The following is a 72,089-nucleotide window of genomic DNA, read 5'->3' as shown; positions in this document are numbered from 1 at the left end:
TAAAGGGAAGCTCTGTTCAAGTTTACTTGTTATTGCATTTCAAAATTGTATGTCTTTTTGCTGACATGTATTGTTGTTTTCTTCCCAGTCCAGGAGTACTGGGTTTAACCGGGGGGAGTGCAGCACCCCAGAGTCCTGGTCGTTGCAGTACTGATGCTCCGCCGCTAAGGGGGGCTATGGTACGTCTGATGGCACTGAAGGAGTTCACCTGACCAGGTATCACAGACACTAATACACTTCACAGTCTGGCCTCCAGGGGGAGCTAAGGGTGCTATGTATTAGGCCACTCCTCACAATCTGGTAAAACTGGGGGTTAGATAGGAAGTTAGTCAGAAGCTGACTGGGTTGGAACCAGGCAACATCCTGTGGCAGAGGGTGTTGCAGGGGAAGATTCAGGGGGGTCCCTGTCAGGGGTGGGATCCTGACAGAGGCCTAGTGAACAGGAAAGAACGTTACGGGACCGCGCCTGCACTTCATCGCGGCGGTACCCCAAGAAAGGACAAGAAGCGAGGTTTATTGTGCTGAGTGAGAAACGAGATCAACGCAACAAGGAGAAACACCAGTAGGAGTCGTGCTGTAAGACGAGGCAACATCCTACTGAGGTGCGTAGCCGGTGGCCAGAAACGCCGAGGAAGTATTGAGCTCCAGGCCTTACTTCAAACCTACGGCAGGACAGTCAGTTATAGGCGGGCTGTCTCACTCAAATCACCTAAGAAGACATAGGGGGCAACAGTTGGAGCGGGGCGACACTAGGGTCCCGGAAGAGCTCCGAGCCTACCCATCATACGGGTGCGTCCTAGCCATATCATCTGGGGGACGAAGAAGAACATCAAAATCGAGTTGTGAGGGAACTTCAGAAACAGACACAACAGTTGTGGGGACAATCCCATAAGCACAGCAGGGGAGGACCACAACACACAAGCGCTAGAAGGTAGGCACAGATTTCCACCTGCAAAGGGAACTCTGGAGGTGCCATTGGACCGGCCGGACTCCCGCAGCCCGGTTAACCGTATTCCGGACTGAGGATCCTGAAGCCTTCAGTAAAGAGGTAAAGAGACTGCAACCTGGTGTCCTCGTTATTTACTGCAACCTGCACCGCACCACAACCTCATCATATTCTCAACTTTCACTGGACGCCCCCCAGCAGGGCCCAGCCACCGTGACAACCCCAGAACCGAGACGTAGCGGCCCGGTACCGGGTGCCCCTCGGCCCTGTGGCAGTGGGGGCGCTCCAGTAGCAACAAAAGCTAAGCAGAGCAGAACCGCAAGGAATACAGAGAGGAGCTGCAGCTAGAGGTTACTGCAGCAAAGCAGAGCGGAGTCACAAGGAATGTGGAGAGGAGCTGCAGCAAGGGATAACTGCAGCAGAAAGAAAAGCAGAGTAGAAAGGAGCAGAGGTAAAGCCGCAATGGTACAGAGCAGGCAGAGCAGCAAGAGCGCAGAGTGTAAGCAGACTGAGAACACGAGGAAAGACACAGCAGGGAAGGAAGCCACAGACAAGGAGACCGAGATAAGACTAAGTTCAGACAAGGAAATGGAACAAGACAAGAAACAAGGACAAGGACACAAGGACCAGGATATTCTGCCTCCTGGAGAGCGGACAACAAGACCAAGGCAATAGCACAGAGAAAAGCCTCCAGAGAGGGAGTAACTCAGAGCAAGGCCTAGCAAACTCAGCAGCTAAACACAAACTGAGCTAACACATTGCACAGGCCCAGAACACTGGGTGGAGCTGCACTATATACTGGAGGCCTCTTGGTAATTGGTCAGGAATAGATTAGACAGATGCACCTGATGCCTATAAGAACCAGAGAGTTCAGGCGCCGCCCCCCTATATACACAGCCATGAAGCCTGCAGAGTACAGAGACACAGAACATGGAGATGGCATGAAACAGAAACCACATCATGACCTGGAGCAGTGGGTAAGATAGTGTGAGAGATGCGAGGCCATGCCGTGATGCCAGTGCAGCGCCCCAGAGTCCTGGTCGTTGCAGTACTGTTGCTCTGCCACTAAGGGGAGTGATGGTACGTCTGATTGCACTAAAGGAGTTCACCTGACCAGGTAACACACACCCACAATACACTTCACACTCCGCCCACCAGGGGGGGTGGTTCTATCTATTAGACCACTCCTCACACTTGGGTAAAACTGGGGGTTGGACAGGAAGTTAGGGAGAAAGGAGCTGGGAAGAGCTCGAGAGAGGACCTGTCAGAGGTGGGATCCTGGCAGAGCCCTAGTGAACAAGAAAGAACGTTACGGAGCCGTGCCTGTGCTTACAGCGGCAGTCTCCTAGGAAAGGACAAGAAGCGAGGGGTATTGTGAAGGAGTGAGAAACGGGAATACAGCGCAGAGGTGATAGGACCAGAAGGAGTCGTGCTGTAAGATCGAGGCAACATCCTTCTGAAGCACAAAGTCAGTGGCCGGAACGCCGAGAAAGTAAGAGACTTTAAGCATTACTTCAAACCACGGCAGGGCAGCCAATTACAGGTTGGCTGTCTCACTTAAACACCTAAGCAGACAACGGAGGCAGCTGTGGGAGAGGGGCGACTCTAGGGTCCCGGAAGAACTCCAGGCCTACCCCATCATATGGGTGCGTCCTAACCATATCATCTGGGGGACGTAGAGAACGAACATCAGAGACAGACAGAATCAGTTGTGAGGACTATCCCGGGGTGCTCAGAAGGGAAGGACTACAACACACAAGCGCTAGAAGGTAGACACTGATTCCCACCTGCTAAGGGAACTCCGGATGTGCCTTTGGACTGGCCGGTCTCAGCCAGCCCTGTTAACAGTGCTCTGGATTGAGTATCTCGAAACCTTCAGTAAAGAGGTAAAGAGACCGCAACCCTGTGTCCTTGTTATTCATCGCACCCTGCACCACACATCATCACTCTCAACTTTCACTGGACGCCCCTCAGCAGGGTCACGGATCGGGTCTAGCCACCGTGACACTCCCAGAACCGAGACAGAGAGGCCCAGTACCGGGTACCCCTCGGCCCTGCGACAGTGGGGGCGCTCCAACTTGGCGTCACGAACAGGATCTACTTAAGCCTGAAGAATCAGGTCATGTGTGCCTTGGAACTGTGATTTATTGTGCTTGGACTGTGACTTATTGCAAAGACTGCATTGCTATTGCCGCCAAGAGTTCCCGCCACAATTCGCCATCGCCGCGCATGGAGGGAGGAGCCTTAGCTTCGTGGGTGGAACCGGTCAAAAGGAGCGCGGAACGAGAAAGCGCGGTAAAGCGCCAACCCCGGAAGAGGAACCCCGACCTCCAGCAGGTTAGTAGGAGGAAGGGACGGCCATGTCTGAGTCGGGAGGAGCGGAGGCGGCGGTCGCAGCCGTGGGCACAGAGGCAGCTCCGGTCCCCGCAGCGGACGTAGCCGCGGCCCTCATACCACCACCGGTTGCCGCAGAGCCCGCTGCCCCCATCAGCCAGTCGGAGACTGCCGCCACCACAACGGCCATAATGCCCTTCTCTATGCTGTACCTGCCCGCAGCAGCCTGGCTCCCGCGATACTCCGGGGAGTCGCATACATTAACTGACTTTAAAGAAGGGATCTGCAGCCTGCTCGAGTTCTACCCCTTTGACAGAGCCTCAGAAAGTTCATATGATAATAGGCCAACTCTTTGGAGCGGCTTTGAGAGAAGTGAAGTCTTGGCCCGCCGCGGATAAGGGAACTGCACAGCAGGTTTTTGCAAAGCTTAAAGCCACCTTCGATACCCGTACTGCTACAGAAATTAAATTGACTTTCTATGGATGCAAACAGAGACCGCAGGATAGCTTACGGGACTATGCCCTTAATCTCAAGGAGGCGCTGCGGGCCATTAAGCAGAGTGACCCCGGCAGCATGCAAGATGAGGATAAACTCCTGAAAGAGCGGTTCATTGAGGGGCTCCTGTGCAGTCACCAAAGGGGCCAGTTGCACTTCCTGGCCATGCAAAATCCAGACCTGACTTTTGCGCAATTCAAGGATAAAGCCATCCAGGCGCTGCAGGAGCGACAGTCCAGCCGTGCGGTACCCCCAGGCGTCAAGCCCTCACGTACCACCAGGAGGTGGCGCCAGATGCCCCAGTCGCCGCCGAGGCCGATGCCCAGAGCTTAGAGGACGACTCCCCCGCAGGACTCCGCCTCCAGATGCAGGAGCTGACCAAGAGCGTTGCTGCCCTAGCCCGGATCGTGCAGTCCCTACAGGAGGCCCCCAAGGAGAAGATCCAGCTGGCCTCCAGACCAGAGGATGTCCCCTGGATGCGACAGAGGAGGACTCCGCCGACCAGAGGCCGGGACGACGATCGCTTCCATCAGGACGGACGACCTATCTGCCGCCGCTGTCACCAGGTGGGCAACCTTGCAAGGTACTGTCCTTTAAACGAGCAACCCCTGGGGCAAAGGGCCAACCCCCAGGAGTAGGACGATCAGGCCCGCAGCATTGGAGAGCCAAGTACGTTGGAGGGCGACCAGTTGTTCCTGTTGTGATCGACGGTATCCCCATGAACGCTCTACTGGACACCAGTTCTCAGGTGACGACTATGCCTTACGTGCTTTATAAACGGTATTGGGAGGACACTGATATTACTCGTGGCCCCGATGACGATTTCACCATAATAGCCAGTAATGGTCAGCCATTGCCACAAGTGGAGTATAAAGAGGTCACCATCAAGGTGGGGCGGGTGGAATTGAAGGCCCAGGGGATTGTAATTGTTGATATTGACCGCCGTGAATGTAATCCCATGATGACTATCGGTACCAATGTTATAGAAAATTGTCTTGCAGAAGTTATTGTCTTGTTACAACAGGTAGCAGAAACCGCTGGCTACAGTGAACAATGCAAAAAGAAATCAGAGCTCTGATGCAGAGACAGCAGGTAGAGCTGACTGGTGGTGAAATTGGTCGTGTCACTGTGAGTGATTCAAACCCTATCGCGATACCCCCCAGGAGTGAGATGTTAATATGGTGTCGGGCAGCCATAGGCCTCAGGGGTAAGGACTACCAGGCCCTGGTAGAACCCGTATATTCAGACAATAGGCCTACTCTCCTAACAGCCAGGGGGGGTGGTCGACGTCCGCCAGGGGAGGGTGCCAGTACGTGTCCTTAATTGTGGGGAGGAAGAGGTCCATCTCACCAAGTATGCCACGCTCGCCAAACTGTTCGCTGTCAATAATAGTGTGATACAGACACCTGGACCCTTGGCCCTAACCTGGTGGAGGACAACGGTTCTGCAGGGCACTCGAAAGATTGGTGTCGGGAATTGCATGTGGGCACTGACTCTACCCCATCCCACCAGAAACAAGCGGCCTACAGGGTGGTCCACCAGTACGAGCGAGTATTTAGCAAACACCCCTTAGATTTTGGACAGGTGAAAGGGATCCAACATCATATCCCCACAGGAGATCATCGGCCCATAAAAGAGAGATACCGCCCTGTACCCCCAGCTCATTACCAGTGTGCCAAGGACATGTTACGAGAAATGAAGGAGGCTGGGGTGGTGAGAGACAGTTGTAGCCCCTGGGCAGCTCCCTTAGTCCTTGTTAAAAAGAAAGATGGCACAATGAGGATGTGTGTTGATTACAGGCAATTGAATCGCATTACACATAAGGATGCATACCCACTGCCCAGGATAGAGGAGTCTCTGGCTGCCTTAAAATCTGCTAACTATTTCTCTACCTTAGATCTCACCAGTGGGTACTGGCAGGTTCCCGTGGCGGAGGCTGACAAAGAGAAGACGGCCTTCACGACACCGATGGGTCTCTGCGAATTCAACTACATGCCCTTCGGATTGTGCAATGCCCCAGGGACGTTCCAGAGGATGATGGAGTGCTGTCTGGGACACAAGAACTTTGAAACCGTACTGCTGTATTTGGATGATGTCATTGTCTTCTCTAAGACCTACGAAGACCATCTGAAGCACCTGGCTGAGGTGTTTCAAGCCCTGTCCAACATTGGCTTAAAGGTGAAACCGTCCAAATGCCATCTGCTGAAACCCAAAGTGCAGTACCTGGGCCATGTGGTGAGTGCTGAAGGAGTGGCCCCAGACCCCGACAAGGTCACGGTGATCCAGGACTGGCCAAAGCCCAGCAACCTCCACGAAGTTTGGCAGTTTCTCGGGCTGGTAGGCTATTACCGAAGGTTCATTAAGGACTTCACCAAGAAGGCCGTGCCCTTGCAAGACCTGTTGGTGGGCCAATCAAAGAAGACCAAGGGGAAGAACGCCCCATTTGATTGGAACGAGGGGCTGGGAGGATCCTTCACTTGCTTGAAGTCGGCACTGACGGGAGAAGAGGTACTGGCCTACCCCGAATACGACCAACCGTTTGTGCTGTATACGGATGCCAGCAATGTAGGATTGGGGGCCGTGCTGTCCCAGGTCCAGAAAGGCAAGGAGAGGGTGATCGCTTACGCCAGCAGGAAGCTTCGTCCCACGGAAAGGAACCCTGACAACTACTGTTCCTTTAAACTGGAGTTCCTTGCCATCGTCTGGGCAGTGACAGAGAGGTTCAAACACTACCTGGCCTCGGCAAAATTCACCGTCTTCACGGATAACGATCTGTTGACGCACTTGGATACAGCCAAACTCGGGGCCTTGGAGCAGCGGTGGATGGCCCGGCTGTCCAACTACAACTTCACCATCAAGTACCGGGCAGGACGCAAGAATGCGAATGCCGATGCCTTGTCCCGGATGCCCAATTTGCCAGAAACAGGGGAGGACCCGGAGGCACTTGAAGAGGTGGAGCTGCCCGCATTTCATCGCCCCAAAGCCGCTCAGTACTCCCATCATGTGAAGAACAGGCACAAGAACCAACAGGATGCCACGCTGAATCCCCTGCCCCATCACGGATGGGCGGAGACCCAGGATGGTGACCCCACGGTCCGTCGGGTGAAAGAGCTCTTGACGCAGGCTGGGTTGCATCCCGGCCCAGATGATCCACAGGAGGCACGACAGCTGTGGAAGGGGAGAAGCAAACTGTTTATTCACGATGGTAAGCTGTGCCGGAGAAGCATCGACCCACGTACTCATGAATTGGTATGGCAGATAGTGGTGCCAGGGCGAGATGCGCCCATGGTTCTGGGAGCCTACCACGATGGAACCGGACACTTCGGATGGAGGAAGCTGGAGAGGCTACTCCGAGGGAGGTTCTATTGGGTTGGCATGAAGAGAGCCATTGAGAAGTGGTGTCGGGAGTGCGGTCCATGTAGCCTACGCAGGAAGGACCGTGACAGCCAACGGGTCCTCTTGCAGCCCATCATCACCAAATGGCCGCTCGAACTGGTCGCGCTGGATTATGTGAAGCTGACACCTAGCCGGTCAAGCTATATCTACGCTCTTACCATCGTAGATCACTACTCCAGATTTTTGGTGGTTGTACCTGTCAAGGATCTAACGGCCAGGACGGCCGCCAAGGCCTTCCAGCAGTACTTTTGTAGGCCCCATGGGTACCCGGAGAAGGTACTGACCGATCAGGGGCCAGCATTCGAAGCAGAGGTGTTCCAAGAGTTCTGCCATCTGTACGGGTGTAAGAAGATCAGAACCACACCGTACCATCCCCAAACCAATGGGATGTGTGAAAAGATGAACCAAGTGGTGATCGACTTACTGAAGACCTTGCCCGTAGAGGAACGGAACCTGTGGCCAACCAAGTTGCCTGACTTGGTGGACATGTACAATCACATTCCAGTGAATTCCACCAACTGCACTCCAGCGTACCTGATGCGAGGAAGATCTAGCAAGTTACCCGTTGATCTGGACATGGGGGTCCTAACCCCCGAAGATACCTCGCAGGATACAGATTGGGATGCAGAGAGGCAGCAAAGGTACCGCCAAGTACAGGAATGCGTGGAAAGAAGTCTCGCTCAGGCCAGACAGAAACAAGAAAGAGACTACAACCAGCATGCTCCTGCGATTCCCTTGTCACCTGGTGAGCAAGTACTCAAACGAAAGAGGAGACTACACAAACTTGATGACCAATGGGAAGCGGAACCGTATACCATCCTGCCATCCGATTTTGACAACACAAAGGTCTGTCTCATCAGCAAGGACGGAGGGGAGACCTTGACGGCGATATCCAGGGATCACCTTAAAGTCTGCCCTGATAAGGTTGAGAGAGAGGGAAACGGCTCCAGGAACCTCCCCACCTGTAGAAGAGGAGAAGATGATACACACTGTTCTTGGTGATTTTCCCCAGTCCTGGACTCAGATAAATCAGGCCATCATGGTACCCGTCCTAACGTTCCGTCAACCGAACCCCCCAGAACTAATTGTGGTGCCAGATCATCCAGGCCCGCAATCTCAGCAGATCCCACCTGAAGATGCCATGCCAACCGTTGAACTGGCAAGTCCTCCCTCTGCTATCGGCGAATCTGCCGTACCCACTGTTGGTAGCAGCAGCCCTGAGAGCTCCAGCCTGCCAGTGCTACCCAGACTCACTAGAAGCGTAGCTAGAAGACAGTGCACTACACCAGCGTTAGCAAGCATAGCGGGCCCTGTTAGGCCAATAGCAACCCCTGCACTGCGGAGATCGACACGCAGCACCAAGAATCAAACTCCACTCCGCTACAAAACTTGGAGGTATTAATGAGGGCTGCTATTTAGTTGAAAATGTTTGTGTGCATATCTTTTGTTACAGGTTAAAAAAATGGACAACGGAGTAATGGACAGTGAATTGCTCCAAAAACTTCCAAAAGGGGACCCCTTTGTTTACCCGGGGTCCCCGCTGTTTCAACCACTGGACTGGGAGTCATAAACTGTGCATGACCCAAGGTCTGCATAACGTTCAAGTGTCCTCACCTCCCATAAAGGGAAGCATTGTTATATAGTTACTGGTTCATAGCATTTACTTGTTTATAGTGTTTCAAAGTTTTGTGTGTTTCCTGCTAACATGTAATGTTGTTTTTCTTTTCCCAGTCCAGGAGTAGTGGATTTAACCGGGGGGGGGGGGTGCAGCGCCCCAGAGTCCTGGTCGTTGCAGTACTGTTGCTCTGCCACTAAGGGGAGTGATGGTACGTCTGATTGCACTAAAGGAGTTCACCTGACCAGGTAACACACACCCACAATACACTTCACACTCCGGCCACCAGGGGGGTGGTTCTATCTATTAGACCACTCCTCAGACTTGGGTAAAACTGGGGGTTGGACAGGAAGTTAGGGAGAAAGGAGCTGGGAAGAGCTCGAGAGAGGACCTGTCAGAGGTGGGATCCTGGCAGAGCCCTAGTGAACAAGAAAGAACGTTACGGAGCCGTGCCTGTGCTTACAGCGGCAGTCTCCTAGGAAAGGACAAGAAGCGAGGGGTATTGTGAAGGAGTGAGAAACGGGAATACAGCGCAGAGGTGATAGGACCAGAAAGAGTCGTGCTGTAAGATCGAGGCAACATCCTTCTGAAGCGCAAAGTCGGTGGCCGGAACGCCGAGAAAGTAAGAGACTTTAAGCATTACTTCAAACCACGGCAGGGCAGCCAATTATAGGTTGGCTGTCTCACTTAAACACCTAAGCAGACAATGGAGGCAGCTGTGGGAGAGGGGCGACTCTAGGGTCCCGGAAGAACTCCAGGCCTACCCCGTCATATGGGTGCGTCCTAACCATATCATCTGGGGGACGTAGAGAACGAACATCAGAGACAGAATCAGTTGTGAGGACTATCCCGGGGTGCTCAGCAGGGAAGGACTACAACACACAAGCGCTAGAAGGTAGACACTGATTCCCACCTGCTAAGGGAACTCCGGATGTGCCTTTGGACCGGCCGGTCTCAGCCAGCCCTGTTAACAGTGCTCTGGATTGAGTATCTCGAAACCTTCAGTAAAGAGGTAAAGAGACCGCAACCCTGTGTCCTCGTTATTCATCGCACCCTGCACCACACATCATCACTCTCAACTTTCACTGGACGCCCCTCAGCAGGGTCACGGATCGGGTCTAGCCACCGTGACACTCCCAGAACCGAGACAGAGAGCCCGGTACCGGGTACCCCTCGGCCCTGCGACAGTGGGGGCGCTCCACCAGCAGAGTTGTTACACTGTATATGTGCAGTCCCCGATGTATCCGCACGGTGTGGCCCCAGTATGGACCTGAATATGTGCTGTCCCCGCTGTATCCAGTGTGGCCCCAGCCTGGAACTTGAATATGTGCCGTCCCCAGTGTATCCACACGGTGTGGCCCCAGCATGAACCTGAATAGGTGCTGCCCCAGATGTATCCGCACGTGTGGCCCCAGCCTGGACCTGAATATGTGCCGTCCCCAATGTATCCACACGGTGTGGCCCCAGCCTGGACCAGAATATGTGCCGTCCCCAATGTATCCACACGGTGTGGCCCCAGCCTGGACCTGAATATGTGCCATCCCCGATGTATCCGCACGGTGTGGCTCCAGTCTGGACCTGAATATGTGCCGTCCCCAATGTATCCACACGGTGTGGCCCCAGCCTGGACCTGAATATGTGCCGTCCCCCATGTATCCGCACATGTGGCCCCAGCCTGGACCTGAATATGTGCCGTCCCCCATGTATCCGCACATGTGGCCCCAGCCTGGACCTGAATATGTGCCGTCCCCAGTGCATCCGCACAGTGTGGTTCCAGCCTGGACCTGAATATGTGCTGTCCCCCATGTATCCGCACGTGTGGCCCCAGCCTGGACCTGAATATGTGCCATCCCCGATGTATCCGCACGGTGTGGCACCAGTCTGGACCTGAATATGTGCCATCCCCAATGTATCCACACGGTGTGGCCCCAGGCTGGACCTGAATATGTGCTGTCCCCCATGTATCCGAACGTGTGGCCCCAGCCTGGACCTGAATATGTGCCGTCCCCAGTGCATCCGCACAGTGTGGTCCCAGCCTGGACCTGAATATGTGCTGTCCCCCATGTATCCGCACGTGTGGCCCCAGCCTGGAGCTGAATATGTGCCGTCCCCGGTGTATCTGCACGGTGTGGCCCCAGCCTGGACCTGAATAGGTGCTGCCCCCGATGTATCCGCACTTGTGGCCCCAGCCTGGACCTGAATATGTGCCGTCCCCGGTGTATCTGCACGGTGTGGCCCCAGCCTGGACCTGAATATGTGCCGTCCCCAATGTATCCACACGGTGTGGCCCCAGCCTGGACCTGAATATGTGCCGTCCCCGGTGTATCTGCACGGTGTGGCCCCAGCCTGGACCTGAATATGTGCTGTCCCCCATGTATCCGCACGTGTGGCCCCAGCCTGGACCTGAATATGTGCCGTCCCCGGTGTATCTGCACGGTGTGGCCCCAGCCTGGACCTGAATATGTGCCGTCCCCAATGTATCCACACGGTGTGGCCCCAGCCTGGACCTGAATATGTGCCGTCCCCGGTGTATCTGCACGGTGTGGCCCCAGCCTGGACCTGAATATGTGCCGTCCCCAATGTATCCACACGGTGTGGCCCCAGCCTAGACCTAAATATGTGCCGTCCCCCATGTATCCGCACGTGTGGCCCCAGCCTGGACCTGAATATGTGCCGTCCCCGGTGTATCTGCATGGTGTGGCCCCAGACTGGACCTGAATATGTGCTGTCCCCCATGTATCCGCACGTGTGGCCCCAGCCTGGACCTGAATATGTGCCGTCCCCAGTGTATCCACATGGTGTGGCCCCAGCCTGGACCTGAATAGGTGCTGCCCCCGATGTATCCGCACGTGTGGCCCCAGCCTGGACCTGAATATGTGCAGTCCCCGATGTATCCGCACGGTGTGGCCCCGAATATGTGCCGTCCCCGCTGTATCCAGTGTGGCCCCAGCCTGGACCTGAATACGAGCCCTCCCCGCTGTAGCCGCACGGTGTGGCCCCAGACTGGAGCGGAACATATGCCTTCCCCAGTATATTTGCACGGTGTGGCCCCAGTCTGGACCTGAATATGTGCCGTCTCCGCTGTATCTGCATGGTGAGGTGCAATATTAGGCTGGAGTCACACACAATGTATAAAAAAATCTGTCCAATTTTTGTCTGCTGAGAATCGCACAAATGTTCTCCGTATGGTGATCCGTATCTCATCCATGTGCAATGCCAGGATGTTTTTTTTTCTCATCCGTATGGTGAGATTTTCTCACACACTTGCACAATGAGCAAATAATGGCTGAGCCTTTTCTGTCACCTGCCCAATGCCGGAGACCTTCTCACAAGTCACACGCATGGTCCGTGTGCTGTGCGATTTTTTTCTCTCACACCCATAGACTTGCATTGGCGATTCTCAGGTGAGATACGCGGACAATCACAGCATGCTACGATTTCACGCGCAAGCTTAAAATGGACGAGAAAAAAACTGATGATGGGAGCTGCCCCATAGATTAACATTGGGCCGAGTGCAGTGCGATTTTTTATCGCATAGCACTCGTCCGTAGTACAGACTAGTGTGACTTCAGCCTTACGGTAATCACTACAAAGCTACCACCTACTATCGCCAGGATGCCATACAGCAGCAGCGATCTCAGCCCACGCTGCTCCTATCACAGCCTCGCATTCATTGGTATGTGTGGCATGTAATACTAGTGCACATAGCGGGAGTCACTGCATCACCTGCCACACAGACACCTGTCCGCACACAATGGCGCTCTCCACAGACACCTGTCCGCACACAATGGCGCTCTCCACAGACACCTGTCCGCACACAATGGCGCTCTCCACAGACACCTGTCCGCACACAATGGCGCTCTCCACAGACACCTGTCCGCACACAATGGCGCTCTCCACAGACACCTGTCCGCACACAATGGCGCTCTCCACAGACACCTGTCCGCACACAATGGCGCTCTCCACAGACACCAGTCCGCACACAATGGCGCTCTCCACAGACACCTGTCCGCACACAATGGCGCTCTCCACAGACACCTGTCCGCACACAATGGCGCTCTCCACAGACACCTGTCCGCACACAATGGCGCTCTCCACAGACACCTGTCCGCACACACTGACGCCCCAGTTCTCACATTGACCCCAGGGAGCGGTCGTGCACACTCGTGCGTGGTACAAGGAAGTGGGTGTTGTTAGGCGGGGAATGAGGGCGCGGCCGGGTCACCTTGTTACTAGGAGCCGCTCACAACCCGTGTGAGGTTGCTAGGATCCCAAGAGGAGTGGGCGTGGCTTCAGTAAAGGGGTGTGACTGATCACACGGCAGGTGTACTGAAGGGCGGGGCGTAGTACGAGTGGGCGGGGCGCCGCCGGTGAAGTGCTGGTTCCAGTCTCCCCACTGTCGTTGTCACCTGTGTCTTCCTTTTCCGCCGGAACAGAAATGGTAAGAGGGGAGATCGGGGGTGAGGCACCGGGACGGCGGGGCTGGGAGCAGGGCACATAGCGGTGCATGGGCTGCTCACTGACTACATGGCAGGGGTCCCGCTGACAGCTCGGTGCTCTGCTGTCTGTCACAGGTGGTAATCATGGACCGTGGGTGATCAGTGCAGGGGCTGATCATTAACCCTGTCATCCCCACCGGCCTTTATGATCTGCGGCCGGTCCTCCCTGTGATGTCACATGAGACGTGCACAGGTGCCTGTATGTGCTGCGTCCTCCCATACACAGAGATCAGCTGCACAGGTGCCTGCATGTGCTGCGTCCTCCCATACACGGAGATCAGCTGCACAGGTGCCTGCATGTGCTGCGTCCTCCCATACACAGAGATCAGCTGCACAGGTGCCTGTATGTGCTGCGTCCTGCCATACACAGAGATCAGCTGCACAGGTGCCTGTATGTGCTGCGTCCTGCCATACACAGAGATCAGCTGCACAGGTGCCTGTATGTGCTGCGTCCTCCCATACACAGATCAACTGCACAGGTGCCTGTATGTGCTGCGTCCTCCCATACACAGATCAACTGCACAGGTGCCTGTATGTGCTGCGTCCTCCCATACACAGAGATCAGCTGCACAGGTGCCTGTATGTGCTGCGTCCTGCCATACACAGAGATCAGCTGCACAGGTGCCTGTATGTGATGCGTCCTCCCATACACAGAGATCAGCTGCACAGGTGCCTGTATGTGCTGCGTCCTCCCATTCACGGAGATCAGCTGCACAGGTGCCTGTATGTGCTGCGTCCTGCCATACACAGAGATCAGCTGCACAGGTGCCTGTATGTGATGCGTCCTCCCATTCACGGAGATCAGCTGCAGTGTGCACAGGTGCCTGTATGTGCTGCCTCCTCCCATACACGGAGATCAGCTGCACAGGTGCCCATATGTGCTGCGTCCTCCCATACACAGAATAGAATAGATATATACACATAGAATACAGATATGTCAATAGTACATGCAAGAAAAAAGAAGGCACTCACCGATCTAAAAGTTGGCAATCTTTATTCAATCTTCATATAAAAACTTCATGGTCAGATGACCCGTAGAAGCGCAAAACGGCCGTCGTTTGCTCCTGCTCGCATGAGCTCCTTTCCTCACTCCCCCGGCCATGAAGTTTTTATATGAAGATTGAATAAAGATTGCCAACTTTTAGATCGGTGAGTGCCTTCTTTTTTTCTTGCATGTCTCCTTTATGTATATTGCTGTCCCTTATTACACAGTGCCCTCTCTTGTTATGTACAGCACCGTACCTTACATATCGGATTAGATAGAGCCCCTTGCCTTTATCACATACCGTCCGCTCTTGTTAGATATATAATGCAATGATGGCTGATGGAGCATGGGAAAGCTTCTTTTCTAATGGAGTAGCTGATGGACTGGTCGTCTGGTCACCGGCTGCTTCTTCAGCAGTCATTTTATATCTAAATAGAGAGGGGACTATGTAATTAAAGAGGGCGCTGTAAATGACAAAAATAACAAGAATAAATTATGTAAGAGAAAGTTCTGTACATAACAGCAGAGGAAGCTATATAATAAGGAACGGCATCATATATAACTGGAGAGGATGCTACGTAATGAGGTTCGGTGTTATACATAATAATTGAGTACACTATATACTGAGGGACTGTGCTATGCATGATAAGGCTACATCTGTGTGCAGTGTTGGTGTGCTGCCCGCTTTTAGGGTATGTGTGCACGTTACGGATTCGCAGCAGTTTTCCATGTGTTTACAGTACCATGTAAACCTATGGAAAACAAAATCCGCAGTGCACATGTTGTGGTAAAAAAAAACACGCGGAAACGTAGCGTTGTTTATTCCGCTCCATGTCAATTCTTTGTGCAGATTCCACAGCGGTTTACACCTGCTCCACAATAGGAATCCGCAGGTGGAATCCACGCAAAAAAACGAAAGAAAAAAAAGGCGGTAATTCCACAGGAAATCCGCAGTGCGGAATACCTGCGGATCAGTCGGGAAAAATCTGCAGAGTAATCCGCAGCGTGGGCACATACCCTTACAGGTGCATTGAGCATGTCCCAGTCTGATCCTTAAAATCACAGTGTGTGTTAGAAAGGGCAATGATGAGGGTGGTGGGAAAGAACAATGATGGGATGTGGGGGATTGGGAAGAAGGAGGACTTATAATTTATTGGGGATTGGCAGAGGAGGCGATAAGGTGCATAGGACCCTTTATAATGAATTGAAAGGTGGGAGAAGACGCTGTCAGGGACTTGTAATGAATTGGGAGGTGGCGGAGGATGCTCAGTACCTGATAGTGTCATAATGGATTTGGGGGTGGTAGAAGGTGCTATCAAGTACTTATAATGAATGATGGGGGCACAGGACAGGGACTATGGCATATGCACATGGTAAGGATTTGCAGGAGAAAATTCTGCTGCATATCCTAATGTTATGGCAGGAAGTTGCGTAAAATACATTTATTTTTTTTCCACATTTTTGCAGTGCTTTACGTATTTTCCTCATTAGTACGGGTGAAATATGCTGCAAGAATTGACATTATACAGATTTTAATCTGCTGCAAATCTGCAAGGAAAAAATCAGCGTGTACATGAGACTTCAGGGATCTCATTTACTTTTCCTGTACTGTAAAACTTAGCATATTTTCCGTGTGCACATAGCCGAACAGGTAATTGGGGAGAGTCACAGACTGAATAGTTTATATTATTGGGAGTCAGTGCTGCTTTGCATTTTAGGTTCAAAAAGGGACATTGCCACATTTATACTGTGCGACTAAAGTTGCCATGTGCCCCAAATACTCATAGGTTAGCCTCTTGCATAAGATATATTTTTATCATGCTGATATATTGTTATGTTGCTATCACCAGGATACTTGTTTGTGCTCAGATTCAGTCTGCGTTCAGACAAGTGTGTGCAAAATTGTCTGTTTGTCATCCAGAAAAACAGCTGATTTTTCATGCGTATGCTAATCGTATGTCTGTTTTATCCATCTGTATGGCTTATGTACGGCATTAGGTTTTTACATGAACACTTTTTTATAAATAACAAAAGGCAAAATACAGTTTCCTGTTAACACACATAATGTGTCCTTAAACGCATGACATACAGATGGTGGTCTATGTGTGATCCGGTTTTTGTGCATCCACCGACTTACAATGGGCGAGTCTGACCCGAAAGACAAATCAAAGTAGTGCATGCTGCGATATTTATTTATTTTCTCCACCTGTCTATAAACTTTTATGCAAACCCATTGACTTGCATTGTTCCATGTGCTTCCCATTTAACTTACTGTCCCATTATACATACAGTCCCATTATACGCTCATCTGAAAGAACCTGTGGGCTGGGTTCTGACCACCATGAATATTAGGCCGGCATCACACTGGTGACTTAAACGGACGAGTGCAATGCGATTTTTAATCGCATTGCACTCGGACCAATATTATACTATGGGGCAGCTCCCAGCAGCCGATTTTTTTTGTCGGCCGTTTTACTCGGTCTGAGACAATCGCAGCATGCTCACTAAGCCTATGGGTGCGAGTGAGACAACGCACATCACTCAGATATCATCTGAGTAATGTGCGTTAAACGCTGACCACGGCAATGGAGGAGATGGAGAAATTAGTTTCTCCGCCTCCTCCGCAGCTGTGCTTTGATCCGCTCTGTGCGAGGGGCTCGGAGCACAGACACATGACACTCAGCTTCTTCTTGCAGCAGAGCAGGAGCCGAGGGTCATTAGCATACCACATCCGATGCTCTCCCATCGGATGCAATACGCTAGTGTGACCCTGGCCTTATTGCCACTTCCATGTATCGTGGCGTGAGGTGGTAGCTGTGGTTGAAGTACTCGTTTCGTAAGCCCCGTCACGTTACATGAAAGTGGGGGTCCTGGCTGGGTGTGTTGGCTTAGGCCGGCGTCACACTAGCGAGTTTTACGGACGTATAAGCGCAGAAAATACGTCCAGAAAATACGCATTGCACACGGCCAAATGATTCTCTATGGGGCAGCTCCTATCTGCTGTATATTACGCATTGGTAATATACGGTATGTTACGGGCGTAGAAAATCGCAGCATGCTGCGTTTGTCAGTGTATTGTGCAAAAAATACGCCAATGAAAGTCTATGGGGGCGAGAAAATTACGGATTACACACGGACCATGCGTGTGACTTGCGAGAAATATGCACCGGTGTTCTATAGAAAAGCTGGCAATTCGGTGCGGTGTACAGTAAAATCACACTGACAGAATAGAATAGGTAGAATAAATGTGTACACATAGAATGTGTGTGTGTGTATATATGTGTATGTGTATATATATATATATATCTATATATATATATATATATATATATCCAACCAGCACTCCTAATGTGAACACGTGCACGCTGCAAACTGCATAATATAGGTAAAAAAGAACACAGCAGCACATGTACATGAATCTAGGCCATGTGAAAACACAGACAAATATCCAATATGAATCATACTTCTCAAAAATATTTTGACAAATTTTTTCAAAAATTTTTTTTTTCGAAACTTACAGTAATAGATGAATTGAAGATTCTTAGCGCATAAATTGGCCAATTCATGTGTGCCCATCAACCACGGCAAGGTGATCTCCTTCTGATGGGTCCTACTCTACCGTACATGCCACTCTTGGGCCACCAGCGGGTCAATGGGAGGAGTGCAAGATCAGCCTGGAAGCAGCCAGGATCCAGTAACTAAATAGAGGAAAAAAAAAACAACCAGCACGCCTAATGTGAACACGTGCACGCTGCAAACATTAGGAGTGCTGCCCCCAGCCACCCCAGAAAAGGTACATCTGTAAGATGCGCCTATTCTGGCACTTAGCCTCTCTCTTCCCACTCCCGTGTAGCTGTGGGATATGGGGTAATGAAGGGTTAATGTCACCTCGCTATTGTAAGGTGACATTAAGCCAGGTTAATAATGGAGAGGCGTCAATTGACACCTATCCATTATTAATCCAATAGTATGAAATGGTTAATAAAACACACACACATTATTAAAAAGTATTTTAATGAAATAAAGACACATGGTATTTTAATATTTTATTATACTCTTAATCCACATGAAGACCCTTGTCACCTGAAATAAAGTAAAAAGAAACAAACAACAATATTCCATACCTTCCGTCGTTAGTCTTGTCCCACGCTGTAAATCCATCTGAAGGGGTTAAATCATTTTACACCCAGGAGCTCTGCTAATGCAACTGTGCTACTGGCTGTAAAACTTGGTTAATGAATGGAATGCAGGGGAATGTACTGTATGCCGCGACCAATCAGCGACGGACACAGTCTGATTAGTCCCTCCCTGCAGTCACTGCCCGCCGCCCGCATACTCCCCTCCGGTCTCCCCCCGCAGACCCCGGCAGTGCCAGTCTCCTGCCCGCAAACAGCTCAGGTGGTGGGCTCCACACTCCCACCAGCCTGGCACACTGCCTTCAGCCTCCAAGGACCGTCCCCTTCTTACCGTCACTCCGTACTTGAGAGCGATGTCCTGCACGGGCCAGACCGGGTGCTCTATGTACCTCTCGGCCCAGGGCGCCGTCACGCTGGCCGCGGCTGTACCACAATACAGCTCAGTACTCCAGTTCAGTTAGAGAGAGTCCTCTTCTCAACCCGCGGTTCCGCGTCTTCTTTCCCCTCAATGGAACTATATTGCCAGTATGGCCGGTCCTTAACTTCTCCACCAATGACATCTTGGAACTCCAGCCTGGGGCACTCTTCATCTCACATAGTCTGTCAAATCTTGGCCCGTTACCTCACTATGTTATAAACTCTGGGCCGTACTGCTCCCAGGACCCATCACCGTTTGATCACTCTGTTCTCATGTTGGTTTTCCTTTTCTCTTTACTCTGGTTCACGCTAACCACAGTCTTGGTCTCAGTCTCTCCTCACTTCAGGACACCCATGCAGCATTTATACTGTCCAGACCTTAGGTTTACTTCAGACTCACGCTGGCCCCTATATGATATCCTGACAAGAAACTGTTTCTCCGTTCACCTTAGCCCCTCCCATTCTGGGCTGGTCCCAATCATTAATTCTAACTCTCCCTACTGTCGGGCAGGACACAGTCCCAACATTATTAAAGCACATCACCTTTCACATTACACAATACAACAATACACTTATTCTTCGAGGGAGAACTTGGGCAGAATGTCTATCTCCTTAAATTAGCATCATGCCCGGGTGTAAGAGCGTTCTGTCATTACATGCGTTGTTTTATGAATGAGAATACTACGTGCTGCACATGGGAAACCGCTTATGTGCACCTGTACACTGACTACCATGGGTCAGCGAGTGGTCTGACCACACGCTGACTGTAAATGCGCTCATCTGAACCCGCCCTGGGCTCATACTGGCACTTAGTGTTCCTGATCCATAATTCAGGGCCTGTTATGGGCCCACACTTGGCCTCCTTGTGCCTCTGACTTTGTCAGATGATGTATTATCCAGGCATTAGCCACACTGGCATTGTTGCTTGTGCAGACTATGGGGCCACATATGGGCACTGTATAGCCGCGCACACATAGTGCCTACACATCTATAATACAAATGTATGCGATGCATTTAATATAGGATCGTGTCAGTTATTTTCTGGGGCTCGGTGCTTTCTCGTGACAGTATTTGATCACAGATTGCATTTATCAGATTATTCCTTATCTCTCGGTTCTCTTTTTTCTTTTTTTCTTGTATGAGAGATTGCTGAATATTACAGCTGCACCTGAGACGAGTGGCGCCGAGATAAACCCTTAGGAAGCGGCCTTTGTTCTGTACCTCTTCTTCTAAGCTTCTGGCTGTAGAGATGAGAACTGTCAGGAATAGCACCATGCTGGGTGATCTATTATATCAGATCGGCAGGCGTCATGTAAGCAATATATGTATCCTAGTGTTGTCAGATGGGGTATGGATCATTGCCGCCGCATTGACGATCACCTAGTCGTTACTGTGGGGTGCATTAGCATTCAGAGATGACATTAATAATACTTATTCATGTATTGCCAGCACTTTCCAGTGCGCTTTACAATTATAAGTCAGTTCCCTGAAGAGCTGACAATCTAAATGAATGAAAGCAGTGATACAATTGGTACATGGTGCTTTTTTTTTATTTTTTATTTTTTTATTTTTAGGATCATTCCTTTATCCTGTCATATGTAAAGCTTTTAGCCCTTGACACCCCATCATCTAAAACTCTATTCACACTGTCCGTTTATCTGTCCCGTTTCAGGAACAGACAAGTGAAGTAAGCGATCAATTACTTCAATTATGTAAATGAAAGCAGAGGGGCACCATGGATTGTTGTAGGGTCCATTTTCTGGAACTTAAAAAACGTCCTCTACTCTAAAAATAGTACATAGACTCCATATTAATCAATGGCGCCCTTTCTTCTTCCATTTGCTTGATGTAATAGATCACTTATTGCTTACACCAGTCTATTCCTAAAACAGAAAAGACAAAAGAATGTGTGAACGGAGCCTGAGCCGACACTGATACAAGAGGGGGGGGGGGGACCAGCAGGCTGAGCGCAGAATGGAATGGAGGGGTCTCAGACCAATTAATGTTGTGGATGGGTAATAACTGTGGTTATGTTACATATATTCCCTTCAAGAAATACGGTAATTTTTTTTAAGGCGAGCCTACAATTCTGAATGTTAGGAGCAAGCCTTATATTCCAGGAGAGTAAAGTCTAGGGAATGAGAGCAGCATGAGAGAAGGCCTGCAGACGGGAGGATGAAAGCTGCAGAAGTGAAGAAGCGCTCATCTGAGTTGTAAGATGGAAAACAGAGAAGAGATGTGAGTGAAATGAGTGATGGAGAGCAGCAGCTTAGTATAAGCCCAGGGCTATGCAGGGCCATGTTTCGTGCAACAGCAATTCTCAGACAAGTCCAACAACAAAAATTAATTATGCAACCATTTTCAAGCTTTGGTTTCAATGGAATAAAATAGGCAAATCATCTACTGGGGAACCCCATGTAGGACCCCCAATAGAATGAAAGGCCCAGACCCACCACATTATACTCGCCCCATTCAGGAGACTAAATGGACCGCAGGTCAAGTGTGCACTCTGACTCTGTTCTTAGACTATAGGACGGCCAAGTGCTGGGCCCTCTGTCAGCCCCATTGACTTTGAATGTATCAGTTATTTTAGTTTCTTTTCACCTTTTTGTTTTACGGCTGCTGCTGGGTCTACGTTTTTGTTTGTAATCCTTCAATTTGTCATGTTGCCCAGTGCAGGGCATGTGGGCAGATCAGCCATTTTCATTCCAGTGTAGTAGGATCACTATGTATGGACGACTTGTTTCTGCAGCAGGTCATGTCACCACATACAATAAATGGTCGTACCTGTGCATTGCTATTTATTGGGGCCATGGGACAGAGGGAGATAGCCGAGTGATGCATCTTGCTGTCTGACTCCGTCAGTCTCGTACACCATGAAAAGATTAGCAATGGGCATGTGTGATTTTATACCTCTCCATACAATCCTGACTGCAGCTAAATGTGTTAGGTTCTTGGGACCCCCATCCTGGCAATCATGAGTCAAAAGTGGTGAGACCCTCAGCGATCAGACTATAAAATCATTTATGGGAAACTACCTTTGCAATCCTACATAAAAAAAAATTGAGTTGACTTTGTAAGTAATCTTTGTTGCCCACTGTCATTTTCAAATAAATCTGTGACTATGGTTGTGCCAAGAGTAAAGATGAGCAAACCTTTTCAGTCCGGCGAATATCTTGGTTTGTCGAAAGTACCTGAACCTTATTGAATTCAATGGGAGGCAAAACCAAATGCATACACCACACCTTAAGGGGGGCTTCCCAAAAAGATCAAATTAGGTGCAGACACCAGGAAAAGTGGCATCAATTGATCCAGAGTACAAATAGTATAATTGCGCAGCATCGATGCACGGGACAGGACCAGGGACAAGGCTTGGACCAGTATTTGTAGCTGAAACATTGATCAGTAACAGTTGGACGAGTGACAGGTGTAGGCCAGATACTCTGAGAGGTCTACCAAATTCAGGCAACACATGAAGCAGACCCAACTTGGAGTACAAACATTTCCAAAAATTAGGAGCGGAGACCAGGAAAGTGGCATCAATTGACCCACAGTACAAATTTGATAATGGCACAGCAGCAGTCAGCCATGGGCCATGCATGAGGTATCTGGGTCTGGGCCAGCATTTAGAGGTTTGAATTTAAGGTTTAGCTAGGACTAGGTGAGTGATTGACCGTTGTAAGCCTGAAGTACTTGGAGCCCTGATACCTCATGCAACAGCTCACACTGCTTTTTTGCTCGGTCACAGAGTAGAGTTGAACTGCTACAAGCAACACGCATGAAGGAGACCCAACTTGGATTGCAAACATTTAAAAAAAATTATTGCCGCACACCACTAAAGTGGCATTAATTTCCCCAGAGTAGAAATAGTATAATGGGCCTCTGACACCCTTTCCACTACAGGCAACCCACCAGACGGAGACCCAACTTGATTGCGACTGCCATCAACTTTCAGAAACCGTCTGTATCCACCAGGCAGAAAGGCAGTATTTCTGTGGCCTACACATTGGAGATGGTGGAGTTCAACCTCTTAGCTTTGGCATGTGTAGTAAGAAACATTTCTTTCTTATTTAGGTTTTCAGTAGCCTGGGGAGCCTCTCATTGGGTGTTTTTTAAAAAAACGGATCCGCTGTAAAACGGATGACAAAAGGGAAGAAACGGATGAAAAAACTGATGCGATGGATCCGTCGAGCCAATGGATTGTGACTAACTGCAAGAAACTGATATGTGAAAGGGGCCTAAGCCAAGCCTCCGACTCCTCAATTTCCCTGACTCCAACTCCTTATCAAGGGGGCCCCTCTGTTGTCTGTTGTCTACTCCTAAAATGGCCGGACGTGTGAATAGAGAGCCTAAGATGTGGAACTGATCCAATAATAGGATTTGATGCAACCTGGGGATTTCCAGGTAATTTCTCTTGCGAATCAGACAATATACACAGATCAGTCATTTTCTCACAGAACTAAAATTGGTTGTGAATAAATCATAAATGTTTCCTTTTTTTCATATCAGTCATTTTCTCACAGAACTAGAATTTGTTATGATGAATAAATCATAATTTTTTTTTTTTTTTTCAAAATCTAATTTTTAGAAAACATTGTTGATGCATTTACACCCACAGTGTGCTCTGTGCCTGCTTGTTCCCTCATCGCTGGCACATTGTAGGCGTGGGGGGCGCACAGCGATCCTGGCTTTAGAATAGCACTTTCTTAATGCTTATTAATGGAATTGGCTGAGATCTGACAGTAGAGCGGGACATGTGATATTGTCCCTTCTCTTTCCACAAATATAACATGGCGGAATTACTGTTTATGTCATTCTCTAATATTGATGTCATGTTTTTTTTGATCCTCCAAGGTTAGGGCATTATCTGTACCTGCAAGCGTTTTTATTGGAAATTATCACAAGCTCTTGGCTGTGCATACGTGTATGCAAAAAAAAAAAAGGCATTAGACAAGTGGCACGCTTCTGTCCACACGTTGCGTTGTAAAGATCAGTCATCAGTCAGGGACATTTGCCAGTCAGTGCTCGGGCATGAGTTTTCTCTATGGCTGTAGATGTGCTCCGGGCACTCATTTCCCATTGTGTATACTGTCTGTGGCGCCTATAGCTTTGGTTAGACTTCTTACAACTTTTACTTTCATAAGGCGACACGGCAATAAATGATGGCTGATATTAAAATTGCAGTATTGTATTACAACATGGTTGTGACCTGTAATCGCGATATGACCTCTGTAAAAAATCCAACTGGATATTTTGGGTCGCCAAACTTGCCTGCAACCTGTATATGATTTGGATGTTGCATTACAGCTAAACTGAAGCTCCAGAGCTTAGTTTCCACAATGCGGTTTTGACGCTGCATATTTTCGTTGAACAACAAAAAAAAAAAAGCAGGGTCCATCCAAAGTGGATGGGATCTATAGCAATTGCTGTACTTATTTATTTATTTATTTCACACTGCGCTTAAACTGATCTGCGGTGCATGTTTCAGATCCACATGTCAATTTCTCTTGGGAGTTTGTTTTATGTTCAGATTTTCCCCATAGAGTTTATTTATTTTACTCACTTATATAGCGCCACTAATTCCACAGCACTTTACATACATTATTGGCTCACAATCTAGATTCCCTATCAGTATATCTTTGGAGTGTGGCAAACGAGTATGAGAGTATTCAACAGCTGGTGCCAGTGCAATAATTTATTTATTTTTTTTTTTATAAGGTGTGGTTTCCCCTCTATTTTTGATAACCAGTGTAGGTAAAGCTGACAGCTGCGGACTGCAACCCCCAGCCCTCAGCTTTAAATTGGCTGGTTATCAAAAATAGAGAGGTCCCACGCTGTATTTTTTTAAATAATTTAAATAAAGGCGTGGGGTTCTCCTCAGTTTTGACAACCTGTCAAACTAAAGCGGTCAGCTTGGGGTTGGTATTTTCAGACTGGGAAGGAGCCTTGGATATTGGCCCTCCCCAGTCTAAAAAGAGCAGCCTGCAGCTGCCCCAGAAAATGTGCATTTATTAGATGCTCCAATTCTGGCACTTTGCTCGGCACTTCCCACTTGCCCTGGTGTGATGGCAAGTGGGGTAATAGTTGTGGGGTTAATATCAGCTGACCTGAAGCCCACAGGTTAGTAATGGATAGGCATTTGTAAATTGTCCCCATTATTAACACCATAGTATTATTGTAATAAAGGCACATCCAGAATAAATTCCTTTTATTTGAAATAAAATTCCCACTTTTACCAATTTATTAAAAAAAAAAATTAAAAACAAAAAAGCACCATATTCCTCACCTGTCTGATGAGGACTTTATTCTGGTTGTGTCTTTATTACAATAAGACTATGGTGTTAGTAATGGGGACAGCTTACAGATGTCGCTCCATTACTAACCTGTGAGCTTGATGTCAGCTAACATTACAAAGCTGACATCAACCCCACAAATATTACCCCACTTGCCACCCCACCTGGGCAAGTGGGAGGAGCAAGGCTTGTCGGAATTGGCACATCTAATGGATGCACCATTTCTGGGGAGGCTGAGGGATGATTTTTTTTATTTTTTTATTTATTTTTTTTAGTCTGGAAGGGGGCCTATAACTATTGCCTCTTACTAGGCTATTAATATCAGCCCCCAGCTCTCTGTTTAGCCTTTGCTGGTTATTAGTTTTATAGGGGGGACCCCACATTTTTTTTTTTTTTTTGGGGGGGGGAGGAGGGGGAAAGCTGTAACCAGTACAGGCTAAGCGAACAGCTGTGAGCTGATATTAATACTCTGGGAACCTTTAGGGCTATTGGCCTGTTCCCATAATATTAATATTAGCCCCCAGCCATCAGCTTTCACTCAGTTACTTAGTTTTTTTTTTTGTTTGTTTGTTTTTTTTTTTTTTGGGGGGGGGAGTAAACATATTGATTTGAGAAGAGGTCATCCCAGTAGTGGACAACCCCTTTAAATTAATACTATACTTGCCAATTCTCCCAAAAAGCACAGAGGACTCCCAGTAAAAGGGGAGATCTGGGGGCCTAGGGCAGCACTAACTATAAATACAGCCCTGGGTATAGATCAGGGAAGCTGGGTCAGGATAAATATCTCAACGTAATATGCCTTGAAAATAGAAAGTACTGAACAAAACAAATGGAAAAACAATGGGTGGAAACAGGAGTCAATATTTGTGACAGAATTATGAGAAATGACCTGAATGAAATGGGATTTTACCTATAGAAAAGCCAAACTGAAACGCACTAACACCTAATAAGCTAGAGGACAATACAAGGTGACACTTATTACCTAAAAAGTCTGTGCACAGGTTTTCTTAGAGATTTTGGACACTTTTCTCATTTGTAGAATGTTATAGATTTAGTGATGATTAAAGGGGATCTGTCACCATGTATTTGCTTCCCCCCATCTGAGTGCAGCTTAATGTATGGGCAGAGACCCTGATTCCAGCAATGCCCAACTTTATTTGCTAGTTGCAGTTATTTTTATATAATCTCCTCTGTTTTATCTGCTGCAGATCTAGCAGTGCTCTGAATGTTTAGCTGTGTATAGCCCCGCCCACACATATTCCCTTTTAAGTCCTCTTTTCAGGATGATAGTGAATTTCAAGCAAAGAGTGTTTAAAGCTTTTTCTTGAGAAAAGGAAACTTAAGAACACTTGACGACATGAGCAGCAAATGATCCATGTCAAAGCTTCAACATGCAAAGCTGAGCTCTGCACTTGGAGGAGTTAGAAGCAGGGGTAATGTGGAGTGGATGAAAGCCCAAGGAAGAATAACAAAGTACTAAATTGGATTTTTTTTTTGCTAATGATGTTCTCATTTTCTTCTTCATTGCTCTGGAAAAGCCTACGCCGTTAATGCACATTAATTTACTTTAAGTTGGGAGAGGTATGTTTCATGAAGCCGGAGTGCACATGTGCAGCGCCCCAGAGTTCTGGTCGTTGCAGTACTGTGGCTCCGCCACTAAGGGGAGCTATGGTACGTCTGATGGCACTGAAGGAGTTCATCTGACCAAGTATCACAGACACCAATACATTTCACAGTCGGGCCTCCGGGGGGAGCTAAGGGTTCTATTCACTAGGCCACTCCTCACATACTGGTAAAACTGGGGGTCAGGCAGGAAGTTAGGACAGAAAGCTGACTGGGTTGGAACCAGGCAACACCTTGTGGCAGAGGGTGTTGTGGGAGAAGATTCGGTAGGGTCTCTGTCAGGGGTGGGATCCTGACAGAGGCCTGGCAACTTGAGCGAACGTAACGGGACCGTGCCTGCTCAGCATAGCGGCGGTGCCCAAGGAGGGATTGGAAGCGAGATAGATTGTGCTGAGTGAGAAACGAGATCAAAGCAAGACGGAGAATACCAGTAGGAGTCGTGCTGTGAGACCGAGGCAACATCCTACTGAGGCGCACAACCGGCGGCCGGAACGCCGAGGGAGTATTACAATATTCAGCTTCAGGCAATACTCTAAACCAACGGCAGGACAGTCAGTCTAAGGCGGGCTGTCTCACCTAAATCACCTATGCAGTCTTGGGGGGCAACTTGTGGAGAGGGGCGACTCTAGGGTCCCGGAAGAGCTCCGAGCCTACCCGTCATACGGGTGCCGTCCTAACCGTAACATCAGGGAGGGACGGAAGATTAGCAGAACATCATCTAATTGAGTTGTGAGGGAACTTAAGAAACAGACACAACAGTTGTGGGGACTTTCCGTAAGCACAGCAGGGAAGGACCGCAACACCTAGCGCTAGAAGGAAGGTACAGATTTCCACCTGTTAAGAGAACCCTGGAGGTGCCATCGGACCGGCCGGACTTGCGCAGCCTGGTTATCCGGATTCTGGACTGAGGACCCAGAGATCTTCAGTAAAGAGGTAAAGAGACTGCAACCTGGTGTCCTCGTTATTTACTACAACCTACACTGCACCGCAACATCACCATCTACATCTATCACTGTACGCCCCTCAGCAGGGTCACGGACCGGGTCTAGCCACCGTGACAATCCCAGAGCAGAGACTCAGAGGCCCGGTACCGGGTACCCCTCGGCCCTGCGGCAGTGGGGGCGCTACACATGCGTAAACCCACAGCTCTTGTATTTATGCTGCAGGTATTTTTGGCAGCACATGCGTGATATATATATATTTTTTTTAAATCATATGCCCTATGCTGGCGATATAAGAGACAGCAAAAATGCTCTGTGTTTTAGCATTGTGGGAACCTAGCCTTAACCCCTTATCGATATCCATCGCACATATATGGAGCAAGTCGGTAGTGGGGGTGTGGATTGGGCTCACGGGATGAACTCGCCCCAGACACGGCAGGTGGAGCTGGGCTTCAAAGGAGACCGTTATTTTTACCATATGCAGCAATTTTGTGGTATTGCAGCTTATAGCAAAAGTGATCAGACGACCGCAGCTTCAAGACCCCTAAAGCTATGTTCACACATTGCGTTTCTGCTGCGTGTTTTTTCTGAAGGCTGCAAAACCTGCTTTCTTGGTAGTAAAGAAGCTGCTTATAAACAGCATGTTTTGCTGCGTTTTTATTGTCTCTTGTACATGTTGATTAAGTTTAGCGCAACAACAAAAAAAATCATTCAACTTACTTAGGTTTTTACACCAAAAATGCAGCAAAACCTGATATCTGCGGTTTTTGCTGCGTTTTTGCACTTGTCCATTGCTTTCTATGGATGACAAACCACTGAAAGAAGTGACATGCTACAGTTTGCAAAAACGCAGCAGTTTCCAGTCAGGCAAAAAAACAATTTGTGCAGATGAGATTCTTGAAATCTCATAGCCTTTGCTGGTACTGTAAAACGCAGCTCAAAATTTGCATACAAAATCAGCAAAACGCAACGTGTGAACATGGCCATAAAGGGACTAACAAGCACAGTGAAAAGGTGGCGGGACTCAAAATGACCTTGGATTTTGTTCATGTGTCTCATACAGATTTTGGAGACTGGTAAAGGTATAAGGGAGCACTTGTTCTGTCATTTCTCTTTGTACATTATTATTAGAATTTCTGTTTCTACACTTGACTGCTTCTCCTTTTGGAACACACATCACCAAAGGCAAATCTGTGTTTAGGTGTGTTTGTGTTTAAATACAAGCGATATTATCATGTTAGTACATGAAACATGTTGTTGGAAGCTTCCAACTTCTGCTTTTCCTTAAACGCTTAGGAGACGATCGTCCACTTGTAAAACTGTTCTATTTGTGTTTGTTTAAAGGGAGAATTTCCACCGGAATGAACTCGCGACAAGGTCACTCTGAGCTACTCTTGTTCCTGAGCCGTGTACTTTCTATCAGTGACCTATTTTCAGGAACGTTGGATAGAATATTGGGAACTTGTGCGGCCTTCAATCCCTTTAAGGCTTCTTTCACACTAGCGTCGGCCCGACGCGCATTGTGAAAGTGATGCCCGACGTGGGCAGCGGAAGCAGTCTTACGACGCTTCCGCTGCCCCATTGTAAGGTCCGGGGAGGAGGGGGCGGAGAAAATGGCAGACACGACGCGCAAAAAAAAAAGTTACATGTAACTTTTTTTGTGCTGACGGTTTGCCAAAACACGACGCAACCGTCGCACGACGGTTGCGACGTGTGGCCATACGTCGCAATGCGTCGCTAATGTAAATCTATGGGGAAAAAAACGCATCCTGTGGACAACTTTGCAGGATGCGTTTTTTCTCCTAAAAGATGCATTGCGACGTACAGCAAACAAAGCTAGTGTGAAAGTAGCCTAAGGGGGCTGTCCCATAACAAAGTTCCTTTTAATCAGTAAATCTTTGAATGATAATAACGTCCACAATTGGCTGTGCTTAAAAAAAAATGTTCCTGTGCGGAGATAATCTTAGGCTACGTTCACATTTGCGTTGTGCGCCGCAGCGTCGGCGACGCAACGCACAACGCAAATGTGAACGCATGCACAACGCAGCGTTTTGTGACGCATGCATCTTTTTTTGCTTGATTTTGGACGCACAAAAAATGCAACTTGCTGCGTCCTGTGCGCCCTGACGCGTGCGCCGCAGCGCCGCATGCGTCACAAAACGCAAATGCAACGCATGTCCATGCGCCCCCATATTAAATATAGGGGTGCATGACGCATGACGCTGCGTCGCACAACGCTAATGTGAACGTAGCCTTATAACTGTGCCCCTGCTGTGTACTGTGTAATGGGTGTGTCTGACTGTTCAAGGACATGGTCTGATCATACCACAGCTCCTGAGCAGAGGAGGACACAAAAGAGTATACTGACAGGACAGAATGGGATCACAGCTGATTCTTTCTGTGAGGTAAAACATTGTTTAAAAACAGGCAGGGAAATGCTTTACCTCACAAAAAGGCCAGCGTCACACTGGCGAGTTTTACGGACGTATGAGCGCAGAAAATACACCCGTAAAATACGCATAACACACGGCCCAATGATTCTCTATGGCCCAGCTCCCATCAGCCGTATTTTACGGATCCGTAATATACGGTCTTCTGCGGCCGTACAAAATCGCAGCATGCTGCGTTTGTCACCGTATTACGCAAAAAAATCACCAATGAAAGTCTATGGGGGGAGAAAAATACGGATTACACACGGACCAGCAGTGTGACTTGCGAGAAATACGCACCGGTGTTAGAGAAAAGCCGGTAATTCAATTGCCGGCTTTTCATTTCTCCTTCACAAACCCGACATGATATGAGACATGGTTTACATACAGTAAACCATCTCATATCCCTTTTTTTTTCCCTTCACCATGACAGCACCGCACGTGAGAGATGGCATCCGCCCCCAGGAACAGGAAACCTGTAGCAGAGATAAAAGAATGGGGCGGCCACTCTCTCCTCAGTTTGGTTTCCTGTTCCTGCAGGTGGACGCCTGTTGCAGAGTTCCTACCTCTGGAGGGATACCCTCTGATGATTCCGGTCCGGAGGCCGAGGTCCGCGGGGGTGACCCAGCCATGCTCGGCGGCACTGCGTGCGGTGCTGTCCGGGGTGAAAGGGGCTGCTGTACCGCGCCTTTTCCCTCGCTGGACTCCCCGGCGACCGCTCTGGGCAGGAGGCAGGTCCGGGGCAGGGGGCGTGTCCTTCACTGACGCCGGCCGCCGAAGTGAAGGATGACGACTTCCGGTCGCGCCGGAAGTGACGTCACACGCCGAAGGAGCCGGTGTGCTGGACACTTCCGGGCGGAAGCTGTTCCAGAGGCGCGCGCACCGCTCCTTCTATATATTGGGGGCAAACGGATTAGACGCTGGTCCTCTACAGCACGCAGTTGCCTGCTAGCATGACCGAACCAGCGATGGATCCGGAGATGCCTGTACCCGGGATGTCTGAGGAGACGCAAGCTACCGCGGTATCCAGGGTCCTGGAGGGGTGAGTGCCTTTGTAAGGCAAAATCACACACACTGATACACTATACTGTGTCTTTTTAGGAAAGGAAAGCCACCTCCAAACAAAAGAATAGGGCTTGTCCACTATGTAAGGCGACACTCCCCAAACTATATACCAAAAGAATCTGCCGAGCCTGCATAGATAAAACAATCGCAAAAGAATCACCTTCCTTATTACAAAACATCAGGTCAATAATACGGGAAGAGGTCAAATCTACAGTCAAAGAGCAGCTGAAACATCAGGCGGCTAAAGAAAACCCCCCTCCCCCAGCAAGTGAGCAGGGGTCGGACATTAATTCAGGGGATGAACCGGGAGTGTTAACCCCCTCTGACGCCTCAGACTTAGACTCCTCGGATGAGGAGTATGGCCACCCGTATTTCCAGTCAGAAGACATTGGAAAACTGCTCAAACTCGTTAGAGCAACTATGGGGGTGGAAACCCCAAAGGAGCCACGTTCAGTACAGGATAGCATGTTCAGTAACTTGGAGGGGAAGAAGCGAAAGGTCTTTCCCTTCCATGATAGTATACTTAATTTAATTAAGAAAGAGTGGAAAAAGCCAAATAAAAAGATCTCCATTCCTCAAGCCTTAAAGCGAAAGTACCCCTTTGATGAAGCGGTATGTGAAGGATGGGAAAAGGCTCCTAAATTAGACGCCGCCATAGCCAGCACCTCTAAAGGGGTAGCATTGCCTTTTGAGGATATGGGAGCCCTAAAAGACCCTCTGGACAAAAAGGCGGATGCCTTTCTAAAGTCGGCTTGGGAGGCATCAACATGGTCGTTTAGGCCCGGGGTTGCGGCCACTTGCACGGCTCGTGCTATGGTCAAGTGGCTGGAAGAGTTAAGTGACCAAATCAAGAATAAATGCCGGCGAGATAAACTACTGGAGGCATTGCCCTCCCTACAAGGTGCCGCAAAATTTCTGGCGGATGCATCAATTGATTCGGTCAGGGGGGCCGCACGTGCTTGTGCTTTATCCAACTCGGGGCGTAGAACATTATGGCTAAAGAAATGGGCAGCTGATTTCCAGTCAAAGGTCAAACTCTGCGGAGTACCCTGTGAAGGGCAATATCTTTTCGGGAAAGCTCTGGACGAGATTCTTGAAAAAGCATCTGACAAAAAGAAGCGGTTTCCACCTCCTTCCTTTCCTAGGCGCCGATGGGAGACTTCCCGTTCGTCCTTTCGGGGATCTGGATACAGGGGGGCTTAAATCAGTACATTCAAATAGAGAAGTTCAAAATGGAAACTCTAAGGACGGCGATAAAAGTACTCAACCCAAGCTGTTATATGACAGTAATCGATCTTACAGACGCTTACTACCATGTGCCAATCGCAAGCCAACATCAGCAATATCTCAGACTGCTAGTAAACCTCGGAAAAACTCCCACCCACCTACAGTATCAGTGTCTTCCATTCGGGGTAGCCATAGCACCCCACGTGTTTACCAAAATTATTTCCGAAGTGGCGTCCTACATCAGAAAACAAGACATATTACTGGTGCCTTATTTGGACGATTTCTTGGTAGTAGCAAACAGCAAAGAAGATTGCGAAAAAGCAGTCACAACAGTTATAAACGTGTTAACAAGATTGGGGTGGATGATAAATCTGAAGAAATCAAGACTTGTCCCAACACAGTCTCAAGAGTTCCTCGGGATCCTACTAAATTCCATCAAGCAGGAGTGTATCCTCCCACAGAGGAAGATTCAGTCTATCCAACAGAAGGTGCAACTTCTTCAGCAGCAACAATCTATCTCTCTACGGAATGCAATGTCGCTCCTGGGAGTTCTAACGGCGACAATTCCAGCAACACGGTGGGCCCAAAGCCACACGAGAGAGTTGCAATGGCAGGTACTAGCCGAGCAAGCAAGAAACCCTTACAATCTGAATCGGAAGATTCTCCTATCTCCAAGGGTCCAAGACTCGCTAAAATGGTGGTTAAAACCAGAAAATCTAAGCAAAGCGGTACCATGGTCATTGCAAAATCCAGTAATCCTCACCACCGATGCGAGCCCATGGGGATGGGGAGCGCATGTGGGGGATCAGGTCCTACAAGGTCAATGGGAGCCCTCAATGACAGAAGCGTCTTCCAATCTGAAGGAACTGTCAGCGGTGAGACAAGCGTTTCTTCAAATAGAAGAAAAAATACAAGGAAGGCATGTAGTGGTGTTATCCGACAACAACACAACAATAGCTTATATAAATCACCAAGGGGGCACAAGATCACCATCCCTGATGACAGAAGCCAAAGAACTTTTCTTGTGGGCCGAAAACAACCTTCTCTCTCTAACTGGGACATACCTAAGAGGAGCAGAAAATCAAGTAGCCGACTTCCTAAGCCGTCACCCATTACATCAAGGGGAGTGGGCCCTGAGCCAGGGAGTCTTTGGGAAAATATGTGCCAACTGGGGCATTCCGGAAGTAGACTTGTTCGCCACAAAACAAAATCGGAAAGTGAACAAGTTCTATTCTCTAAACCCAAGAGAACAACCGGAAGGAGTAGACGCGTTTCTATACCAGTGGAACTTTCATCTGGCATACGCTTTTCCCCCAATACCGTGAATCCCGACAGTCCTCAGGAAAATTCGGGAAGACAAAGCACGAGTAATACTCATAGCTCCCTTTTGGCCGAGAAGAGCATGGTTCACGTGGCTCAGACGCATGTCTATCTCGGACCCGTGGATCCTTCCAGATACATCGGATCTCCTACATCAGGGACCAGTTCAACACCCTCAAGTACACGGGCTACATCTCACCGCCTGGAACTTGAGAGGGGACTGCTACTAGCAAAGGGATTCTCAAACCCTTTAGTAACCACGTTGCTCGCTAGCAGGAAAAAAGTCACCTCAGAAAAATATCAGAAAATTTGGCAGAAATTCCTGGAATTTTCGGGGCGACAATTGTCCCAGACCAGCCAAGAAGTCCCGGTAAAAGAAATTTTAGAGTTTCTCCAAAAAGGTCTGGAGAGAGGGCTATCTACTAGCACCCTGAAGGTGCATGTCTCCGCCCTGGGTGCGCTGTTTGATCTCAAACTTGCTGACCACCCTTGGGTCTATAGGTTCATCCGAGCCTCTTTTACATCTAGACCCTCAAAATTATCTCCCAAGGTGGCTCCCTGGGATCTAAATTTAGTTTTAAATGCTCTAACTGTTTCCCCCTTTGAGCCTCTTGATTCTATTTCAATAAAATCTTTGACACTAAAAACTGTCCTCCTGGTTGCTCTAACTTCAGCCCGCCGTACTTGCGAGCTGCAGGCTATTTCAGTGAACCCCCCTTATACTACCTTCCAGGATGACAGAGTAATCATCAAAACTGACCCGGCCTTCCTACCAAAGGTCAATTCCAAATTTCATAGGGACCAGGAAATTATCTTACCCTCATTTTGTCCTCAACCAAAATCCCAGGGAGAGCAAACCTTCCATTGTCTTGATGTCAGACGCTGCCTGCTTCAATACATAGAAGCCACAAAATCTTGGCGTCAGTCATCAGCCCTTTTTGTCACCTTCCAGGGGACAAACAGGGGAAAAAAGGCCTCAAAGGCGACTATTGCACGGTGGTTGCGTACAGCTATCTCACTTTCGTACTCTTCTTCTGGCCAAATTCCCCCACAGGGTGTTACGGCCCACTCTACGCGTGCTATTGCCACATCCTGGGCGGAAAGGGCAAACGCTTCGGTGGAGCAGATTTGTAGGGCGGCAGTATGGTCCTCACCCTCTACCTTCTTCTGACATTATAGGCTAGACTTAGGTCTTTCAAACTTGGCTTTCGGGAGAAAGGTGTTATCTGCTGTTGTCCCACCCTAAGGAGTCTTCTATTTCTTCCTCTCACGTGCGGTGCTGTCATGGTGAAGGGAAAAAATGATAATTACTGACGGGTAATTTGATTTTCCAGAACCATGACAGCACCGCATTAATTCCCGCCCTATCTTGGTGATGGTTGTGTGATTCACAAAAAAAAAAAATAATAATAATAATAAAAAAAATAAAAATAAAAAAAAAATAAAATATATATGCTAGTAGTGTGTATGTGCAAAATATGGGCGCTGTAGCTTGTAAAATAAAGGGTTAAATCGCGGAAAAAATTGGCGTGGGCTCCCACGCAATTTTCTCCGTCAGAATGGTAAAGCCAGTGACTGAGGGCAGATATTAATAGCCTAGAGAGGGTCCATGGTTATTGCCCCCCCTGGCTACAAACATCTGCCCCCAGCCACCCCAGAAAAGGCACATCTGGAAGATGCGCCTATTCTGGCACTTGGCCACTCTCTTCCCACTCCCGTGTAGAGGTGGGATATGGGGTAATGAAGGGTTAATGTCACCTTGCTATTGTAAGGTGACATTAAGCCAGATTAATAATGGAGAGGCGTAAATTATGACACCTATCCATTATTAATCCAATAGTACGAAATGGTTAATAAAACACACAATATTATTACAAAGTCCTTATGAAATAAAGACACAGGATGTTGTAATATTTTATTATTCTCTTAATCCAGCTGAAGACCCTCGTTCTGTAAAAATAAAAAATCAACAATATCTCATACCTTCCGATGATCAGTCACGTCCCACGAAGTAAATCCATCTGAAGGGGTTAAATCATTTTACAGCCAGGAGCTGTGCTAAAGCAGTGCTCATGGCTGTAAAACCCCCAGGAATGAATGGATTGCAGGGGAATGACCTGTAGTTACCTTGAGTTGTGGTGAGGCACCCTCTGCTGGATGTCCTCATGAACTGGAGCCTGGTAAAAGTTACCACGCTCGAGTTCATATGAGGACATCCAGCAGGGGGCACATCACCGCAACTCAAGATAACTACAGGTCATTCCCCTGCACTCCATTCATTCCCGGGGGTTTTACAGCCACCAGCAGTGCTTTAGCACAGCTCCTGGCTGTAAAATGATTTAACCCCTTCAGATGGATTTACTTCGTGGGACGTGACTGATCATCGGAAGGTATGAGATATTGTTGATTTTTTATTTTTACAGAACGAGGGTCTTCAGCTGGATTAAGAGAATAATAAAATATTACAACATCCTGTTTCTTTATTTCATTAAAGGACTTTGTAATAATGTGTGTGAGTGTTTTATTAACCATTTCATACTATTGGATTAATAATGGATAGGTGTCATAATTGACGCCACTCCATTATTAATCTGGCTTAATGTCACCTTACAATAGCAAGGTGACATTAACCCTTCATTACCCCATATCCCACCGCTACACGGGAATGGGAAGACAGTGGCCAAGTGCCAGAATAGGCGCATCTTCCAGATGTGCCTTTTCTGAGGTGGCTGGGGGCAGATGTTTGTAGCCAGGGGGGGGCCAATAACCATGGACCCTCTCTAGGCTTTTAACCCCTTTCTGCCAGCTGACGGAATAGTACGTCAGCTGGCAGATACCCTGCTTTAAGGTGGGCTCCGGCGGTGAGCCCACCTCAAAGCCGCGACATGTCAGCTCTTTTGTACAGCTGACATGTGCGCGCAATGAGAGCGAGCGGAATCGTGATCCGCCCGCGCCCATTAACTAGTTAAATGCCGCCGTCAAGCGCTGACAGTGGCATTTAACTAGCGCTCCCGGCCACGCGGCCGGAAGCGCTCGCACCGCTGACCCCCGTCACAAGATCGGGGGTCAGCGGTGCATTGCCATAACAACCAGAGGTCTCCTTGAGACCTCTATGGTTGTTGATGGCCGATTGCTTTGAGTGCCACCCTGTGGTCGGCGTTCAAAGTACACCACCATTTCTGCTACATAGAGGTGATCTGTACTTCACCTCTATGTAGCAGAGCCGATCGTGTAGTGCATGCTTCTAGCCTCCTATGGAGGCTATTGAAGCATGTCAAAATTAAAAAAAAAAAGTGTTTAAAAATATAAAAAATATATAAAAGTTCAAATCACCCCCCTTTTGCCTCAATCAAAATAAAACAATTAAAAAAAAAAATCAAACATACACATATTTGGTATCGCCGCGTTCAGAATCGCCCAATCTATCAATAAAACAAAGCATTAACCTGACCGCTAAATGGCGTAGCGATAAAAAAATCAAAACGCCAAAATTACGTTTTTTTGGTCGCCGCGACATTGCATTAAAATGCAATAACTGGTGATCAAAAGAACGTATCTACACCAAAATGGTATCATTAAAAACGCCAGTTTGGCACGCAAAAAATAAGCCCTCACATGGCCATATTGACGGAAAAATAAAAAAGTTATGGCTCTGGGAAGGAGGGGAGCGAAAAACGAAAATGAAAAAACGTAAAAAGCTCCGGGGGTGAAGGGGTTAATATCTGCCCTCAGTCACTGGCTTTACCACTCTGGCGGAGAAAATCGCGCGGGAGCCCACGCCAATTTTTTCTGCGATTTAACCCTTTATTTTACAAGCTACAGCGCCCAAATTTTGCACATACACACTACTAACATTAGTAGTGTGGAATATGCAAAAAAAAAAGGGATATGAGATGGTTTACTGTATGTAAACCATGTCTCATATCCTGTCGGATTTGTGAAGGAGAAATGAAAAGCCGGCAATTGAATTACCGGCTTTTCACATATCTCGCGCTGAATTAAATATAAATACAGAATAAATATATATATATATATATATATATATATATATATATATATATATATATATATATATATATATATATATATATATATATACACATACACATACACATACACATACACATACACATACACATACACATACACATACACATACACATACACATACACACACACACACACACACACACATATATATATTGTATATATGTTTTTACGAACATTTGAGCACATAAATCCATTAGATGTCGGTTTTGCAAGCCTGCGAGAAATTATCGCAGTACGGATGCCATACGGATGACATACGGATCACTATTTTGGGAACATTTCTGCGTAATACGGCCGTAAAAAACGGACCGTATTTACATACGCTGAGTGTGACGCCGGCCAAAGAATCAGCTGCGACCCCGTGCTGTAATTTCTGTATTCTCTTATGCTTCCTCCCCTGGCCAGGAGGATTATTTCAGCAAAGGAACATTTTTATTTTTTTTTTAATTACATCCAATTGTGGAACTTATTTTTTTAACCGTCGTGCGACGGTTGCGCCGTGTTGTGGCGGACCGTCGGCACAAAAAAAGCTACATGTAACGTTTTTTGCCGCCGACGGTCCGCTTTTTCCGACGGCGCATGCGCGGCCGGAACTCCGCCCCCACCTCCCCGCACTTCCCCGCACCTCACAATGGGGCGGCGGATGCGCTGGAAAAATGCATCCGCTGCCCCCGTTGTGCGGCGCAGAGAACGCTAGCGTCGGTAACCTCGGCCCGACGCACTGCGACGGGCCGAGCCCGACGCTAGTGTGAAAGTAGCCTAACCTGTATTGTCCCTAAATGCTATTAACCTTGCATCTGAATAAGACTTTTTACAGTCATATGAAAAAGTTTGGGCACCCCTATTAATTTTAAGCTTAATGTTTTATAAAAATTGTTTTTTTTGCAACAGCTATTTCAGTTTCATATATCTAATAACTGTTGGACATAGTAATGTTTCTGCCTAATGAGTTTTATTGTACGAACAGAAAATGTGCAATCTGCATTCAAACAAAAGTTGACAGGTGCATAAGTATGGGCACCCTTATCATTTTCTTGTTTTAAATACTCCTACCTACTTTTTACTGACTTACTAAAGCACTTTTTTTGGTTTTGTAACCTCATTGAGCTTTGAACTTCATAGCCAGGTGTATGCAATCATGAGAAAAGCTACTTAAAGTGGCCACTTGCAAGTTGTTCTCCTGTTTGAATCTCCTCTGAAGAGTGGCATCATGGGCTCCTCAAAACAACTGTCAAATGATCTGAAAACAAAGATTATTCAACATAGTTGTTCAGGGGAAGAATACAAAAAGCTGTCTGAGAGATTTAACCTGTCAATTTCCACTGTGAGGAACATAGTAAGGAAATGGAAGAACACAGGTACAGTTCTTGTTAAGGCCAGAAGTGGCAGGCCAAGAAAAACATCAGAAAGGCAGAGAAGAAGAATGGTGAGATCAGTCAAGGACAATCCTCAGACCATCTCCAGAGAGCTGCAGCATCAACTTGCTGCAGATGGTGTCACTGTGCATCGATCAACTATACAACGCAACCGCTGGCACTCGGGATCGGAGCATTCAGCTGCATGTATTTCTATGCACTTCGGACCCGAGTCGTGAGTTTCTCACATTGCACTCACAAGTGTGACACCCGCCTTAGACTTCTTAGGCTGGTTTCACACTTGCGTTTTGATCTGCAGCGTTTTTTAAAAAAACGCATGTGGTGAAAAAACGCATGCAAACGGTGCGTTTTTTAGACGCATGCGTTTTTGCGGCAAAAAAAAAAAACCCGCGGCAAAACGCGGCGTTTTCCCGCGTTTACATGCGTTTTTTCCCACGTTTGCGTTTTTGAAACGCATGCTGAGAAGTGTGTGACAGCTGCCAATCATCAAAATCAACTAGAAAACACACTATTAATAGAATTAGCTAGGGTTAGGGTTAGGGTTAGGATCCCTAGGGTTAGGTCTAGCTTTTTATTAGAATGTCCTGTCCCCCAGGTCACTGATGAGCCACCCCCCACCATCAAGGTGATAAAGGGATCCAAACCCTAACCCTAACCATAGGGATCCAAACCCTAACCCTAACCATAGGGATCCAAACCCTAACCCTAAGGGTTAGGATCCTAACCCTAACCCTAAGGGTTAGGGTTAGTATTCCTAGGGTTACTAGGGATCCTAACCCTAACCGTTACCCTAGGGATCCTAACCCTAAGGGTTAGGATCCTAACCCTAAGGGTTAGGGTTAGGATCCCTAGGGTTAGGGTTAGGATCCCTAGGGTTACTAGGGATCCTAACCTTAGGGTTAGGGTTTGGATCCCTAGGGTTAGGGTTTTCTTGTTTTTTTTTGTGTTTTCTTGTGTTTTTCTATAAAAACGCATGCGTTTTTAACGCAAACAAACGCATGTGCTTAAAAACGCATGCGTTTACATAGACAGCAATGCATTTTTTTGCCGCGAAAAAACGCCGCTAGAAATTACTGCAGGTTGCATTTCTGCAAATGAACGCACGCGTCAAAAAACGCATGCGTTGCCGAAAACGCGTCAAAACGCATGCGAAAAAACGCATGCGTTTTTAATGTTAGGTATAGAAAAAAAACGCATGCGTTTTTTTGCGTTTTTTTAGCGCTAAAACGCAGCTTACAAAAACGCAAGTGTGAAACCAGCCTTACAAATGGCACTTTTTTTTGTCTTTGGCCAATGTAACCTTTTTTGGTTTGTTTGTTTTTTTTGTGTCTTTATGGACATTTCCTGGGATACATGTTACGATCACACATTTATTCGGGATTCCACTTTATGGATATGTCGGACACAAACTGTCACTGGTATCCCATAATGACCATATTGGATTTTTGTTAGTTTTTTTCTAGTCATTTTAACAGAAAAAAATATAACTTCTTTGTTTGTGCTTCTCTTTCACTTTCACTTTCAGTTAAATTGACAGAAACTCTTACAGGAAGTTCAATCCCTGGTGCGACCATAGCCCAACTAATCATTACACACAGAGCCGTATACTATTTTTCCCTTTTTTTATTTATTTATTTTTTTTTTTATTTTTCATCTCATATTTGTGTTAGGATTCCGACCTAAATAAAAATGATATTTGTTGGAATAAAACTACTCAGCTGCAGAATTTGACAAGAAGGGTTGGTTTCATTGCACCAGAAGGGAAATGTTATCCATGTGCAGAATTTTGACTTTTCATTAATGAGTTACGAGAAGAAATGTAGGAAGTGTAGCTATAAAATAAATGATGTGTCAGCGCTGGGGAGCTCCTGGGCGCCCAGTAAAATGACTGTATAGGTAATCTAAGGATGAAAGTCTCTAGATTATAGGGGAACTGGGTGTTCTTGCTGTGGCTTCTAATGTCTTGTTTGGATGGGAGGTTTCTAGTGTGCTGTAATGATATATTATATGATAATGGGTATCTACCTCACCCCATGCTTGTGTAATAATAGCTTTATTATTGTGGGTAGGGTTCATCGTAAAGCTAAAGACTTCGAGTAACAATGGATTAAGTAAACAAGAATTAGCAATGCTTGCCCTGATTATCAAACTATTTCATATACCAAAGCGTAAACCAAAAATGTGCTTTTCCCATGGAAATATTTATTTGCTTTTACTTTCCTCAGCTCCACCTGTATTAGAATTTTGAGGATTGTAGATTTGGGCAAAAACATAAACTAATCCCCACTGCATAGTTGGAGGCCAAGAAAAGCCGCTTCTCTGTGGTGAGACGCGTGATGTTAGCCGATATTTATCATGTTGCTACTCGCTATGCGTTGGTTTGGATCACAGTTGACTTGTTGTGGTGGTAAGTTTTATATAAAGAACCCGTAGCAGTAAGTTCTGAACACAGATGTAGATTACTCTGCATGTCAAAGTGTGAAATTAATCTCCGCTCACATTACATTTACAGTACTAAAGCAGTGGAAGGTCTGCTGTATACATCACATGGGAGACCCTGAGGCTGCAGTATACATAGTAACATAGGTTGAAAAAATACCTAGATTCATAAAGTTCAACCTTTTTTTTCACCAATTTTACATTTTGTCACTAAATTATCTATAACCAACAGTGTTATGTGTACTGTGTTTTCCCATTCAGATATTTTATGCAGATCGTTTTGTAATATTGTACTATCAAGGTCAATTTTTAACTTCATGACCCCAGCTTTTTTCGGTTTTGCATTTTCGTTTTTCGCTCCCCTCCTTCCCAGAGCCATAACTTTTTTTTTTTCCGTCAATATGGCCATGTGACGGCTTATTTTTTGCGGGACGAGTTGTACTTTTGAACGACATCATTGGTTTTAGCATGTCGTGTACTAGAAAACGGGGAAAAAATTTCCAAGTGCGGTGAAATTGCAAAAAAAGTGCAATCCCACACTTGTTTTTTGTTTTGGCTTTTTTGCTAGGTTCACTAAATGCTAAAACTGACCTGCCATTTTGATTCTCCAGGTCATTACGAGTTCATAGACACCAAACATGTCTAGGTTCTTTTTTATCTAAGTGGTAAAAAAAAATTCCAAACTTTGCTAAAAAAAAAAAATTGCACAATTTTCCAATATCCGTAGCGTTCAATTTTTCGTGATCTCGGGTTGGGTGAGAGCTTTTTTTTTTTGCGTGCCAAGCTGACGTTTTTAATGATACCGTATTGGTGCAGATACGTTCTTTTGATCACCCGTTATTGCATTTTAATGCAATGTCGTGGCAACCAAAAAAAGTAATTCTGGCGTTTGGATTTTTTTTTCTCGCTACGCCGTTTAGCGATTAGTTTAATCCTCTTTATCGATTGGTCGGGCGATTCTGAACCAGGCGATTCCAATTATGTGTAGGTTTGATTGTTTTTTTTTTTATTTTATTTTGAATGGGGCAAAAAGGGGGGTGATTTAAATATATATATATATATATATACACTCACCGGCCACTTTATTAGGTACACCATGCTAGTAACGGGTTGGACCCCCTTTTGCCTTCAGAACTGCCTCAATTCTTCGTGGCATAGATTCAACAAGGTGCTGGAAGCATTCCTCAGAGATTTTGGTCCATATTGACATGATGGCATCACACAGTTGCCGCAGATTTGTCGGCTGCACATCCCAAAGATGCTCCATACAAGGCAGGATGGATCCATGCTTTCATGTTGTTTACGCCAAATTCTGACCCTACCATCCGAATGTCGCAGCAGAAATCGAGACTCATCAGACCAAGCAACGTTTTTCCAATCTTCTACTGTCCAATTTCGATGAGCTTGTACAAATTGTAGCCTCAGTTTCCTGTTCTTAGCTGAAAGGAGTGGTACCCGGTGTGGTCTTCTGCTGCTGTAGCCCATCTGCCTCAAAGTTCGACGCACTGTGCGTTCAGAGATGCTCTTAGGCCTACCTTGGTTGTAACGGGTGGCGATTTGAGTCACTGTTGCCTTTCTATCAGCTCGAACCAGTCTGCCCATTCTCCTCTGACCTCTGGCATCAACAAGGCATTTCCGCCCACAGAACTGCCGCTCACTGGATTTTTTTTCTTTTTCGGACCATTCTCTGTAAACCCTAGAGATGGTTGTGCGTGAAAATCCCAGTAGATCAGCAGTTTCTGAAATACTCAGACCAGCCCTTCTGGCACCAACAACCATGCCACGTTCAAAGGAACTCAAATCACCTTTCTTCCCCATACTGATGCTCGGTTTGAACTGCAGGAGATTGTCTTGACCATGTCTACATGCCTAAATGCACTGAGTTGCCGCCATGTGATTGGCTGATTAGAAATTAAGTGTTAACAAGAAGTTGGACAGGTGTACCTAATAAAGTGGCCGGTGAGTGTGTATATATATATATATATATATATATATATATATATATATGTATATATGTATGTGTGTGTGTGTGTGTTTTTTTTTTTGCATAATTTTTAAAACCCTTTTTTTATACTTTTGCCATGCTAGGAGCTGGCATAGCCTGATCGGCTCTGCTACATAGGAGCGATGCTCAGATCACTCATATATAGTACATTTACTGCATTGCTATGACCGCCGACCACGAGGTGGCGCTCACAGCAATTCGGCCTCAACAACCATAGAGGTCTTCAATAGATTTCTGGTTGTCATGCCGAAGCATCGCTGACCTCCCCCAAACAGCTGACATGTCCCGGCTTTGATGCGGGCTCACCGCCTTAGCCCGAATAAAAACGGGGGTTCTGACCTCGGATGTACTATTCTGTCCAAGGTCAGAAAGGGGTTAATATCCTGCATAGTTTGGTGTAATCAACAAAGTCCGATACTTTACTCTCAATCTCATCCACACGATCAGTACATAGGGGACACTGGTGCTGCAGCATAAACATCACATAGGAGACACTGAGACTACTGTATATGTGGCACCCCAGGAGTTCGGGTACCACAGTGGTATTGCCTTCCTCTCAGGGAGGGTGATGCCATACCTGGAAACGAGGAGGATCCCTTTGACAGGTAAACTGTACATGCAACACTTTCTGACTCCAGGCCAGAAGGGGGAGCTCTAAACCTGGTTTCAGGGGTAGCTTCCCTAGATAATATACATTCTGGTCTGGAGGAGGAGTTAGTTAGTTTGGTGCAGACAAGGAACGGGGAAGGAGCACAGGAGAAGTCAGGAGCTAGAGGAGAGCTGCAAGTGGGCTCCCTCTAAGCTAGAGCGCAGAAAGTGGGCATCGGGAGCCCGAGGCTGTGTGGAACTACAAGGCCACTGCAGAACCGGAGGGCAGGAAACTGAAAGTGACTTGTCCACATTACACATGAGGTACAGCAACATCCAGAACCTGGAGTCTCCGTGGATAGAGACCCCAAGGAATCGGCTCGAGTTGCCTACCGTGCAGGTACTGTCCCAGGACAGGAGAGAAAGAGAGGACCTTGTCAGGAAGCCGCTGGCAGCAAGGGGCTAACATTCAGTGCATAGTGGAAGGCTCCCAATCTGACCTGACAAAGGGGTCAGATGACCTGACAAAAGGGGGTTCTATTTGTTTCCAGGCAGCCTGGACTCCACCGTCACCTGTTGCCGGTACCCTGGACTGAGACTGTTCATCTTCAGTAAGCCAGGTAAAGAGAATGCAACTCTGTGTCCTCTGATTATTCTGGCACCACACCATCCTTGCCAAACACATCGGGAGCCCTGGGGACCCAGCTTCACCTGTGGAAAGTGATACCATCTTTGCTGCAGTACTATCACCCCCAGAGGACCCCTTTAAGCAGCGTCAGTCACCCCTGACCAAGTACCACAGGTGGCGTCACAAACATTTCCCATTTCTACAAACTTTATTCAAATCCCTTTAAAGACCGTCCCTTTTACTTGGGTGCCAAAGGCCACGGACCGGGTCGTTGCCACCGTGACCACCCCTTTAATAACGACCGGACCCTGTACCGATTACCGCACAACCCTGGCGGATGTTTCATATACATCACATAAGAGACACTGGGGCTGGAGTATGTACATCACGTAAGAGAGGCTGGGGCTGGACTAAATATATCATAGGAAACATTAGAGATGGAGAATAAACATCACAGTAGACACTGAGGCTGGAGCATGTGCACTGCATAGCAGACGCTGGGGCGGGAGCATGTGCACCCACGTAGCGGACGCTGGGGCGGGAGCATGTGCACCCACGTAGCAGATGCTGGGGCGGGAGCATGTGCACCCACGTAGCGGACGCTGGGGCAGGAGCATGTGCACCCACGTAGCGGACGCTGGGGCGGGAGCATGTGCACCCACGTAGCGGACGCTGGGGCGGGAGCATGTGCACCCACGTAGCGGACGCTGGGGCGGGAGCATGTGCACCCACGTAGCGGACGCTGGGGCGGGAGCATGTGCACCCACGTAGCGGACGCTGGGGCGGGAGCATGTGCACCCACGTAGCGGACGCTGGGGCGGGAGCATGTGCACCCACGTAGCGGACGCTGGGGCGGGAGCATGTGCACCCACGTAGCGGACGCTGGGGCGGGAGCATGTGCACCCACGTAGCGGACGCTGGGGCGGGAGCATGTGCACCCACGTAGCGGACGCTGGGGCGGGAGCATGTGCACCCACGTAGCGGACGCTGGGGCGGGAGCATGTGCACCCACGTAGCGGACGCTGGGGCGGGAGCATGTGCACCCACGTAGCGGACGCTGGGGCGGGAGCATGTGCACCCACGTAGCGGACGCTGGGGCGGGAGCATGTGCACCCACGTAGCGGACGATGGGGCGGGAGCATGTGCACCCACGTAGCGGACGCTGGGGCGGGAGCATGTGCACCCACGTAGCGGACGCTGGGGCGGGAGCATGTGCACCCACGTAGCGGACGCTGGGGCGGGAGCATGTGCACCCACGTAGCGGACGCTGGGGCGGGAGCATGTGCACCCACGTAGCGGACGCTGGGGCGGGAGCATGTGCACCCACGTAGCGGACGCTGGGGCGGGAGCATGTGCACCCACGTAGCGGACGCTGGGGCGGGAGCATGTGCACCCACGTAGCGGACGCTGGGGCGGGAGCATGTGCACCCACGTAGCGGACGCTGGGGCGGGAGCATGTGCACCCACGTAGCGGACGCTGGGGCGGGAGCATGTGCACCCACGTAGCGGACGCTGGGGCGGGAGCATGTGCACCCACGTAGCGGACGCTGGGGCGGGAGCATGTGCACCCACGTAGGAGACGCTGGGGAAAGAGCATGTGCACCCACGTAGCGGACGCTGGGGCGGGAGCATGTGCACCCAGTAATGAGCACAGTGTGCACATTCTCACAGTGCAATCAAACTTACCACCGCTGCAACCTGTGAACTAAGAGGGGATTACCGGCTCCAGCACTGCCTGCTCTCTTCTGCTACTACTGTCTTTATTCACAACCTGCAGCGGCGATACAACTACAGCACGTATGACTGCTGCAGCCAATCACTAGGCTCGAGGCTGATGCCCAGGTAGTAGTGATGACACTCATACAGCCTGTCAACAAAGATGAGAACCGCAGCAGAGGGGCGACACTGGATCTGGGGAGGGTGAGTAACAGCTGAGTTTATTATTTTCAAACAGAACGAGCTCATTGTCATTTGTTATTTGATACCTGAAAACCCCTTTAAGGTTGGGTATGTTTCTCTTCTCATTGCTCTGGCCTGTCTTGCAGATTCGATTCCTCCTTCTGTTCAGCCGGCAAGGGAAGTTGAGACTGCAGAAATGGTATATAACCCTGACCGAGAAAGAGAAACGCAAGATAACACGGGAGCTGATGCACATAATTCTGACCCGGAGCCCTAAGACCAGCAGCTTTGTGGACTGGAAGGATTTAAAACTTGTATACAAGAGGTATATTGTCCATCTACTCCCATTCTTCTACCTGTCTGCCCCCATTACCCAGCATCTCTGATGCAGCATCGGCACTGCTGACAGGGCCGTGGGTGCAGCTGCTGGTTGGCCCATCACAGAGGAGCATTGCTACCACTCCTCGGCCAGTTACACCCTTGGGTCCTGTTGTAGCCATATATTCTGACTCTGTCAGATCATGGGATCACCAGTGAGGCCAAATGGTGCGACACGGCCCTTTCAGTCCCGAGCACTCAGATAAAAAAAACTTGTACCACTGTGAGCATAAACAATTCTGTTTATTAGCCATGTGAGCAAGATTCTTATACAATTTATGTAGTTCCCATTGGAAATATCCATCGGCTGCCCTCTTCTCACAACATGGCATGAGATTGTTAGATATATCTTTCTCTGTATACTACCAATAAAATAGTTTTTCAAAACATTGCATATGAGATAGAAAAATATATTTTGCAACATCTCAGGTATTTTACACCAGAAAATTGTTGAAAAAGCCTTTGTGAATTGGTTCCTTAGTCTTCAGTATCGCATGTGCTAATAAGGCAGGACTAGTCCAGCAGGGCACCTCTTCCCTAGACTAGTCCTGCCTCGGATCTTCTATTTTCCCTCTTCCTGGGCATGATTGACAGCCTGCATACAATATAAAACAAAATTGTACAAATCCTGTTTTTTGTATTAATTGATATGTTAAAAACCTAGAACACAAACTAGTAAAAAATAAGGGAAAGGAAAAAGGGTGTGGGGAGTGGGAAGGAATAAAAAGGGGGAGGGGGATGGATGCACAAACTATAAAGGGAATTAAATGTAGTGTATCAATAGTACGTAAAGATGTATGTATATACATTGTATTTATATATAATTGCAAATATATAAATAATTACGTAAATCCGAATGAATACAAATAACTAAATGGGCAAAACATTAATAACAAAATATTGCACCATACAAACAATAAATAATAAGTTGGTGAGAAAAAGAACTGATTAATGGGACATAAGATGTCCATTAAATGTTAAAATTATTTTAGAATAAATATTGCACAGTTTGAAAATGTATGACACTCATGGAAATAGATGAACATGAGAGAAAGCCAGTCAGAAACTGCCGATGTAACCACTATGCTGACCATCAAAAGGACACCACAGCCCCCACACACCACTGCAACACGCGTTTCGCTACTGCTTCGCCAGAGAGTCCCCGACTGCCGGTCTTGCTTCGTTAACCTGCAAGTGATCAGCTGTTACCACCGGGACAAGTCAGAACTGCTGTTACTGAAGAGGTCTGCATGGTCGCTCCTATATACTAGAGCTGACGTGTTTATTTGTTACTGTCCCCATTGGGGCTCACAATGTATATTCCCGATCTGTATGTCTTTGGAGTGTGGGAGAGAACCCGGAGGAAATCCACACACATATGGGGAGAACATACAAACTCCATGCAGATGTTGCTTTTGAACCAAAGAACCCAGGACTAGAAAGCAACAGTGCTAACCACTGAGCCGCAGTGCTAACCACTGAGCCACCGGGCGGCCCTAACAACAGAACACTCCTAAGGGATCATTGGGATGTTGAGATTTTTAGATGATTGAGAACTTCAGCCATTTAATAAAACAGCGGGCAGCACCAAATATATATATTATATATATCTCTATCTCTAGTAACAAAAATAGCAGAAATTGCCCTAATGGCCCCAGTAAAAAACAGACTTTCTGAGATCCCAAACCCACCCGTGGCTACTCTCTGTCTCTTTCCACTAATCCAACACTGCTGCATACTTTAAGCTGTTACTAAATAGTAATAATGTTACCAATCGGTAACACCTTAAAGAGAATTTGTGATCAGGTTTTTATATACTCTGAGGAGAGCAATGCTATAGGGGCAGACTCTGATTTCTGATGTGTCACTTACTAGGCTGTGTGTTTGTAGTTTCAGTTGAATCCGTGTTTTATCAGCAGGAGATTATCATTTCCTGACGAGCTGTTTTGTGCCATGTAGTCTTCCTGCTCTGTGTAATCCTGCCCCACTAATTGGCAGCTTTCTGCCTATGCACAGTGTACACAGAAAGCTGCCAATCAGTGGCGTGGGCGGGGTTATACAGAGCTCAATAAATATTCTGAGCACTGGCAGATCTGCAGCAGATAAAAGAGGAATTTTATCAAAATGACAGCAAGCAGCCCAATAAGTGACAAATTATTGGAATCTAGGTCTCTGCCTCTACATCCTACTGCTCTCAGGTAACAAAACAAGCACTGGCTAACAGATTCCTTTAAAAAAAAAAAAGTATGAAGGAGTGCTGGGTTGGCTAAAAAAGTAATATCTTGTTCTTTCACTACAAAAGAGGCTGTGTGATATCGATCTGCATGCTGGGATCTCGCAACCTAAAAATTCAGACCGACTTTACTGGAAAGCTGTGCCCTTTCCTTGGTTATTAATGACCCTTTTGAGGTGTTTTGTTACTGGATTATATTTAGAGAACTCCCAAATCTGGGGTTCCTCACTCCTTTATTAAAAAGAAGGGTCAGCCCAGATCTGTACTACATGCGCTTTACATTTCTTAGAGTTCTCTTTGAGCTTTATGGATGTTGCATGCATCTGATAGACCATTGCTATTGGCCATCATGATAATGTTTTAACCACTTAAAGGGTTTGTTCACCTATTAATTATGGTAATTTTTTCCTACTTAAATATATGTATTTCAGGCTAAAAATCATGTTTGCAATTGGGTTTAATTAAAAGTTTTGCGCGCTTTGCTTTTTCCAGGCGCTTTGTTTCCCTCCATACTTGATTTGTGACCACGGACCACATGAGATATAACTGAGAGGAGATCAGAAATATGAATTACAAATTCTCTTGTCAGACCAGCAGAATGAGAACGTCACTGACTGATTCTCAGTTAACTCATTCTGCAGTTAGTAATAGACATTGTTTCACAGACGCGACAGCAGGTACATGGTGCAATTTTTTTTTAAGTAAACCTGACATCTAACACTCTGCCCGATCCCCAGTCGCATGTATCAGCCACTGCCTGTGTGATCTCAGCCAGGTAGGATTGACACTGAAGCACTGCAGCATTTGAGAAAAGTATATATTAAAAGCCTCCAGGGACCGAGCCGCGCTGTAGATTAGTCAGAAACGTGGGGCCCCAGTGGCTTCTCACCGCCCGCTTTCCCTATACACACACATAGGCCGAGACCTGTCAATCCAGGGCACGGTGCTGGGAGATGTGTGCTCTGTCTCCTCCAGCTTTTAAAGTCTCTCTTTTTTTTTTTTTCCCCGAAAGTTGCAGTATTTCCATGTCCCATACCTGGCTGAGATCATACAGCCAGTGTCTGATATATGCCATCTGTGGACCAGGCAGCGTGCATCCACTGTCAGGATCCCTTTAATGAAACCCAATTGTAAAAACAAATTTTATCCCAAAATACATGCATCTGAGTAAGGATAAGGAAATAACATTGTTTCCAAAGGTGGAAAATCCCTTTTAATGACTTTTTTTTTTTTTTTTTTTTTTTTTTTTTTACAATCGCAGCCATTGTGCTTTCACAGGTAGGATGCCCAGATGTCAGAGACGCGTGGTATAAGAGTCATGACTGTTTTTTAATCCACAATGTCTTCCTGATTGCTATCTACACTGCTTTATTAATAATGGAGGAAGAAGCAGCAATTATCCCAATTATTCTTGGCCTTTTATCTTCTGACTTTTCAGGTATGCCAGCCTGTACTTCTGCTGTGCCATAGAAGATCAAGATAATGAGCTGCTGACGTTGGAGATTGTTCATAGGCTTGTGGAGCTGCTCGATAAATACTTTGGAAATGTAAGTTTTTCCATTTTATTTCACCATCTTTTCATCTGTTAATGAAACAATAAAATGGCCACATGTTGGTTTAACCACTTTAAAACATAGAGGAAACAACATCCCGTGGAGGACTTCAGGATCTACTTTAGAAATAACAGAGTCACAGTCCAGTTCAACTTTAAACGGGGCAACTTTACTGAGACTTGTACAGAGCATATTTATATTCCCTCCAGCATCATCATCATCAGGGTTCACAACATACAGCTTCTTTTCTGTCCCTTTCCTCCTCTCTCTCTCACTAAGCTCGCTTCCAGGACGGACCATACCTTCCGTATCCTCAGCGTCTACCCTGTGCAGGCTTAATCCGTTAGAGGGCCCCATGACCGCTTCACCCCAGTCCTGAGGGCATCCACCCACACGATAAGCTGCCACATCCTGGGTGACCTGCTCGTACTGCTTAGTCTTCGGGTGGCAGCTGCAGGCCCACTTATTCTGCACTTCCCACCCTGCTGCACTGCTGTAGATCCCTCTGTAACAATCCTGGTTACGGATACTATATGCTGGGCCTTTGGCTTGATCTAAACGTTGCATGACATGATGTTGCCCAGGGCTAGCCAGCCCTCCTGAGCTGATTGGCGCCCTTGCCAGACAGACTCTTATCAGGAAGTCCCTCCTAACTTATCCCACTGTGTCCCTCCTATGTGAACCGTAACTATTTACTATGCCCCATCTAGTGGCCAATCTGAGGTAATACTCCCCTTTAGCATTATACCCCTATCTAGTGGCCGACCCGGAGTAACTCACTTTCCCTACTAACCAGTGAATGTAAATGCACAGCACATAATGCACATATAAACAATATCATGAGAGTAAGGGTACGTGTCCACGGTCAGGATGGCCGGGGGTATCGCCGGAGTGGTGAAGCCGCTCGGCGCTAAGCCCCGCCCCCTTTCTGGGACGCGATGATGCCGGATGTGTTAACTGTACACATCCGGGATCATCGCACCCTCGCATAGGGCCCTGTGATATTACTTGCGGCGACGCAGCGTCGCCGCAGGTAGCACGGACATGCTGCGATCTGAAAAGATGTGCAGCATGTCCGGAGTCGCAGGGAAGTCGGATGCGGGTTTCCACACATAGTGGACACGGGATTTCATAAAATCCCCTCCACTATGCTGGAACATCTGGACGCTGCGTGTTTGACGCTGCAGCTTTGCGCAGCACCAAACAAGCAGCGTTTACTGACCGTGGACACATACCCTAAGGGATGTTTACATAATCCCGGCACATCACTTACATACGTAGGAATGGTTCTTGTAGTCAGTGTCTTGGCATCTATATCGGAGCATGCATACAACCCAATAATTGCATCATTGAATGGATGAATGTCTTACCACTTTCACTGTGATATAGACTATTCTTATTTGCAGGCTTTGGAGCCTTTGGTTTGTTTCGGTGCTGTCCCAGCTTATAATTATCCCATACATCTTGGTTCCACATGACTGAGTTCATAAACTAATTACAGTGTAAAATATAAGTGGTAACGTCTCTTCTTGTGGAGAGTGACATGCCGGTGTAAGGAGGCTTATAGGCCATGCAGTGCTCCTCTGGGAAATTAAATATGCAAATTGTGTCTTCAGAGAGGAAGAGCGCCACCTATTGGAAGTAGCAATCCTAACAGTCAGTTGACCTTTTCTCGAGCCTTGTCACATGACTCAGGATACAAGTCAGTTTGCAGACACGTGTTTCGGGAGATCTTACCCCAATTGGAATATTTGTTTTCTCTATTTTTCAGTACATTACATGATAGTGCATTTTTTTTTTCAGTAGGAGTAGTGACCAAACACACAGATGTAACGATTTTATTCTTTGTTGTTATGACAGTTATCATATAGGTTAATTATTCTATTTTGATAGACCAGACTTTTACAGACATGCCTATATCAAATATTATTTTTTTAAATTTCTAATGTGGTAGAAATGATAAAATATATTTTGGTATAGACATGTCTGGAAAAATGTGTACATATTGTGGTAGGTCAACTCATTTGGCTTCTTTAAGAGGTAGACACAGGTACAGTTTCTATTTAACTTTCTGGCTGGTTTTGCAGTCCTCAGTTCACCAGAAAATGTAAATGGAGCCTTTGTCTGGCCCAAGGTAAAACATAAAGTAACAAGCCCATACAATAGTGCTGGTTAGCCCGCCTGGTTTAGAGTCCAGCTTCTTAGTTCTTTTAGCAAAGGCGCACGATCCAGGAGATCTGCAACCTCCACACACACAGGTCAGTGCGAGACAAACAGATCTCAATTTACAAAGTGAACCACATCCAGGGTTGGAGATATGGTGAGCAGCAGTCTCTCCCAACTCATCAGCTGCTCACAATCTGTCATGGTCGATCAACCCCTCTCAGCACTTAGTGTGCTGGAACACTTTTTTCTTTATGTACTAAAGCATTATTTGAAGTTTTATCTCCCAGCCCCTAGATCCGACAGCCACCTTACAATATATATAATGTTGGGGTTTTTTTTAAATGTTTTTGTATATTTTAGTTTACTTAACCCCGTAATGGCCGCCGATACACCTTTTAACGGTGGCAGTTAAGGATACTTATTCCCCAGCTCCGCTTTTTAATGGAGCTGAGAAATAAGGTTATAGCGCCCCCCCATCGTCGTAAATTTTCCAGGGTCTCAGCTACTGGGGTAGGTGACACCCCAGAGAACATGATTCGGGTCATTCTTCTCCGACCCCAGTGTTGCAATTGCCGTTATTCACTGAAAAAAAAAAAAAAAAGTCTGATTTCCCATTTAATTTCTCTCTCCTCTGATATGATCGCACATCAGAGGAGAGAGAAATGGGGTCTCTTGAGCCCACCCCCCGGTACCTCCAGTGCCCCTTGTCCCCTCTGTATCCTTCGGTCCTGTCCCCCGTCTGTCGGCATCTTCTTCCGGGTAGAACATGGCGGGCGCGTGCGCACTGCGCCCACCGAGATCTGCAGACCGGGTGATAGACCTGATCACAGTGATCAAAATTAAAAAAAAAAAAAAAAAAAAAGTAAATCAAACTCCCCTTTATCACCCCCTTAGTTAGGTAAAAATAATAAAATAAAAAAAATGTATTTCCATTTTTTCGTTAGGGTTGGGATTACAGTAAGGGTTGTGATTAGGATAAGGCTGTGTGCACACGTTGCGGATTTTTCGTGTTTTTTTTGCTATAAAAACTTATAAAAAGCGCATACATTATGCATCCCATCATTTAGAATGCATTCCACATTTTTTGTGCACATGATGCGTTTTTTTCCGCAAAAAAAACGCATCGTGGTAAAAAACGCAGCATGTTCATTAATTTTGCGGATTTTTTGCATTTTTCCTGCTATTTAATGCATTGGGAAGCTCCGGAAAAAAACGCGCAAAAAACACATGCGGATTTCTTGCAGAAAATGTCCGGTTTTGCTCAGGAAATTTCTGCGTGTGCAAATAGCCTTAGGGGCATCGGCATACTCAGAAGAAACTGCACAACACATTTTGTGGTGCATTTTCTCCTGATACCCTTGTGAAAATAAAAAAAAATGGTTCCAAAGTAAATTTTGTGTGAAAAAAGTGAAATGTTCATTTTTTCCTTCCACATTGCTTTAGTTCTCGTGAAGCATCTGAAGGGTTAATAAACTCCTTGAAAGTGGTTTTGTACACCTTGAGGGGTGCAGTTTTCAGAATGGTGTCTCTTGTGGGTATATTCTGTTATATTGACCCTCCCAAAACTCACTTCAAATGTGAGGTGGTCTCTAAAAAAAGAAATGGGGTTTGTAAATTTTGTTGGAAAAATTAGAAATCACTGGTCCAATTTTAATCCTTATAACGTCCTAACAAAAAAAAATTGTTTCCAAAATTGTGCTGATGTAAAGTAGATATGTGGGAAATGCTATCTTATGCTATTAACTATTTTGTGTAGCATAACTCTCTGATTTAAGGGCACAAAAATGTAAAGTTTGAAAATTGCTAAATTTTCAAAATTTTTGCCAAATTTCCGTTTTTTTCATAAATAAATGCAAGTTATATTGTAGAAATTTTACCACTAACATGAACTACAATATATCATTAAAAAACATTCTCCGAATCAGTGGGCTACGTTGAAGCGTTCCAGAGCTATAACCTCATAAAGTGACAGTGGTCAGAATTGTAAAAATTGGCTTGATCGTTAAGTACCAAATTGGCTCTGTCACTAAGGGGTTAAATAAGCACTTCCAGGTATTTTTTTGTACTAAATGTGTGTATATGTGCATGTAATGTAGTGTGAGTGCATTAACGTACTCGCCTACCGCTGCTCTCTCTGGTGTCCCACACCATTCTTCGCCACTTCTCAGTGACGTCACCTCTCTGCAGACTCTTGGGGTCACACTATGCTCTGCGTGACCCGGAAGTGGCTTTCACAATGTAAGTCTATAGAGCGTCAGAACGCGACCCCATAGGCTTACAGTGTAAAATAGACTCTCAGCTCACGCATTTCGCATAGAGTGAGCCGGCTAGACACAATTGGGATGTCCTCATTCAGAAGCGGAGGAGCAGAATGGCGCTGTGCACCGGTTAGAGCGGCGGGAGTTCAGTATATTAATAGACCCGCACTACATGCACATATATAATAAAATAATATATACATGTGAGAGCGTCTTTAAGGAATCTGAACCTGCGATTATCCGATTGCTTTATACTACAATACCTCAGTGTAGCAGTATATCATGAAAGTCTAAGTCTCCTTTTGAAACTCAAGTTGTGATTCAGCTTTATAAGAGTACCAAGATGGCAGCAACGGGGTCCTTCAGTCGATCCCTGGCTACCATGGTAATCTGAAGGCCAGATCACATGTTGTGGAGGGGAAAATGAGCTTCAGCATGCATGGCATGGAGTTTACAATCTCTAACAGCTGGGTTTTTAAAGGGGTTATCCAAGACTTTTAATATTTTTGTGTATAGTGCTAAGAATGAATGGGCAGATAGTAACTAACTGCCTGATCTGCACTGGGACGGTCTCTGCCGGCGACTCCCTTGCTTCATTTCATATGGGCAGCACGGTGGCTCAGTGGTTAGCACTGCAGCCTTGCAGCACTGGAGTTCTGGGTTCTAATCCCACCTTGGACAACATCTGCAAGGAGTTTGTATGTTCTCCCCGTGTTTGCGTGGGTTTCCTCCAGGTTCTCCGGTTTCCTCCCACATTCCAAAGACATACTGATAGGGTAATTAGATTGTGAGCCCTATCAGGGACAGTGATGATAATGTGTGCAACCTGTAAAGCACTGCGGAATATGTTAGCGCTATATAAAAATAAAGATTATTATTATCTCTTGTCAACAAGGGCAGCACCTTCTCATCTGTTCTGCTCTGTTGATGGGATGTCATTGCACTGTAATGCTGATTGACAGCCGGCTCCTCGAAGTTGGGCAGTAGTCAGCCGGCTGTCAATAAGCATGGCACTGGGGCAGAGACGCCCATATCAACAGACCAGAATGGCAGAAAAGGTGCTACTTTGCCAACAAGATGTTAGCGGAAATCGCGGAATCACTTGTAGCCGCGGTCATTGACAGCTCTGAGCCGGCAGAGATTGGCTCCAAGTAGGACAGGCACATAATTAGCAACTACATGCCTGTTAGTTCCATACTGTAGGTTGATAAAGACCTAGGTCCATCAAGTTGAACCTTTCTCCACCAATTGTACACTTTGTCACTAATTTAACTATAATCCATAATGTTATGTGTATCGAGGAAATCATCCAGCCCTTTTTAAAAAGCTGTTAGTGTCTGCCATTAACACCTCTTGTGGTCGGCATTCCACAGTCTGACTGCTCTAAGTGTAAAGAACGCTTTCCTATTTAGGCCTCTTTCACACTTGTGTCGGTACGGGTCCGTCGCTAAGCGTTGGCGCGACGTTCCGACGCACGTTGTGAAAATTTGGCGCGACGGGGGCAGCGGATGCAGTTTTTCAACGCACCCGCTGCCCATTGTAAAGTCCCGGGGAGGAGGCGGCGGAGTTCCGGCCGTGCATGCGCGGTAGGAAATGGCGGACCGACGTACGAAAAAATGTTCCCTTGAACGTTTTTTCATGACGACAGTCCGCCAAAACGCAACGCATCCAGTGACGCATTGGGTCATCTGATCCAATTCACTGCTCAATGCAGGATTCACTAAACCATCTCAGACAGTTGTCTGTCCAGCCTCTGTTTGAAGACGTCCATTGAAGGAGAACTCGCCACCTCTTTTGGCAGCCTGTTCCACTCATTGAACACCCTCAGTGTCAAAATGTTTTTACCAATATCTAATCTGTGTCTCCTCCCATTCAGTTTCATTCCATTACTTCTCGTATTTCCTTGTGCAAATGAGAATAAAGATGATCCCTCTACACTGTGACGGCCCTTGAGATATTTGTAGACCGCTATTAAGTCTCCTCTTGGCCTTCTTTTTTGCAAGCTAAACATTCAAAGATCCTTTAGCCGTTCCTTGTAGGACATAGTTTGCAGTCCGCTCACCATTCTGGTCTCTCTTCTCTGAACTTGCTCCAGTTTTTCAATGTCTTTTTTTAAATGTGCTGCCAAGAAATGGACACAGTATTCGAGTTCCATCCCTTGTAATAATCTAGTTGATTCCTTTGAACTGACTCTAAATTCTGAATATCCTTTTTAATTGTGGAGTCCAAAACTGGATCCCATATTCTAGACGTGGCCTCACCAGTGATTTATAAAGGGATAACAATACGTTGGGATCACGGAATTTCATCTCTCTTTTTATACATCCTACAATCTTGTTTGCTTTTGCGGCTGCTGCTTGACATTGAGTACTACTGCTCAGCTTACTTGAAATCAGAAAGAATACCCATGTCCTTATTCTGTACTGTGTTCCTGAGTATACTCTTATTTAATGTATATGCAGCAATGGGATTACTCTGTCCTAGGTGCATTACTCTACATTTATCTACATTAAATCTCATTTGCCAATTGTCTGCCCATTCAGACATCTTATCCAAATCGGCGCTGAGCCCACATTTTCTGGCACGTCAGCTGTTCTGAACAGTTAACATGTGCCTCTAATAGCGGCATTTAACGCGCTCTTCCGGCAAGCGTGCTGGAAATCCCACCCATCGTCGCCTGTGTCACATGACCACGGATCGCCAATGGGTTGGCATGACAACCAGAGGGCTCCAGCAGACCTCTATGGTTGTCACTGCTGGATTTCTATGAGCGCCGCCTGGTGGTCGGCGCTCATAGCAAGTGAGCAATTCTGCTACATACAGGCAATCTGATCATCCCCTATATGTAGCAGAGCGTGTTATGGCAGCTTCTAATCTCCCATGGAGACTTTTGAAGCATGCCAAAAGTAAAAGAAAAAAAAGGGTTTAAAAATATTAAAAAAAATATAAAAATTCAAATCACCCCCCTTTCGCCCCATTCAAAATAAAACTGAAGAAAAATCAAACATACACATAATTGGTATCATTAAAAATGTCAGCTCAGCACGCAAAAAATAAGCCCTCACCCAACTCGAGACCATGAAAAATGGAGATGCTACAGGTTTTGGAAAATGGCGTTTTTTTTTTTTGTTTTTTTTTAACACAAACTTTGGAATTTTTTTTCACCACTGAGATCAAAAAGAACCTAGCCATGTTTGGTGTCTATGAACTCGTAATGACCTGGAGAATCATAATGGCAGGTGAGTTTTAGCATTTAGTGAACATAGTACAAAAACAACTGTGGGATTGCACCTTGTTGTGATTTCATCGCACTTGGAATTGTTTTTCCCATTTTCCAGTACACGATATGTTAAAACCAATGGTGTCAATCTAAAGTACAACTCGTTCTGCAAAAAAACAAGCCGTCATATGGCCATATTGCCCAAAAAATAAAGAAGTTATGGCTCTGGGAAGACGGGGAGCAAAAAACGAAAACGCAAAAACGAAAATACCTTTGGGGGTTAAGGGGTTAATATCCTGCATAGTTTGATGTCGTCTGCAAATACTGACACTTTACTCTCAATCCCATCCACAAGGTCATTAATAAAGAGTTTAAAAAGAATCAGTCTTAGCACAGATCCCTGCGGTCCCCGCTGCTCCCAGTACAGATCCCTGCAGTCCCCACTACTCCCAGTACAGATCCCTGCAGTCCCCACTGCTCTCAGTACAGATCCCTGCAGTCCCCACTGCTCCCAGTACAGATCCCTGCAGTCCCCACTGCTCCCAGTACAGATCCCTGCAGTCCCCACTGCTCCCAGTACAGATCCCTGCGGTCCCCGCTGCTCCCAGTACAGATCCCTGCAGTCCCCACTACTCCCAGTACAGATCCCTGCAGTCCCCACTGCTCTCAGTACAGATCCCTGCAGTCCCCACTGCTCCCAGTACAGATCCCTGCAGTCCCCACTGCTCCCAGTACAGGTCCCTGCAGTCCCCACTGCTCCCAGTACAGATCCCTGCAGTCCCCACTACTCCCAGTACAGATCCCTGCGGTACCCACTGCTGACTATATCCCATTTAGAGAATGTACCACTTATGACAACTTTGTTTCCAGTCATTTAGCCAATTCCTTACCCATCTGCATATAGTTTCCCCCAGTGCTTGACCTGTAGCTTCAGTATAAGACTGTTATATGGAACAGTATAAAATGCCTTTGCCAAGTCCACATACATCACATCAGCTGCATTACCAACATCCAGATTTGCATTCGCCTCCTCTTAGAAACCCAACATGTTGGTTAGACACGACTTATCTTTCATGAATCCGTGCTCGTTGTCATTTATGTTATTAATGATATGCCCGTGCTGTGGGGGGTCTTCATGTGGTGCTCTGATTAGGTATTCATCAGTGTGGCTTCTGACAGGTCACTGATTCCTCACTGACCTGACCCCTATTTTGCATAATGAATATTAGATATATTGAAAAAAATAAATAAAAAACTACCTTGCATCGGCGCCTGCACTGCAGCATGATCGCATCTATAATGTGTGTTTATTAATTTTTTTTTATGGTATACATACAGCAACTGAAGGAAAAAAACAAATACGTCTGAAAATGGCGGTGCCTGCACAGTAGCAGCTATCAGCGTTCCGATAGCTGCTGCTGTGCAGGTGCCGGTGGCACCATCTTGCTGGAGAAAAAAAAGCCTCCTCCAAGATGGCGTCACATGCGCAGTAGCATCTGTCGGATCTCCGATAGAGGCTACTGCACAGGCACCGCCACTGCAAACTTAGTTGAGACAATTTTTTTTTTTCTCCAGCAAGATGGCCCTGGATCGCCGATAGCTGCTACTGCGCAGGCTTGGTCACATTCAGACTCATTTTATTTATTTTTTAAATTTATGTATACCATAAAAAAAATAAATAAATAATGAAATACACCGTATTAATGCGATCATGCTGCGGCGCAGGCACTGCCGGTGCCTGCCTGCAGAAGGTGATTTTTTTTTTTTTTAACTTTTATATATAAGTACTAGATGGTGGCCCGATTCTAAGGCATCGGGTATTCTAGAATATATATGTAGTTTATTTATTAAGATTTCAGAATAATGCAATAAATACACAGGATTCGGCTGGCCGGGGGCGACCAGTTGGCGAAGCGTGGTTCAAATCCCACGCCAATTGGCAGCCGGACTGCGTCTGTCACTGATTGTTTGCGGCCGGGCGCGACTAATCAGTGAAGCCAGGGCGAGCTCCAGGTTTTTGAGGGCCCCGGGCGAAAGTCTCACAGCCCACGTAGCATATAACACAGTTCACACAGCATATAGCACAGCCCACGTAGTATATAGCACAGCCCACGTAGTATATAGCACAGCCACGTAGTATATAGCACAGCCACGTAGTATATAGCACAGCCCACGCAGTATATAACACAGCCCACGCAGTGTATAACACAGCCCACGCAGTATATAACACAGCCCACGCAGTATATAACACAGCCCACGCAGTATATAACACAGCCCACGCAGTATATAACACAGCCCACGCAGTATATAACACAGCCCACGCAGTATATAACACAGCCCACGCAGTATATAACACAGCCCACGCAGTATATAACACAGCCCACGCAGTATATAGCAATGTGAGCACCATATCCCTGTTAAAAAAAGAATTAAAATAAAAAATAGTTATATACTCACCTTCCGGCGGCCCCCGGATCCAGCCCAGGCCTTTAGCGATGCTTGTCGCGACACTCCGTTCCCAGTAATGCCTTGTGGCAATAACACGTGATGATGTAGCGGTCACGCGAGACCGCTACATCATCACGGCTCATTGCTGCAATGCATTCTTGGGACCGGAGCATCGCGAGGAGCGGGAAAGGCTGGCGCGGAAGGTGAGAATATAATGATTTTTTATTTTTTTTTAATATTTTTAACATTGTATGTTTTTACTATTGATGCTGCATAGGCATTATGCCGTGGTGTAACTCAGTCCCTTAACACTATGTGGTCGCTAACTGGAGGGGAGTATGGAGGGGCGAATTCGCGGCCGGACTGTGCCTGTCGCTGATTGGTCGCGGCCGGCTGGGCGCGACCAATCAGCGACGTGGGATTTCCGCGACAGACGGTCGAATAGACGGAAGTACCCCTTAGACAATTATATGTATAGATATATTGTATATAATTTATATGTTATTCGTTATGTAAAATAGGGGGCAGTTCACTGCGGGATTAGTGACCTGTCATAAGCCATACTGGTGAATACCGAATCAGAGCACCACATGAAGACCTCCCACAGGCCGCCCCTCAGCACGAGCATGTCATTAACTGAAAAATGGAAATAAATATTAAACAACAACCACAAGACGGATTTCATCAACCAAGGAATTGTTTTAATCAGTGTAACGGCACTGACCTGACACTGTAGATTACTCAGCACAATACTGCTGACAGGTTCGCTTTAACAATTAGTTGGGATAGGAGATAAGTTGCAATCTAGTTACAATCCTTTAAAATTACAGCCAAATTGCAAAATGAACGATATAACAGTCACAGCTGGAACAGTAAAAATGCAAACGCACATTAATAAATTAGTTCTTTAAGTAAAATTAGTGTAACTGCTGTGTGTTTTCTTCTGCTTTCCTAGGTCTGTGAGCTGGACATCATTTTTAACTTTGAGAAGGCATACTTCATACTGGATGAGTTTCTCATGGGAGGTGAAATTCAGGAGACCTCCAAAGAGTCTGTAGTGAGGGCCATTGAGGATTCGGATATGTTACAAGAGGTAATTTCCTTTTGCGCCTGCTTAAAGCACAACCTGAACACTCTGTAATGTTAAGAAAGCTAGGGAGAAAAAAATGCTTACTAAAAAACATGCCAACCATCTGGTACGTTTGTGGCCAGGACTGTAATCTTTCCTATGTAATCCCATCTTGGTGGATATTTTGGGCTTGGACATCACGCACTCGGGTTAATCTGGTTTCACCCTCATTAATTTCTATAGCCTTTAGAAAAGAAGGGAAAGGGAGGACACGATGGAAAACCTTCAATATCTTACAGGTTTAAATAAAGTTCAAAGTCTTTCAGTAAGAGACTTAACACAAGAACAAAGAGGCACAAGATGAAATCCGTTCAGTGGAGGATAAGAAGCAATGTCAGAAAATAATGAACAAGTAGAAATAAAAGAAGAAATAGTTTAAGGGCAGACGAGAGAGATCATGTATTGTATTTGCTGACAATTTTCTGTTGCCATTATTAAGGGGTTATTCCCAACATTGAAAATTCTCACCTATTCATTGGAGTTTGAGGGAAACGGCTCCCTCTGAAAGCCCATCAATCCCCAACAGCATGATTGTGGGAAGCCGATGGGTTACTATGGCAACCACAAGCCTAACAATATGGCGTCTGGGTCTGCCACTCAACCAAAGCCTGTTAGTTCCTGCAGGAGTTGGGGTCTAATAGGCCGCATGTTACTGTTACACTGACAGACTGAGCTAATGCACTCCACCACTTATGTATTGCTAATACCATACAGGTGGAAACGTTGCTGCTGTCGTTATATAAAGCAATAAACTTATTTATGAAGCTTCATAAGGAGCATGGGCTTCAGTTGGTTAGAAGTACTCTAAGACTGTCACTCTTAATCGAACGCATAAAAACAATGCCAGAATTGCTGTTTTTTTGTTCATCCCTCCTTAAGAACAAAGGAAAAGGTGACCATTAAGTCATATGATCCTGAAAAAGGAACTAGTAAAAACTGAAGTTCAGTGTATAAATAGAAAAGCACTCGCAAAGCTCTGTCTACAGAAAAATAAGAAAGCTGTGAGTCTTCTGAGAGTATGGTAACCAAATAAAAAGATATGGGGGCCGATTCTTGATTAGCATTGAGGACGCCAGTCTTCATGATGGGCATGTTGGAGTAAAATGAGCATAATTCATTAAGAGGCACTTGCCACTTAAAGGGGTATTCCCATCTCCAAGATCCTATCCCTATATGTAGTAGGTGTAATAATATTAGCAAATACCTCCAATTTGAAAGGTAGTATAGTTTTTCTGACTCGCTATGTCTCCTCCTTTGCTCATGTGCAGGCATTGCAGGACCTTAGGTATCCATGGATACGACCACTGATATAGTGAGTTAGTTAGTTGCTAGTGGTCGTAACCATGGATACCTAAGGTCCTGCAATGCCTGCACATGTGGAAAGAGACATAGCGAATCAGAAAAAACTATACTAAATTTCTAATTGGAGGTATTTGCTATTATTATTATTACTATAATAATGTATTATTATTATTATTGCACCTACTACATGTTAGGATAGGATCTTGGAAATGGGAATTCCTCTTTTAATGATTAGGAAAATCTGACAGCTGGAATAAGGTACTCCATAACTTTTCATTGCTTTAGTTGGGCAGGCTTTGCCATGACCCGTCCCCTACCTTGACTCCCACTCCAGTTCACCGGTGAGTCTTTGCCAATACTCCCAGTGTGTGGCCTTGGCTGCGGCACCGATGTCACGTTGACCGTACAGTGGCCAGTCAGTAAGCTCAGAGCTTCATCCAGTTTAGACACTGCTCCCCCTTTTAGAGTTGCAATACCAGACACTTGTAGCATTGGCAGAGACTCGCTGGTGGACACAGGGAAGAGTACAGCTCTTTGTTTCTTTATAATAACCAACAGCCGGGGACACTCATTTTCTGAAAGGGAACAACCCCTTTCAATTTTGATGACCTATCCGTAGTGTAGGTCATCAAGATGAGATAGGTGGTTGTCCGACACTCAACGAAAGCCAGATGTAAGAGATGAACCAAGTGGAACACTGCAGCTCTGTGTATTGTTTTAGCAGCTGCTGCTGCTGAGTACTGCATCTTATCTCTCTTTGTAATAATAATCTTTATTTTTATATAGCGCCAACATATTCCGCAGAGCTTTACAGTTTGCACACATTATTATCGCTGTCCCTGATGGGGCTCACAATCTAAATTCCCTATCAGTATGTCTTTGGAATGTGGGAGGAAACCGGAGAACCCGGAGGAAACCCACGCAAACACTGGGAACATACAAACTCCTTGCAGATGTTGTCCTTGGTGGGATTTGAACCCAGGACTTCAGTGCTGGAAAGCTGCAGTGCTAACCACTGAGCCACCGTGCTGGCACCATTCAGTTAAGAATGGTGCCAGGTTTCAGTCCTCCACCTATCTCAAAATGATGACCTATCCTTTGGCAAGTCATCAATATATTAGTCCCGTGACAACACCTTTAAGGAGTAAAAGGCATAGGACCGTTCAATCAAGAAGAATTCTTACATTCACACTTATTTTTTCTTTTTATAGGATTTTTTGCGTTTACTGATGTTCAGCTGTGAGTGAGTAGGTGTTTCCTGTACAGGACCATCCTCCAGTAGCAGGAGCAGTTCTGGAGGACCTGGACAGCCCATTCATTTAATTACATTCATTTCTCCTGCGGAGACACTGCAGGGAATTGAACACTTGCTAAGGAGACGCCTTATTATCAAGTTATAGTCTGGGGACAAAAGTGTCAAAAGAAGCCCCTTTTAAGCTGTAGAACCCCCAATGGCAGACTTATTGGGGCAATATTTCATATTTTGTTTGTATTTTTTTTTTAGACAATGGAAGAATATATGAACAAACCAACGTTTTAAAGAGAGCCACACCAAGATCCGTCTACCGGACGAGAAGTAGACTGTATTGCCATTTTTGATTGGGTGGAAGACATGGCAACTGCACTAAGGATCAGAGGGCACCGCTGGGCGGTCCTTCTGCCATCCTACCACAGGGCAGCATGAAATCAAGTGGGACATGATTACCAAGACTACCTTATTCAACCCTTTGCAGCTGTATGGACCTAGACATATATTAAGTGAATACATGTTTGCAAAGGGAACCTTGCTTTTTAAAGGAGAAAAAAAATATTTTTTTATGTATGTTTTGACTCTTGCCAGAATGACTGCCGGAAAATGCCAACCAAAGCAAGGACTTAAGTGAATGATTTTTATATCTTAATATATCTTCGTAAGTTTGGTGTTAACGGGCTAATCGGGCCTCATTTATTAAAGCTATCTAGCAGAAAAGCTGGCCATATGGCACATAGCAACCAATTACAGTACAGCTTTCTTTTTTCGCAGCAGGTTAAATATTGAAAGCTGAGCTCTGATTGGTTGCCATGAAGAACAAGGACAATAACTCTACTATCTAGTTTCAATAAATGATTCCCAGCGCTTTTTTTTCTTGGTGTAGAATGATCTAACAAATATTTAATGTAAATCCAGAAAATTACGCAAATATCCTAAATAAATGGAAAAGGTTATCATTTAATCAAGGCGTTTCGCAACATTAGATTTTTTAAGTTTTTTTTTTTTTAATGGGTTCTTATGAGCAGAATGTTAAATACCATCTGTCTGTCACTTGCCAGTGGAATTAGCCCTACTCCTGTTACTACCCAAAACCCACTTGGGAACGCCCACTTTCAATAAAAACCTCCATTTTTAACTTAGAAGATTGTCCCAGCAAGTATGATGAAGTCTGATATTTTTACTGTTTAACTACTGATTTTTCTGTAAAAGTCATGCTAGATATCAGATTGGATTGCCGAAGGGCTGAGATCCATGATAACCTAGATATGTAGATAGTGGAGATGATCGAATCGGTTCACAGGACCCTGCTCCAGCAGCCATCTCAATATACCGCCTCTTACCTGCCAGCATTCATGGATCCTCTTATGGTTAGCCGACCTGGTGCAGCATCATCTTTGTGGTGTGATGCGCAGATGACATAGGGCCAGGCTGGCTAATCAACATAGGAGCTGGGGATCATCATTGTGGCGTGATGTGCAGATGACATGGCGCTAGGCTGGCTAATCAACAGAGGAGCCGAGGATCATCATTATAGCGTGATGCGCAGATGACATGGCACTAGGCTGGCTAATCAACAGAGGAGCCGGGGATCATCATTATGGCGTGATGCGCAGATTACATGGCGCTAGGCTGGCTAATCAACAGAGGAGCCGGGGATCATCATTATAGCGTGATGCACAGATGACATGGCGCTAGGCTGGCTAATCAACAGAGGAGCCGGGATCATCATTATGGCGTGATGCACAGTTGACATGGTGCAGTATGGCTAATCAATAGAGGAGCCAGGGATCATCATTGTGGCGTGATGCGCAGATGACATGGCACCAGGCTGGCTAATCAACAGAGGAGCCAGAAATACTCATTCTGGAGTGATGCGCAGAAGACATGGCACCAGGCTGGCTAATCAACAGAGGAGCCGGGGATGCTGGCAGGTGGGAGGTGGTATACTGACGTGTCCACTGGAACAGGATCCTGCAAATTGAGTTGCTCATCTCTGGTTGGTAGCAGTAAATCTTTTGACCTGTTATGGATATCTTTGAAATACAAGAGTGGTATTTTACAGGAGCAAAATCTTTTGTGAGGAGTGTAGATTGGAGATGGGAGCATGTTGAAATAACAGCACATATAGAAATGAAACCCTCACCCTCTATCAAACTGAATAATCTAATATTAATGGAATAAACTAAGGCTATGTGCACATGTCCGGATTTTCCGCGGAAATTTCCGCGGCAATTCAGCAACTGTGCCGCCGGTAAAATGCATGCGGAATTTGCATGCGTATTCCCGCTAAACACTAGCATTTTACAAGCGTAATTAGCTTGCAGAATGCTAGCGTTTTTCAAGCGATCTGTAGCATCACTTGGAAAACTGATTGACAGGTTGGTCACACCTGCCAAACATAGTGTTTGACAAGTGTGACCAACTTTTTACTATTGATGCTGCCTATGCAGCATCAATAGTAAAAAGATCTAATGTTAAAAATAATAAAAAAATTAAAAAAGGTGATATTCACACCTTCCGGTGTCCCCGGCAGTCTTCCCACTCTTCGCGATGCTCCCGTTCCCAATAATGCCTAGCGGCAATGACCCCAGATGACGTAGCGGTCTCGCGAGACGTCTTCACAGGTCATTACCGCAAAGCATTATTGGGAACGGGAGCATCGCGAAGAGCCGGAAGACTGCCGTGGACGCCGGAAGGTGAGAATATCACGATTTTTTATTTTAATTCAACAATTATATGGTTCCCAGGGCCTGGAGCAGAGTCTCCTCTCCTCCAACCTGGGTACCAACCGCACATGATCCGCTTACTTCCCACATGGTGGGCATAGCCACATGCAGAAAGTAAGCGGATCAATGCATTCCTATGTGTGCGGAATCCCCACGATTCCACACAAAGAATGAACATGCTGCATTTTTTCCGGAATGCGATTCCGCCACGGAAAATAACGCAGCATCTGCACAAAAAATGCGGTATGCATTCAAATAGGATGCCTAATGTAGGCGGTTTTTTTCGCTGTTTTATCGCGTTTTTATAGCGAAAAAAACGCGAAAATTCCTGAACGTGTGCACTGTGCACATAGCCTAAAGAAGTTCCCCACTACTAGGACAACCCCTTATCACTCTAAATGTTTGCCCCCTTTAACCTCTCATGCCAGCACCGTTTCAGCAGTGCCAGCACTCGCGCTCTCGGAGCTCACATGAGGTTGTTGTGTCACGCGAGCCCTGCGCCTAATTGACGCTGGCGTCACTGTCCCCTCCTTCTGACATGTAAGTAATCAAGAGGAAGTAAGCGGCCAGGCGTAGCCATCGTTTCCTCTTGAGTACTTATATAACAAAAGAAGGGGCCAGTGTAGCCGGCATTGATTGGATTGGGCACAGTGCTCACGGATGACACAACAAGCTCATAAGAGCCCCAGGAACGCACGTGCTGACACCGCCGGGACAGCACCGACACAGGAGGTGAGTACTGCTGTTTTTTTTTGTTTTTTTAGCAGGGGCAAATTTTCAGAGTGAGAAGGGGTTGTCATAGTAGTGGACAACCCTTTTACATACACCGAGTTTCCTAGAATTGTGATATATATGTTGCCTTTATATCACAGTTAGGCTGCCGTCACACTATCAGTATTTGGTGAGTATTTTACATCAGAATTTGTAAGCCAAAACCAGGAGTGGAACAAATAAAGGAAAAGTATAATAGAAACATGTGCACCACTTCTGCATTTATCACCCACTCCTGGTTTTGGCTTACAAATACTGATGTAAAATACTGACCAAATACTGCTAGTGTGACGGCAGCCTCAAAGTGATCAGTTATATTAGCAGCATAAATAAGAAAATGCAACAAAAAAGATTAAGCGGCACTGACCCGCAGTCCAAATAATCAATAAGAACTATGAGTGGGAATCACAGATGTAAACTCCTACTAGCGCCAAAGTGAATGACTTCGGGTGCTCCTCTCAAGAAACAAAGTCCATAATCCATATAGTCTGAGTGAAAAGGGAATGATGAGGGCACTCACCGGTCTTCCGTAAAATCACTTCTTTATTGAAAAAGCTACATCCAGAGATCAATGGAGGCCGGGGGAGAGAGGGAGCAGGGGTGGATGACGGCCGTTTCGCGCTTGTCCTGCGCTTCTACGGGTCGATTTGTGTTCGGGATCAGCAGCGGATATAGTGCACCAGCCTGGACACACCCCACACTGCTCAGTCCCTCCCACAAACCAAAAAATACAATAAGCACATATTAAAACATTTTCTGAAAACAATAAACAACTAGTGGAGTACACATGAAATATGAGGTATACATCGTAACTGAGAAAGCATTTCGCTACAGACAATCAAATTAGCCGCTCTACAGAAACCAATCACATTCAGTAGAAGGGACAGGGTTCTCTTACGCCACCTACAGGAAAATAGACATGTCGACTCTATCATTGAAGCCAAGCGGACCCATAGCATTACTGCGCAGGATCCACCTGGCTTCGCATCTCAGGAGCAGATTGTCCAAATCACCACCTTGGATCGGCAGAACGACTCTTTCTAGACCAGCAAAGGTAAGACACTCAGTCTTACCTCCATGTTTCTCTCTCATATGCGTAATGATCCGCGGGACTCCTTTTCCTGTCACTACTGACCTGCAATGTTCTCGAAACCGAATATACATCGGCCGGATAGTTTTGCCAATGTAAAAACGTTTACAGGGACAAAAAACAATATATACTACGTGATCGGTCTTGCAGGTAATAAAATCATAGACTACATGTGACACGGCACCTATTTGGAGACAGCGATCTACAAGGTGCTGTTGACAGCACGAGCAGTGACCGCACTTGAAGTTCCCCTTTGGGGACACCCCCTTCAACCAATTGGTACTAGGTTTTAATACCCGATTTTTTACCAATCTATCTCGTAATCTAACGCTCCTTCTATTGGCTATCAAGGGGCCTCTCGCTGCTACTTCTGTTAATTCTTTATCTCTTTCTAAAAGGTGCCAGTTCTTTTTTATTGCCAGCCTAATTTGTTGATCCATATTACCAAATTTAAAACAGAAATTAAACCTCTTATTATTCTCCTTTCTCTGTCGGGATGGTCTTCTGGCAACTTCTGTTGTCCTTTCATTTTTTACTCTATCCAAGGCCGATACCAAAATACTCTCTGGATAGCCTCTATTCTTAAATCTGGCTCTCATTTCCTCAGCTTGACGGGAGAATCCTTCCTCGGTGTTATTCACCCTACTAGTTCTTAGAAATTGACTAGAAGGCACTGCTCTTTTGGTATGTGAGGGGTGATAGCTATTATAATGCATCAATGTGTTGGCTGATATTGGTTTCCTAAAGAGAGAAGTGCACACCTTACCTTCTTTAATTTCTACCAAGACATCTAGGAATTCAAGCCGTTCACCCCCAAAGACCGACGTGAAGATCATATTCAGATCATTGGTACGATTTAAATACATCACGAAATCATCAAAAGTGTTCTTAGGGCCATCCCAGATAATGACAATGTCATCGACATATCTACGGAAGTATTTAATGTGCTGCAGAAAAACATTATTATCTGAATAAACATATTTCTCCTCAAAAAACCCAAGGAACAAGTTCGCAAAAGTACACGCTACCGGGGTCCCCATCGCAGTACCCTCATGTTGCAAATACCAATCCTCCAAGAAAGTAAAAGCATTGTGGGTTAATATAAATTTCAATCCTTCACAAATGAAGTTGGTAAAATTGTCACTCTTATCTGTAGTCCTCAAAATAGTTTTGATGGTATCAAACTATTTTGAGGACTACAGATAAGAGTGACAATTTTACCAACTTCATTTGTGAAGGATTGAAATTTATATTAACCCACAATGCTTTTACTTTCTTGGAGGATTGGTATTTGCAACATGAGGGTACTGCGATGGGGACCCCGGTAGCATGTACTTTTGCGAACTTGTTCCTTGGGTTTTTTGAGGAGAAATATGTTTATTCAGATAATAATGTTTTTCTGCAGCACATTAAATACTTTCGTAGATATGTCGATGACATTGTCATTATCTGGGATGGCCCTAAGAACACTTTTGATGATTTCGTGATGTATTTAAATCGTACCAATGATCTGAATATGATCTTCACGTCGGTCTTTGGGGGTGAACGGCTTGAATTCCTAGATGTCTTGGTAGAAATTAAAGAAGGTAAGGTGTGCACTTCTCTCTTTAGGAAACCAATATCAGCCAACACATTGATGCATTATAATAGCTATCACCCCTCACATACCAAAAGAGCAGTGCCTTCTAGTCAATTTCTAAGAACTAGTAGGGTGAATAACACCGAGGAAGGATTCTCCCGTCAAGCTGAGGAAATGAGAGCCAGATTTAAGAATAGAGGCTATCCAGAGAGTATTTTGGTATCGGCCTAGGATAGAGTAAAAAATGAAAGGACAACAGAAGTTGCCAGAAGACCATCCCGACAGAGAAAGGAGAATAATAAGAGGTTTAATTTCTGTTTTAAATTTGGTAATATGGATCAACAAATTAGGCTGGCAATAAAAAAGAACTGGCACCTTTTAGAAAGAGATAAAGAATTAACAGAAGTAGCAGCGAGAGGCCCCTTGATAGCCAATAGAAGGAGCGTTAGATTACGAGATAGATTGGTAAAAAATCGGGTATTAAAACCTAGTACCAATTGGTTAAAGGGGGTGTCCCCAAAGGGGAACTTCAAGTGCGGTCACTGCTCGTGCTGTCAACAGCACCTTGTAGATCGCTGTCTCCAAATAGGTGCCGTGTCACATGTAGTCTATGATTTTATTACCTGCAAGACCGATCACGTAGTATATATTGTTTTTTGTCCCTGTTAACGTTTTTACATTGGCAAAACTATCCGGCCGATGTATATTCGGTTTCGAGAACATTGCAGGTCAGTAGTGACAGGAAAAGGAGTCCCGCGGATCATTACGCATATGAGAGAGAAACATGGAGGTAAGACTGAGTGTCTTACCTTTGCTGGTCTAGAAAGAGTCGTTCTGCCGATCCAAGGTGGTGATTTGGACAATCTGCTCCTGAGATGCGAAGCCAGGTGGATCCTGCGCAGTAATGCTATGGGTCCGCTTGGCTTCAATGATAGTCGACATGTCTATTTTCCTGTAGGTGGCGTAAGAGAACCCTGTCCCTTCTACTGAATGTGATTGGTTTCTGTAGAGCGGCTAATTTGATTGTCTGTAGCGAAATGCTTTCTCAGTTACGATGTATACCTCATATTTCATGTGTACTCCACTAGTTGTTTATTGTTTTTAGAAAATGTTTTAATATGTGCTTATTGTATTTTTTGGTTTGTGGGAGGGACTGAGCAGTGTGGGGTGTGTCCAGGCTGGTGCACTATATCCGCTGCTGATCCCGAACACAAATCGACCCGTAGAAGCGCAGGACAAGCGCGAAACGGCCGTCGTCCACCCCTGCTCCCTCTCTCC

The 72,089-nt window shown here is 46.4% G+C and overlaps 1 protein-coding gene across 1 annotated transcript; it reads left to right on the top strand.

Annotated features, from left to right (window-relative positions):
- Window positions 1-12,972: 12,972 nt before the first annotated feature.
- Window positions 12,973-65,606, top strand: AP1S3 (adaptor related protein complex 1 subunit sigma 3). The gene is made up of 5 exons (XM_077290895.1): window positions 12,973-13,227; window positions 46,853-47,031; window positions 50,756-50,864; window positions 61,918-62,055; window positions 64,898-65,606. Exons 1-5 carry the CDS (start codon window positions 13,225-13,227, stop codon window positions 64,931-64,933), a joined length of 465 nt encoding a protein of 154 aa, XP_077147010.1. The 5' UTR covers window positions 12,973-13,224; the 3' UTR covers window positions 64,934-65,606.
- The last annotated feature ends 6,483 nt before the right edge of the window (window positions 65,607-72,089 follow it).

This window comes from Ranitomeya variabilis, chromosome 2 (assembly GCF_051348905.1).
Source record: "Ranitomeya variabilis isolate aRanVar5 chromosome 2, aRanVar5.hap1, whole genome shotgun sequence".
Classification (NCBI taxonomy): domain Eukaryota; kingdom Metazoa; phylum Chordata; class Amphibia; order Anura; family Dendrobatidae; genus Ranitomeya; species Ranitomeya variabilis.
This window is presented reverse-complemented; position numbering and strand designations above follow the sequence as displayed.

Excerpts from the sequence above, each read along its gene's own strand:
- AP1S3 (XM_077290895.1), top strand. Across the intron at positions 47,032-50,755 it reads TTAAAACTTGTATACAAGAG|GTATGCCAGCCTGTACTTCT; the intron begins GTATATTGTCCA and ends CTGACTTTTCAG. Across the intron at positions 62,056-64,897 it reads ATTCGGATATGTTACAAGAG|ACAATGGAAGAATATATGAA; the intron begins GTAATTTCCTTT and ends TTTTTTTTTTAG.